The 56,087-nt window shown below is 41.4% G+C and overlaps 2 protein-coding genes across 3 annotated transcripts; one reads left to right on the plus strand and one right to left on the minus strand.

Annotated features, from left to right (window-relative positions):
* The first annotated feature begins 18,806 nt into the window (after window positions 1-18,806).
* Akap14 (A-kinase anchoring protein 14) lies at window positions 18,807-28,072 on the plus strand. 2 transcript variants are annotated; one of them, XM_051178407.1, is made up of 5 exons: window positions 18,807-19,593; window positions 19,684-19,775; window positions 23,350-23,529; window positions 27,086-27,138; window positions 27,921-28,072. In XM_051178407.1, the coding sequence occupies exons 1-5, from the start codon at window positions 18,807-18,809 to the stop codon at window positions 28,012-28,014; spliced, it is 1,206 nt and encodes a 401-aa protein (XP_051034364.1). In that variant the 3' UTR covers window positions 28,015-28,072. The 2 variants fall into 2 exon arrangements, with proteins under 2 accessions (XP_051034364.1, XP_051034365.1); XM_051178408.1 differs by lacking the exon at window positions 23,350-23,529.
* On the minus strand, window positions 28,066-48,572 carry Nkap (NFKB activating protein). Its single transcript, XM_051178406.1, has 9 exons — window positions 48,111-48,572; window positions 44,485-44,565; window positions 39,131-39,201; window positions 38,821-38,961; window positions 37,079-37,142; window positions 35,450-35,559; window positions 35,287-35,362; window positions 34,084-34,233; window positions 28,066-31,107 (listed from the first exon to the last, which is right to left on the minus strand). The coding sequence occupies exons 1-9, from the start codon at window positions 48,488-48,490 to the stop codon at window positions 30,933-30,935; spliced, it is 1,248 nt and encodes a 415-aa protein (XP_051034363.1). The 5' UTR covers window positions 48,491-48,572; the 3' UTR covers window positions 28,066-30,932.
* Between the last annotated feature and the right edge of the window lie 7,515 nt (window positions 48,573-56,087).

The raw sequence follows: 56,087 nt of genomic DNA on the forward strand, positions 1-56,087 counted from the left end.
TCCACAAGTTCACCAACGGGGGCAAGGTAAGGCGGCTACCCGTTGGCTGTTGGCCTCTGAGGACTGGTGTTCCTCTAGGGACGGTGGGGGACGGTGGCCGTTTGGATACGCAGCCGCTCTGTGAGGGCGAGGACTTCTAAGTGGGACCTCCTGTTAGTGTTGCATGAGAGCGGAGATTTGCGGATTCCACATTTTACTTTAGCAAAACATACCTAGTCTTTGGTCAAGGAAGAGTGGCCCAAAAGGCAAAATAGCCATTCGGCAGTTAGCAAGGTAGATTACAAGCGCCGGGCCCTACTTCCTAGGCTGAATAGACAGATGTTAGTCGTGTCCCTGCCCCTTACCATCACTCATCTCCTTGTGGAAATGGTTTATTTGAGGGATGTGTTTGCACGTGATACGTGTAGGACCCTGCGGAGATCAGAAAGAAGGGGGCACTGAGTCCCTTGGATCTGGAGTTACAGGAGGTTACGAACCCCAAGAAGTGGGTACCAGGAATTGGACTTAAGTCCTCTCTCTGCAAGAACAACCAGCACGCTTAACCAATAAGCAAGCAATCTCTCCCCCCCCTCCCCAATAATTTTTATCTTTACTTGTTTGTATGTTTGTGGGTGCAGGCGTGTGAAGGCGCACCTGTGGAGATCAGAACTTGAGGTGCCAGAATTGCGTTTCTCCTTCCACCATGTGGGTCCAGGGGATACAGCTCAGGTCCTCGGACTTAGGTCAAGGTCCTTTACCGGATAAGCTGTCGGACGCCTTCACTCTGTTGATGTAATTTCTCACATCCACAATTCTGTAGTCCTTTTTTTTTGTTTGTTTGTTTGTTTTTTTAAATCCTTAATTAATCAGGCCTCCATTTAAACGTCCCTCTTGCATTTCAAGCTTTAAGGAACTCACATTATGACTTTCATTTTCCCTTATCTCGGGCCTCCCCCATGGCTTTACATTACGGTCAAATTATAATTTTTGTTTTGGTTTTGTAATTGTCTTTCAGGTGTAATCTACCTTTATTGTTTCTTGGGGTGACAAAGCAACAGCTAGATTTTTTTTTCTTTGTTTCATTTTTCTCATTCTCTATGGCATGGCTTCGACTTGAACTTGTGGATCCCACTGCTGTTACCTCCAGAGTGTTGGCATTACAGGCATGAGCCACTACACCCAGCTGCCATTTTTTTTTAACTTATAAAAATTAAAATTGTATTTAGTATGTGTGCGTGCATGTGCAAGCTTTCAGAAATCGGAAGACAACTTGCAGGGAATCAGTTGTCTCCTTCTACCTTGTGGTACCAGGAATCTAATTCAAGTCTTCAGGCCTGACAGCAAGCACCTTTACCTGCTGAGCCATCTCACTGGCCCACCAGCAAAACAAAACAGGACCGGGTTGGGTGGCTCTAGCCTGTAATCATAGCACTCAGGAAGCTGAGGCAGGGAGATTGATGGCAACTGGAGGTCAATCTGAGGCTATATAGGGAGTTTCTGAAAGCCTGGAGGACTATAGTGAGGTCTGGCTCCAAAAAAAAAAAAGTTAAATTTTAAAAAATTAAAGAGAAAAAGCAAGGAAGGAAAAAAAAATAGGGAGAAGTGTAAGACATCAGTTATCAACTTAATCCCAAATATCAATAATCTGGTTTTATTTAGGAAGTTCGGCTTTGTGTTATCCACTTAGCTTTTGTCACAACAATGACTTTTTTCAGGTGAAACATTTCTTTTGGTAAAAATTTATTTTGTTATTACTTACATGTAAATGTGTCTGCTTCTGGCTGTGTGGACCATGGAGGGTAGAAGAAGATATCAAATCTCCCCTGGAATGGAGTTAAAGGCAGTTATAAGTCCCCCTGCCCTCCCCCCCCCCAAAAAAAAATAAAATATGTTGGTGCTGAGATGCCAATTGCATACAGGAATAGCAAGTACTCTTAACCAATGACTCTCTTCAGCCCCCAGTTTGTCATTTTAGAAAAAGTGTAAATGTATCTTTTTACTGGGTCACTCATATTTATAAACTGCATTGTCCTTTATTTGAAGGAAAAGAGAGTTGGTCGCTTTCGTTACCAGTGGTATTTGATGGAAAGAGATAGACGTGTCTCTGGAGTCAATCGCTACTATATGTCCAGGGTAAGATGACTGAAAGATTTGTGGTGGCTTTTGGTGTAATGCCTTGCCTAAGTTCATACAGTATTTATTTAAACTGTATGTTTTTTACTAGTGAAGTATGCACTCTTTTACACATATGATGACCTTTGTTGATGTTTTGTATGTATGTGTAATGTACATTCATGCATGTGTGGGTACACTTTCTCATGAATGTGTATATGGAGCACACTCTCCATTTTATTTACTTACTTGTTTGCTGTTTGATTGTTTTTTAGTCAGAGTCTCACTATTTAGCCTTGGCTTGCCTGTAACCTGCTATGTAGACCAAGGTGGCCTTAAACTCACTGATTGGCCTATCTCTGACTCCTGAGTGCTGGGATAAAATGTGTGTAGTACAGGGCCTGGCTGTTTATTTATTTTGAATTTTTCTTCTTTTGTGTGTGCGCCATGGTTCATATGAGGAGGTTAGAGGACAGCTTAGGGATTCAGATCTCTCCTTTCACCATGTAAGTCCCAGGGATCAAAGTCAGATCCTTAGTCTTGGTGACAGGTACTTTTACTCATGGAACCATCTTGCCAGTCCTTTTAAGCCTTATTTAAAGAGCTGATATAGCTGTTATGGTGGCACAAGTTTGTAATCCTATCCCCTGGGGGGGCTGTGGCAGGGAAATCTGTGAATTTGATACTAACTTGGGGCTACATTTAAGAGCCTATCGCATAAAACAAAACATAGAAAAGAATTAATACAATTTTATGTATGATTGGATTCTGTGAAACTTATTTTTATAGGTTAAAAATAAAAAATAGCCAAGTAGCATTGTAGTATTACTCAACTTGATGCTATATTTTCATAACTTGTAAGATGATTTTGTCCTGGATTACAAATTTGTTTATTTACTTATTTATTCGGTGTGTATAAGTGTGTGTGTGTGTGTGTGTGTGTTTGCATGTGAATGCAGGTTACATGTGAAAGGCAGAGGACAATCTGAAGGCAATCAGTTCTCTCCTGTATCCCTGTGGGATCCAGGAATCCAACTCAGGTTGACAAGTGTGTGTGCAAGTGCCTCTTGCCACTGAGGCATCTCTCTGCTGCTCACCCTCATAATTCTTTCAGTTTCTTGAATCACTTAGTATTTGCTCCTACCTCACAGATTTCCCACATTGAACCTAGGTAAATTTTGTGTTCATTTTATAGATTTGAAAACATGGTTAGAATGAGTAAAAAGTACTCAAGGCTCAGTTCGGTGCTGTCTGAGAGCCAAATCTCATAGACATGAAGGGAGATACTAAGTGCTGCCTTTTCTAAAGTCCATGCTTTAGCGTTCCATGGGTTCATTTATCCCAACTATGTCATTTTCATACCCGAAAAGAATATTGTTACTTATCTCTAATAGAGTCTTAAGCATTGTGACAGATTTTTGGGGTTTTGCTATTGCTTTCATTTGGAGACAGGTACTTGAAAAATAGCCCTGGCTAGTCTGGAGCTTGTTATGTAGCCTAGGGTAACCTTAAACTCAGAGCAAACTTCCTGCCCTTGCCTCCCCAAGTGCTGGGATGACAATTACAGATGGGCAATACTATGTCCACTTTAGAAGGTCTTTGAATATTTATGGTGCAAAGTTTTAGAGTTGGAGGTCACCCAGGACATGAAGTAAGACCCTGTCTCAAAATGGGGGGTCCTTATTATTTAATAATTATGAAATTTAATTCAGTTTATATTGCTGCAGTTGGAGAAATGTGGCATGTGAGATCACTTGCTTTAATAACAGAATGACATTCTGTGAGGCTAGAAATAAACAGTATGGCACATTTGTATATGGGAACAGAATCTTCACATTCTCCTTTTCAAACTGTTTTTCAGGGCTTGGAGAACATTGATTAGAGAAGCATTTTCCTGGCTGATGAAAAAAATTACTCAACTATTCATCTATTCCTGCTAGAAGACAAATGCAGCATATTATATACTATGCGCGTGTTATGTAATGCTTAATAAAATTTAAAGACTATAAATAATTTTTCCTTTTTATGAACTAAAGTTGGGGTTTAATAAAGATATTTTGTTGTAGGCATAAGCATGAAGGCTGAGGGATAGAAGCACTCTGAAGAAATTAAGACAAATCTAAACACAGTTTAGAGTATGGGTGTGGGCTTCTTTGGAGAGTTCCTTTTTTCTGTTACAGCAATCATATATAGGATTTTGGTAGGAGCTTTGAGTTGCTCTTGCTATGATGAAACATCATGGCCAAAGGTAACTGGGGAGGAAAGTGTTTATTTATTCATAGTTCCGTGTAACAGTTCATCATCAAAAGCAGTGAGGCCATGAACTTACAGAGCAGGAACCTGGAGACTTGGTACAGAGGCCATGGAGGGATGCTGATTACTGGCTTGTTCTCCATGGCTTGCTTAGTCTATTCTCTTATAGAACCCAAGACTATCAGCTCATGGTGGCACAATGGGCTGCCCCCATCCCATTTGGTCACTAATTAAGAAAATGCCCCCATAGACTTGGCTACACTCCCAATTTTATGGAAACATTTCTAAATTGAGGCTCTCTGATGGTTCTAGCTTGTGTTGATTTGGCATAAAATTGGCCAATATAGTAAGTTTTGAAGTTACTATCTTTAAAGGGTTATTAAGAAACCTAAATGATTTCATAAATTGGTTCTAGGGGGATTATAACCCAGATTAGAGTGGCAAAGTGAAAGTCTAGGTAGGTTGTTTTAGTTAAAGTTTTGTTGCTGTGAATAGATGTCATGACCATGGCAACTTATGTAAAAGAAAACATTTAATTGGGACTGGCTTACAGTTCAGAGTTTCAATCCATTATTATCATAGTGGACAGCATGCAAGCAGACATGGTGCTGGAAAGGTAGTTCAAAAGTTTACATCTGGATCCATAGGCAACAGAAAGAGACAGTGAACCACTAGGCCTGCTTTGAGCTGAAACCTAAAGCCCCCCACCCAGTGACACACTTCCTATAATAATGCCACTCCCTGTGAGTCTATGAATCATTTTCATTCAGACCACCACAGTTATCTTCACTGTGCATTCAAGTATTCAAGATCAAGCGATCTAGCTTTATTGCTTGAAAATGATGGGGCTAGAGAGATGCCGCAGCAGTTAAGAGCACTGGCACTGGCTGCTCTTACACTGGATCTGGGATTGGTGCCCAGCACCCGTGTTGGGTTGTTCAAAAACATTTGTAACTCCAGTTCCAGGGGAATGATGCCCTTTTCTGGCCTCTCTACATACTGCACATATCTGATGCAGATACACATGCAGGAAAAACACCCATTCATATAAAAATATAAAAAAATTTAAAAGAATACAATTAAGGTATGTAAAATTACTGATGTGTGACATCTTATTCTTTACTCTTTAGGCTTTTGGGAGGGGGGCCCACCAGCCAGCTCCCAAATAAGTCACACATAGAGGCTTATTCTTATTTATGAATGCCTGGCCTTACCTTGGCTTGTTTATTGCCAGCTTTTCTTAAATTGTCCCATCTATTTTTGGCCCTAGGGCTTTTATCTTTTTCTATTCCTGTATAGCTTTTCTCACCTTCTTACTCAGTGTCTGGCTATATAGCTGGGTGACTGGGTGGCTGGCCCCTGAAGTCCTCCTCCTTCCTTTCTTATACCAACATCTTCAGATTCTTTCTCCCAGATTTCTCCTCATATTTATCCTCTCTGCCTGCCAGCCCTGCCTATTCCTCTCTCTTGCTTCACTATTGGCCGTTCATCTCTTTACTAGACCAATCAGGTGGTATAGACAGGCACAGTAACACAGCTTCACAGAGCTAAACAAATGCAACATAAACAAAAATAACACACCTTAAAATAATATTCCACACCGAGTATTGATGGCACACACCTTTGATCACAGCACTCGGGAGGCAGAGGCAGGCTGATCTCTGAGTTCAAGGCCAGCCTGGTCTACAGAGCTAATTCCAGGACAGGCTCCAAAGCAATACAGAGAAACCCTGTCTCAAAAAAAAAACAAATTAATTGATTAATTAATTAACTAATAAAATAATATTTCCCAACATATTGACAAAATGTATACCAAACATCTCTGCATGAGCATCTATTACTGCATGAATGGTATTACAACGACCTTTGTAATAGATGCTAAGGTATTTATAGTTCCTCAAAAATGGCTAGGAGAATATGGAAACATATTTTTCCCTTGTTCTTTTTCTCAGTGGATCCCACAGAGTTCAAAATTCTAGTTAACATCCTGGGGGTGTAATTCAGTAGTGGAGGGCTTGCCTAACATTTGCAAGGCCCTGGCTTTAATTCCACCTTTTGTATTATCTATTGATTTATTCCTAGGTAGGAAGACCTCTGCCTCCCATGTGATGGGATTACAAGCATTCACCACCACAGTCAACTGCTAGTTACCTTTTAATATCAGTATTCTACTGTCCCACCTACACTGAATCCTTGTGGGAAGGGAATCTGACTTACCTTTACTTCACAGTTCCTGCTGTGTGCACATGCTGCAGGTACCCACTGTGTATGGACTGCATGGATGGGTTCACTTGAGAAGAGAATGTCATCATCTGGCCTGAACCTCACTGCTGAGTACCATCAGCTTTGCAAAGCATAAGCAGGAAAGGAGGAAGGACATGGTGAAGAGAGGGGAGTAAGAAGATACAGAAAAGTAAAACGTCAGTGGTTCTCACCCTTCCTAAAGCTATGACCCTTTAATACAGTTCCTCGTGTTGATGGTCTAGACAGTGGTTCTCACCCTTCCTAATGCTGTGACCTTTAATACAGTTCCTCATGTTGATGGTCTAGACAGTGGTTCTCACCCTTCCTAATGCTGGGACCTTTAATACAGTTCCTCATGTTGATGGTCTAGACAGTGGTTCTCACCCTTCCTAATGCTGGGACCTTTAATACAGTTCCTCATGTTGATGGTCTAGACAGTGGTTCTCACCCTTCCTAATGCTGGGACCTTTAATACAGTTCCTCATGTTGATGGCCTAGACAGTGGTTCCCACCCTTCCTAATGCTGTGACCTTTAATACAGTTCCTCATGTTGATGGTCTAGACAGTGGTTCTCATCCTTCCTAATGCTGTGACCTTTAATACAGTTCCTCATGTCAATGGTCTAGACAGTGGTTCTCACCCTTCCTAATGCTGGGACCCTTTAATACAGTTCCTCATGTTGATGGTCTAGACAGTGGTTCTCACCCTTCCTAATGCTGGGACCCTTTAATACAGTTCCTCGTGTTGATGGTCTAGACAGTGGTTCTCACCCTTCCTAATGCTGGGACCTTTAATACAGTTCCTCATGTTGATGGTCTAGACAGTGTTTCTCACCCTTCCTAATGCTGGGACCTTTAATACAGTTCCTCATGTTGATGGTCTAGACAGAGGTTCTCACCCTTCCTAATGCTGGGACCCTTTAATACAGTTCCTCATGTTGATGGTCTAGACAGTGGTTCTCACCCTTCCTAATGCTGGGACCCTTTAATACAGTTCCTCATGTTGATGGTCTAGACAGTGGTTCTCACCCTTCCTAATGCTGGGACCTTTAATACAGTTCCTCATGTTGATGGTCTAGACAGTGGTTCTCACCCTTCCTAATGCTGGGACCTTTAATACAGTTCCTCATGTTGATGGTCTAGACAGTGGTTCTCACCCTTCCTAATGCTGGGACCTTTAATACAGTTCCTCATGTTGATGGTCTAGACAGAGGTTCTCACCCTTCCTAATGCTGGGACCTTTAATACAGTTCCTCATGTTGATGGTCTAGACGGTGTTTCTCACCCTTCCTAAAGCTGTGACTCTTTAATACAGTTCCTCATGTCAATGGTCTAGACAGTGGTTCTCACCCTTCCTAATGCTGGGACCCTTTAATACAGTTCCTCATGTTGATGGTCTAGACAGTGGTTCTCACCCTTCCTAATGCTGGGACCCTTTAATACAGTTCCTCGTGTTGATGGTCTAGACAGTGGTTCTCACCCTTCCTAATGCTGGGACCTTTAATACAGTTCCTCATGTTGATGGTCTAGACAGTGTTTCTCACCCTTCCTAATGCTGGGACCTTTAATACAGTTCCTCATGTTGATGGTCTAGACAGAGGTTCTCACCCTTCCTAATGCTGGGACCCTTTAATACAGTTCCTCATGTTGATGGTCTAGACAGTGGTTCTCACCCTTCCTAATGCTGGGACCCTTTAATACAGTTCCTCATGTTGATGGTCTAGACAGTGGTTCTCACCCTTCCTAATGCTGGGACCTTTAATACAGTTCCTCATGTTGATGGTCTAGACAGTGGTTCTCACCCTTCCTAATGCTGGGACCTTTAATACAGTTCCTCATGTTGATGGTCTAGACAGTGGTTCTCACCCTTCCTAATGCTGGGACCTTTAATACAGTTCCTCATGTTGATGGTCTAGACAGAGGTTCTCACCCTTCCTAATGCTGGGACCTTTAATACAGTTCCTCATGTTGATGGTCTAGACGGTGTTTCTCACCCTTCCTAAAGCTGTGACTCTTTAATACAGTTCCTCATGTTGATGGTCTAGACAGTGGTTCTCACCCTTCCTAATGCTGGGACCTTTAATACAGTTCCTCATGTTGATGGTCTAGACAGTGGTTCTCACCCTTCCTAATGCTGGGACCTTTAATACAGTTCCTCATGTTGATGGTCTAGACAGTGGTTCTCACCCTTCCTAATGCTGGGACCCTTTAATACAGTTCCTCATGTTATGGTGACTCCAACCATAACATTATGTTCATTGCTACTTCATAACTATAATTTTCCTACTGTTATGAATCATAGTGTACGTATCTCCTGTGGGGGTCATGACCCACAGAATAAGAACTGCTGGTGTAAGGGAAGAGTGAGGGGAAAGCCATCAAAGAATTCAAATGACTGAAGGGACCCTTGTGGAAAGGAAAGGCCTAAAGTGTAAAGTCCTGAAGAAGAGCCTCACAAGGTTCTCTCCATCCCCTCTTTCTTGTACTCTGCTGTCCTCTCTAGCATAGGAGGTTGTGCTAGTTAGTGTTGGTTCTTTGTTTTGTCAATTTGACATAGCTAGAATCATCTAGAAAGAGGGGGGGTTCCCCCACAGATTGCATGTAGGCAAATCTGTGAGGCATTTTCTTGACTGGTGATTCATGTGGGGGTAACCTATCCACTGTGAGTGGGGCCACCCCTGGGCATGTGGTCCTGGGTTGTATATAAGCAGGCTGAGTAAGCCATGGAGAGCAAGCCACTAAGCAACTTTTTTGCACAGTTCTTGCCTCAGCTCCTGCTCTGACTTCCCTCAATGATGGACTGTAATTGGAACTTGTAAGCCAAAAAAGCCCTTTCCTCCCCCAAGTTATTGTCCGTGTTTTATTATACTGATAGAAAGCAAACTAAAGCAGGGCCTGTCTCTGGGTTTTTCTCAATTCAAGAATCTAACACAGTATCTCTCTGATAAACACAGTATCCTTGATAGAGTGTCTCTCTACTTCCCACACTAGGACCAAGCTAAGTACTGGCTTCCTCTCTTCATTGGAGTTCTCTCCAGCACTGAGCAATACATATAGTACAGCAGAAACCATGCAGGGCATGAACAACTGTCCTTGGGATCCAATGGGACACAGACTTAACTTTGGCCTGCCCTGCCATAGACAAAGGCAGCTTCCTTTAGAATAGGGAGGAAGTATCCCATGGAATTTGGTGGCATCATGCCTTATGTACAGACAGATTCCACCTTCTCATAGGTCTAAGCTAGTGCATTGCTGCATCGCTGAACCATGAGCCAGTGAGGGTCCTGTTTTCTGTGTGGTCAAGGCCAGAAATAGTGTCCTAAAGTGCTAAGGAGGCTAGACACCCTAGGCACATTGAGTGTGTGGGGATGGGGAAGGAGAGAGAGGGGTCTGGGTGGAGAAATGGGGCCTCCCAGGCAGGGATGATGGCTGATCTTCCAGCGTACAGATTCTCCTCTGCCCTTCTTGCTCGTCTTACTGCTGTCCCCTATTCTGCTCTCCCACAATTATTCTTCACACTTCCCTGAATTGACATTAGAGCTGGCACAGCTGGGAGAAATGTATGCTCAGTGCTGCATGAGAGGTCTCTAATCTGGTGAACACTCCAGGTTAGGTGTCCAGAATTGGTCTGCGTCTTCCCTTGGCATAGGAGATAAGTTTCACTTCCTGCTACAGAGAAAAAGCCCATTATTCCTGCTGGGAAATCTCTTGTAGTTCTGCTCATGAAGGCATATTTTCTCTACAAAGAATTAACTGTTGGGCTGGACAGATGGCTCAGTGGTTAAGAGCACTACCTCCTCTTCCAGAGGTCCTGAGTTCAATTCCCAGCAACCATATGGCGGCTCACATCCATCTATCATGAGATCTGGTATGCAGACATACATGCAGGCAGAACACTGTGTACATAATAAATAAACTTTTCTTAAAGAAAAAAAAAGAATTAACTGTCAACTGCCTGCATGTCTTTTTCTGATAATCATGAACCTACTTCCTGGGGGCTGGAGAGATGGCTAAACAATTAAGAGAGCTTACTGCTCTTGCTGATGAGCTAAGTTTGGCTCCCAGCATCTTCATGACAGCTCATATCTGTCTATAACTCTAGCTCCAGGTGGTCTGACATGCTCTTCTGGCCTTCAAGAGCACCTACACACACACACACACACACACACACACACACAGCATTCATACAGACACATCCATAAAAATAATAATAGCTGCGAGCTCACATCTCAAACCACAAGCAGGGGAGAGAGAGAGAGCAAATTGGGAATGGTGAAACTCTGAACTCTCAAACCCACCCACAGTGACATACTTCCTTCAGGACACACCTAATCATACCCAAATAGTGTCACCAAAGTGGGGACCAGGTATTCAAATGCCTGAGAATATGACATATGAAGGACATCATTCAAACCACCACATAAACATATTTATTTAAAAAATCCTTCCAATTTCTCACCCCAGGCCCTCTCTTCGTGTCTCTCACCCACTGTCCTAGGGCCTCCACGTCCTCTAATTTGTGGTGATCCATCTGCTTCTGCTTCTAGAGGCTAGGATTCCAGGTGTGCATTAACATCCCACTCAGCTCTAGTTACTAGTTCCTTTCCTCTTTTATTCTGGTGCTAGGGATGGGACCCAGCATGTAATGTGCTCTTCCTACTTTGCCTTACTACCTCCATACCTCCCCCTCGGCACCTCCACTCACCTATCTGGAACTCCATCTCAGCAGCAGGGTCTCAGTGTGTGGAACCTTGATGTACATGGTGCTGTCCAGGTAATGAAAGACTAGGGCCTGACATAGAGTATCAGATTTTCACTTCATCAGCTGAGATCACTTAAACACATACCAATAAAAATATCACCACTGCTGGGCAGTGGTGGAAGAGACTAATAATCACGTTTCATACAAAATCTAATGAAAAGCTTAACTTGAGGAAGATACTATTGAAAGACTTAAACTCTAAGCTTCTCTCATGATCATAAAGAAACTCAAGTCGATGCTGCCATTCTGCTGATTTCCAGAAATGAATAAAAATGTCCATATCCTGTGGACAAGAGTGACATTTAGAATGTAGCATCTCTTCATCAAAAATCCTAGAGAAATACCAGTGTCATCTAATACATTCATTATTCATTATGTGAAGTGTCAAGTTATTACCCTAGGTCTTCATTCTTTAAAATTATCAGAAAATCCTATTCTTTTGGTTTAAAATGTAATAAACAGGAAATATTTATGTTATAAATCCAGAAAAGATAAATATGTATCCCTTCAGTACCTTTAATTGAATAATAGGAAAATGAAATATCAATAATCAATATAATTAGCTCCACCAAATAAGTAATGTGTATCTACTGAGCAACAAAAGATGGACTGAGAGAACAATACCCTCCAGACAAAAATCCCCAAGTGTCAAAGTTCTTAAACTCTCAGCACTCTCTATCAGCTAAAGTGTGATAAATAAAAACACTGAATTATTAAGTAAATTTACTCACTAGCAGAAAATTAAATGCAATTTCTAGTCCTTTGCAAAAGAATAGAAATTGGACGATAGAAATGCAGTCAGTTTCAGATGAGCCTCACCTGAGGTACTCACCAAAAACCTGAAGTAGTAATCCCAGCACTCAGGAGGTAAGCAGATATATGTAAGTTCGAGGCCAGCCTGTTCTATGAAGTGAGTCCCTGGATATCCAGGGCTGTTACTCCAAGAAATCTGTATGTATCACTAGGGGTCCATCTGAAACCACCCAAAGGGCAGCCTGAGTCCTCGAGACTGGAGCTTGCGGGGAGGTAGCCGAGGGTCCATGCACAGGTGGATCCCATTATGTTGAGCAAGTACATGGTGAAGAAGTTGGAAAGAGAAGCAGAATGGTTCATGTGCTGTGGGAAAAGGGAATGAAAGAAATATAGGTGTGATCACATTCTGACAGTCCTGAGACTGCCACAGCATAGTTAATAGAAAACCAACCTTAATTTATCTAGTTACCATTCAAGAATGACCACCTGATGATATGCACCCCCAAGGCCATACTGAAATTAACTGGGATCCTATGGAGTACTGACTAATTCTAGAATTTCATCTAGCTTCCTGGCCATGATTTTGGGCTTCAGTCTGAATCAGGTAACTAGGAACTAAACTTGTGTACCCTGGATGTACTTAACAAATTGTGGTCCTTTAACCTCTCTGAGATCGGCTGCGTATGACATTTTAAATGTTTAAGTTTTCTGCAGTGAGCCATGACCATTCCTAACATCAACCTTCGAGGTCTCCAAAAGGATGATGGGGCTCCACAATAAGGATTCCACCTGGACCTTGGTAATGCCACGAACCTGACAAACACCATCCAAAGATCAGCTTTGGACTACACACTGCTCAGGACAATTTCAAGGCAGCTAGCTTAGAAGGTTCAGCCTCATTGACTACTCAGATGAGGTCTGTGTTGAAGTATATGGCTCCTGTTGTCACCAAGGGCATGTGGATGCTTGAGGTCAGGTCAGCCACCTGAGTCCATGTTGGTGTCTGAGAACTATGCTGCAGCCAGGGCCATATTGATCTGAGTGGCCTGTGCTGCTACCCAGTGACATGGTGACATTCAGGCCAGAGCTGCAACTGAGGGCCCTGTCTGAGTCTGTAGCCCTACTGCAGCCAGGGTCTATATTGATGTCTGAGGTTCCTATTACCATTGAAGGCCATGTGGATGCTCAAGATCTTGAGCCATGTTAGTGTCTAAGTGCCACAATGCTGCTGGAGCTGTGCTGATCTGAGTGGCCTGAACTGCCACCTGGGGTAATGGTGACATCCAGACCTGGAGATCTGGCTGCTGCTGAGGATCATGTCTGGGTCTGTGGTCCCACTGCAGCCAGAGTCCAGAGTCTGTATTGCCACCAGAGGTTACATGGAAGCCTAGAGTAGAGGCTGCAATCTGTGTCCTTGTTGGTGCGTGTGTGTGGAGGGGTACCTCTAGAACCATCCTAATCTGAATGCCCTGTTATTCAACCCAAAACCAAGATGTTATCCAGGACCAAGATGCCAAGGGCCATGTCTGAGTCTGTGGTCCTACTGCATGCAGCTGAGGTCTGTGGGCCATGTTACCACAGGAAGCCATGGGAACCATGCATGATGGAACTAGAGGACCATGCTGAGAAGGCCCTGCCTTTCACTGGCTGTGGGATAACTGACCCTACTCCTCGATGGACACTGCAGCAAGAGCTGACCCCAATCCTCAAGCATTTACATAATAAACAAATAAATTTTTAAAAAATAAAATAATAAAATAAATAAATCTTAGAAACACACCACTATTATTAATAATGATACTAGGAATGTTATCAACCATTATAATGAAAGTTTATGATGTATCTGGCACTGCTCTTAATCTTCTTATGAACAATTGGGCTTAATTATCATTTTACAGAAAAGCAACTCTTGAGAGGCAGACGGATCTCTGAGTTCAAAGCCAGCCTGGTCTACAAAGCAACTTCCAGGACAGCCAGCGTTACACAGAGAGAAACCCTGTCTTGAAAAAAAAAAGGGAGGGGGGACCAGAATGGAAGAAATGGAGAAAAGAAAAGCACAAAGCAGAGTATCTCAACACTCTCATCCTCAATGCACAAGACAGCTTTCAGAATGGCCGAGCGTATAAAGAGGTTCTAACCTCAGAATGTAGGCATGAAAAGTGAGATTGTAGTCAATGATTCCAGACAGTTCTGGGTTTGAGCTGTGGGTTATTTGCATGCCATCCTCTGCACCTCACTTCATTCAAAGATAATATGAAAGCTGATACCTGCCTTCTGGCACCATTGCAGGAAGTAGGCAGCTTGATGAAGTGACCTGCACAGCATGCAAATGTGCAATGCTTCTTGGGTGAGGAATGTCGCATCAGCAGTCCTCCAGGCACAGCCCTGCAAGCTCATCTCCTGTGAAGAAGTGAGGCTTGCCTGACACAGCTTAGTTCTGTTACTGAGGCCAAATGGCAAGGGGAGCGGGTGTCCTCCCTCCTCATGCCTTCTTCTGTTTTATTGACAGGAGAACATGGACTTAGCTTTCCATTGTTGAAAGGACCATCGTTGCTGTGGCAGCATTTGTAAACATTCTGTCTAGGAACCTTGAGGCAAAGCGCTGCGAGACTGCTAAGGCTTCCCTAGCTACCTCTGCTACTGCTTCAAACAAGAATCTACTCATTTAGGTACCGGGCTTTCTTTGCGATGGGGGAGGCCTCAAATGCTATGTGTAGTGGTTCTATTAATCACCCTGACTTCAAAGAAGACAGTGAGAGGGACACCTCAGAACGATGTCTATCCACAGAGGGGTGAAATTAAAAGGCTTGCTTCCTTCTGTCCTTCCTCAATCGCTCCTTTTCTGGTTTGTTGCTGTTGTTTTGGAGAGAAGGAGTCTATATAACATAGGCTGCTTTCAAACTTCCTATGTAGCCAAAAAGGGCTTGGGAAAGACGCTGTTGCTTCCAACAGATGGGCATGTTTTCTGTCAGCTGCAGCAGGAGGAAAAGTGAGTGGGGGGTGAATGGAGCAGAAAATGAAAATAGTAAGGCCTAAATGAGCATTACTCTGAAATTCTACAGGAATGTTTAAAGAGTATGCAGAATTTTATTATTGGTGCTCATGCGGACTTGCTTGCCTTGCGCGGTGTCCACCATACCTGTGGGACCAACGATGTTTAAAAAGGAAGCAATGGGTTATCTTTCATGAAAGAGGCTTGCAGCAATAGTGAGATGGCTGAGTGAGATGGCTCAGTGCATAAAGATGGTCCCCAGGACTCATGGTGGAAAGAGAGAACCAAGTTCTGGAAGTCATCCTCTGACCTCACGTGTGTGCTGGGGCGGCCATGCCCTCCAAACTAAAGAAATAAATGCAAAAAAATATAAATTAACAAAGAGGTTTGCAGGAAGGAAGGACACATTCTGGACTAGATGAAGGTGAGAACAGGTCCCAGGAAGCCTCTTTGTCTATTTATATTTTTTTGCGTTTCTTTTTCCTATCTCCTATATCAACTGGCTCACAACTGCCTGTTACTCTTGTTCCAGGGGATCTAACACTCTTCTAGTTTCCACAGGATCCTGCACACACACACATACACTTACATATACCCAGCCAAGGCACACACACACACATAAAATTAAATATATAAACATTTTTTAAGTTAGTATACTATTAAGCTGGGCAGTGGTGGTGGACACTTTTAATTCCAGTACCTGGGAGGTAGAGGCAGGTGGATCTCTGTGAGTTTGAGGTCAGCCTGGTCTACAGAGCTAGTTCTAGGACAGCAAAGGTTACCAAAGAAACCCTGTCTCAAAATACAACGTTAGCATACTAAAATTAAGATGGTTGGTCAAGGAAACACAAAGATGTGGCCATAGTAGAAGGAGACAGAGTTCAGCTTGCTGAGGCTTGTAGAAATCGGAAGGAACCAGACTGCAGCAGCCCTGAGAAGCTAGAAGCCTCTCCAAGAAGCCATTCACAGGTACCCCATAGACAGAGCACATCAGGGAATAGAGTTTGTCTCTCACAGTTCTGTCAGTATGCTCTTCCTAGTGTGACCTCTCTAAGACACTAGAGGGCACTAGAGGATCATTTCCTGTAGTCTACTTGGGCCAGCCTTTGGGTAAGGGGATAGAGGAGAGTGGATGTGGAAGTAGCCAATGTCCATCTCATCCACAGGGTTACGGTTGTTAAATGAAACATGGCACACTGAACATTCCAAAATTAGGAGCTTTATTTGTAGAAAAATAAAGATCTCCGTTTGGAAAGACATCCTTCCATTTATAGGCTGGCAAGGATGACAAGGAAGTTGGGCATGGTGTTACCTTTAGTCAGGCAAGTGGATGGATCTTTGTCAGTCCAAGGCCATTCTGGTCTACACGGGGAACTCCAGGCCAGCCATGGCTACATAATAAGATCCGACTTCAAAAAAAAATTGCCTGCAAGAAATGATTTACAAGCTAGAAGCTAGAAGCAATTTCTCAGAAGTGAAGAGTTTCAAGCAGCAGTGAGAAAAGTGAGCCCAAGACTCAAGGGAAAAGATGTAAAAGGGGGGGGGGGAAGGACTCCCAAAGTACACACCCTTCCACAATCCTGAGAAAGCCAGGGTTCAATTATTTCTGAAGGAATCAATAGATACTGAAAGGTATTTAAAAAAAAAAAAAACTCGACCTACATTTATGATTTTAAAAAAACATAAATATTCTTTAAACAGGAACAAAAATTTCCCTTGCTTTATTTTATGTGTATGGTATTTTGCCTGTATGTCATGTATATGTGTACCACAAGTGTGCCTGCAGAGCCCAGAAGAGAGTACATATCCCTTGGAACTAGTGTTACAAGCAATTATGAGCTACCAGGTAGATGCTGAAAATCAAACCCTGGTCCTCTGGAAGAGCAGCCAGTGCTCTTAACCACTCAGCCATCTCTCCAACCCCATTCACTTTTTTTTTAAAGCCAGGGTGTCACTATTTAGCAGAAGATGGCATCCAACTCACAATTCTCCTGTGTTACCATTTCAACTACTGGAACAGGGATATGCCATATCAACATGCTCAGCTCAAATGAATTCTCAGTCTCTCTCTCTCTCTCTGTCTGTCTCTGAGACAGTCATATGTAGCTCAGGATGGCCTTAAATCTGCTATGTAGCTTCTGGTCCCCTTCTGGTCCACACCCAGCTTACCCATATTTTTGTTGTTTTGTTTGTTTCTTTGGGGGGGAACACAGTCTTGCTATACAGCCATTGGCTAACCTAACATACACTATGTAGCCCAGACTAGCCTTGAACTTGCGTCAATCCTCCTATCTCCCACATGTTAAGATTACAGATGTTTACCACTATTCCCAGCTTCAAATCTCAGACCATAAGCCAGTGTCATCCTAAATGGTGTAAGAGCAGAAAGCAATGCCCACTGAATCAAATACAAAGGGGGATAGTCATCACCTTGACCTCCATTTAACATTTTTCAAGGGGTTAACCAAAGCTAAGGAACACAAGTAACACGTGTTCAGGAAAAGAGATGGCAAAAATAGGAGTTTCTTTGAAATAATAGAATTATATACTTGGAAAACTCAATGGAAACACTAATCTGCTGGCATGCCTCTTGATTCATTATATGCCCCCCCCTCTCTCTCTCTCTCTGTGTGTGTGTGTGTGGGTGGGTGTGTGTTGCTAGAGATGGAATCCAAGGCTTTCCAAGGCTAGGTAAGTATTCTACTACTACTGAAATACATTTTTATTCTGTCAATTGGCAACTTGTTAAAAAAAAAATCATGCTAGGACTGGGGAGATCGTCCCGCGGTTAAGAGCATGCACAGCTCTTCCAGAGGTTCTAAGTTTGGTTCCCAGCATCCACAAGTGACTTACAACCACTCATAACTGCAGCTCCAGGGCAATCTGAAGCCTTATTTTAGCATCTCCAGGCAGCCATATCCACATGGTTTGTTTGTTAGTTGGTTTTTCGAGACAGGGTTTCTCTCTATTGTTTTGGAGCCTGCTCTGGAACTAGCGCTGTAGACCAGGCTGGCCTTGAACTCACAGAGATCCACCTGCCTCTGCCTCCTGAGTGCTGGGATTAAAAGTGTGTGCCACCAGTGCCTGGCTAAAAATAGTATCTTAAAAACAATCACGTGCCCTTAGTTTCTGAAAGCATGGACTTAGTCTTTTAGAATTCCTGTTTGGAGTTATTGTTCAAGGAAGCCAGGAATTGGTATACTACATTTTGATTGAAGTCTTCTCAGTTTGAAGAATGGAAAAGCCATTCAGGAAAGGATCGTCTAAATAAGCAAATAAAAAGGGTTGACAGGAGGGTCTGACTCCCAGCCTTTACCCCTAGCCACTTCTCAAGAGTTAGTGAGTGTTGCCTGAGTCTTTTGATCCTCCAGCAGACAAGGTTTGGGGATCGGAGAAATGGTTCCGTGTTTTATGGTGCTTGTTGCTCTTATAGAAGACCACGATTGGATTCCCAGCATCCACACTGTGGCACACCACTGTCAATAACGCCAGTTACAGGGGGTCTAATGCTTACTTCTAAGCTCTGTGTGCACCAAGCACACATGGTGCACAGACATGCACACAAGCAAAACATTGACACAATAAGATAAATTACTCTAAAAACATTTTTTCTAAAAAGAGAGAGTGTGTATTTATGTGAGTGTGTTTGTACCCTGTAACCCTGCACACATAGAATAAATTCTTAATTTTTTTTTAATCCAGGTCAAACAGAATGGATAACAAAAAAAGGCTCCCACCCCAGAAGGTGAAAATTGTGGAGAACACTAGCACAGCCAAGACAAAGAAACCAGATTTTCTAGATGCCAAGAATGTTACAGAGCCAAAAGACAGTAGGACTGTGTTGGACCCAAAAAAGACTGGAACAGATCCGAAAGAGAAAAAGACTGTGACCATTGTTACAGATCCAAAGGACAAAAAGAGTGTGATTGAGCCAAAAGAAAAGAAGACTGTGACAATCTCAGATCCCAAAGACAAGAAGCCAGAGGTGAAAGACAAGAGGACGGTGACATTTGTGACAGACATAAAAGACAAGAGGATTGTGACAGACACAAAAGAAAACAAGATTATGTCAATAGAGACCAAAGAAAAGGTGACTGTGCCTGTTGTGCCAGAGGCAAAAGAAAAGAAACTTGTGCCGCAAGTAGAACCAAAAGAGAAAGTGGCTGTGCCCATTGTATCAGCTGTGCCAGCTGCGCCAGCTGCGCCAGAAGTAAAAGAGAAGGTTGTGATGCCGGAGGTGAAAAAGAAGAAGGAAGTGCCACCTGTGCACGAGACAAAGGAAGCCAAGGCTTCGCAAATCATATCAGAGACAAAAGATAAGAAGGCTGTGCATGACATGAAAGAGAAGGTGCCCGGAACAGAAATAAAAGAGAAGAAAGTTGTGCTAGAGGTCAGAGAGAAAAAGCCTATGGTAACAGAGAAAAAAGATGACGGGACAAGTGACGTAGCTCGGACTATAGTGGAGGGTGTTCTGGCCGCTGCTGTTCAATTTGTGGAAGGTAGGTTTCTGGTTTATTTGACCTAAGGATTATCTCATTACTGTAACAGCACATTGCCAGGCAACTAACACACCCCTGCCTTGTTTGCAGATGCCAGAAACCCCATCAAGAACATCAAGTGGCTCACTCATGGTGAATTCACAGTAGAAAATGGTCGGAAACAAATTGAGAAGTTTGTTTCGGTAAGTGACTTTGGTCACTCTGGTTTGGTACCCCAGGGTGTGAGCAACAAAACAACAACAAAAAGGTCCTCCATTGATCAAAAGTTTGAGGCCATGAAAACCAAAGGGGTGGCATCAAAAACACCTAGAATAAGTAAACATAATTTTCTTGTGAGTTCCAAAATCAAGATTGGAAAGTTTTGCATACTTATTTTATGTTTTTAATAGAAGCATTGTGCACCCTGCAGGTAATATTCTTTTCTTTAAAAAAAATGCCTTTTTTATTTTTCCTGCATATATGTATGTGCACCATGTGTGTGTTTAGTGCCTGAGGAGGCTGTTAAGAGAGTGTCAGATGCCCGGAACAGGAGTTAGACGTGACTGGATTGCCACGTAGATGCTGAGAATTCAACCAGGTTCTCTGAAAAAGTAGCCCGTTCTTAGTAAGCCATCTCTCAAGCCCTATTTTATTTTTTTGAGACAGGCTCTCAATATGTAGCCCAAGCTGCTTTGGAATTTGCTATGTAGATTATGCTGGCCTCAAACATACAGAGATCCATTTGGCACTGTCTCTTGAATGCTGGGATTAAAAGGGGCACCACCTCCCCAAGCAGTGAGCATTCTTAACCACTGAACTATCTCTCCAGCCTCAAGGTGGGACAATCTTCGAAAGAGAAAAGTGCAGCCATATTGCTGTGCATATGTATCATTTTAATTGTATATTTCCCAAGGATATGTTATTTCCATGCTGACATATTCAATGGGGGCAAGCTGGCCTAAGAAGGGAGAAGCATCTCTAAAATGGCTTCCTCCAACGACATTAGTATGTTCGTGTTAACAGAAGGCATGTGGATGGGTCAAATGTCTTTATGATCATATATAGTTCTGGAGATTGGACTGACAGCATTGCCTGCCCTATGAGTGGTATTACTGATGTACTATCTCCACCCCCAGAATCAATAATCCTCTTCCTGTAACTTTGGGATATATTTCCCAGATGGTGATGCTAATGATGTGCACGCCCATCAACCTCCTCCTGTGTCTGGCTCAGACCCTTTTAGGTGGCTTCTGGGCAGTAGAACCACAGTTGCTTTGCATTATGGGTGAGCTAGATAAAGAAGCTGGCTTGAAATCCCTTCTCACTGTACTTTTTCTGAAGGGAGATTTGATGAAATTGGAGGAGAACTCACCTAGCCCAGTCCAAGCCTATAGTCCCAAAGGTAGTTTCCTAGGCACTTGCCACCATATCCAGGTGAAAGAAAGGCTAACTTCTCAACTGCCATCTGTACAACACTAGGCACCATGCAGAGTTTCCAATAGGAAGGGAATTTAGAGCACTCTATGCAAGTGACTACTGGACATCCCTGCTCTGGTGTGAGTCTCTATTTCATGCCAAGCAAAGACCCCTGTTCACTGTATTCAGAACTCTTGACTCAAACTAGAACGGGCCCAAGCAACTAACACATTATCTTTCGCTATAGGGAATAGCTGTTCTAAGCAAATTGCAAAGTAAGCCCCAACAAAGGCCTGTAAGACCCAAGGTCTTTATAGCTCAGACATCATAAAACATCTACCCTCACTCCTTTCTCACCCAGCCACGGGCTGCCTCTTTGCTGTCCCTCAGCTGCCAGTCATGCCCCATCAGGACCTTGGTATTTGCCCCTCCCTCTTCCCCGAGATCTATGTGAACACCTCACTGCTCTATCTCTCTTCAGACCCTTATGAAATGCCACCTGCTCTTTGAGGCTTTCCCTCACCACTTCATCTAGACTTGCAACCCTCTCCCTTTCATTCGTTCCTCTCTTGGAAGTCTCACTAAGGAGTGCTACCTAAAAGTCTAGAGACAACGTCTTTATCCCGCTATGATTCTTCCATCATCGGTCCCTGAGAGCAGAATATTTGGGTCAGTTTCACCCCAGGCTTCTAGCAATGTTGGGTGCAAAGTACATCCTCAATAAGTCTCTATTGAACACACGAATGGATTTATTCCCTCTTCTTCTCTCTTTCCTTGCCTCTCCTTCTCTCCCTTCTCCTCCTCTCCCACCTATTTTCTCTTGTTTTTTTTTTTTTTTTTTTTTTTTTTTTTTTGTTTTCTTTTTCTTTTTTTTTTTTTTTTTGTTTTTGTTTTTGTTTTTGTTTTGAGACAGCCTGGCCTTGAACTTGCTATGTAGTTGAGGATGACTTGAATTTCTATTTCCTGACTCAGTCTTCCATCGCTAAGATTACAGGCTGTGCCACCACTCTGGTTAGTCCCAATACAGTTCTGTTCTTCCATAAGTCAACCATGGCTCAGTTTTGTGCATGTACTTTCGGGAGTCTGCCGATTTTGTGCATCCAATAATATAGAATGGGCTAAGCCATCCATGACAGACTAGTACCATGCCAATGAGTATGTGAAGGTGTGCTATCTAAAACTTGCAACACACAAGGATAATATGCACACTCTGAAGTGACATAAAAATCTGTTGCCCATACATTCATAAAAAGGGAAGAAGCTGATTTGTAGAAATAGCAGAATTTAGTGTCTTAAGGTTACCTTAATTCACATAAAAGATACAAATACAGTACAATCGAGCAGAGAGGAAGAAACTCAGCACCAAGGCATCTGCTAGGAAGCAGACAACACTGAGTGTGCCACCCAGAATCCCTTGGGTATCAATCCAGGCATGAGGCTCCACTTTGCAGCAAGATCTTCAGTTTAGTATCTGGCTTTTTGAGCAGGTGTGGTGACACACCAGCTATCCCCGCACTCAGGAGGAGGGGTGGAACTTTTGAGTTTGAGGTCAGGCTGGACTATATAGTGAGACCCTGTCTCAAAGAGTCAAAAGAAAAAAAAAGCTAGGACTCAAACCCAAGGCTTTACACACATGAGGCAAACACCATACTACTGTGCTGTGCCTCCCCACCCCCAGCCTCCCTTTTGAGGGTATGTGCTTATTCCTCTTATGGCCTAATTTTGCTTTTATTCTTTATTATTGTGACTGGGAGGTAGGGATCATGGACATTCCACATGTAGAGAGGTCAGAGAACAAGTCTGTGCAGTTTGTTTGGGTCCCCTACCTTTAAGTGGCTCCTGGGGATTGAACTCAAGTCCTCAGGCTTGTATAGCAAGTGCCTTTACAGAGGAATCTCCCCTAGAACTTGGCCCTTCTTTTCTTTCATTTTTTTTTGGGAGGGGGGCTTCTGTTATAAAGCACAACAAACAAAATAAGTCCAATGTTACAGACAGTTGAAACTGGGTTCACTACTTTCTAGTCATCCCTGTAGGTCTCCTAGGGTAGGGTAAGCCGAACTACTATTCCAATCACCAATTATTCTCCAATTTAGCTCAACACTTGCCTCCCAAGTGAGGATGTGAAGCGTGGTATATACATACACACCATAACCCTCGTAGTCCAAAGCTCATCTCAAACACTTTGCATTCCTGAATTAGTCTCTCCTCTACTTTGGGAATAACTGAATGTTGGTCCTAGTTTGAATCAAAATTAAAAAGTCAATATTGCAGGGTCTGTAACCCTGACTGTTATATACTGCCTTTGTTGAGCTAGTCCTGCTTTTCTTTCTCTGTGTGTTTTCTCTTTTTTCTGTGAAACAGACGTGGGAGTTTCAAAACCGCTGGGTGTACTATGCGGATTTTATAGAGAGGAAAGACTTAATTCACTCCTTCCATTATATCTACCGTGTGCGCTGGAGTGCCCCTACTGCCGTAAGACCCATGGCAAGAGTCAGTGCTAACGCCTACTTCACCATCAAGTTCAACAAGAGCAAACCTCAGGTAAGCTCTTCTTTTCACATTCTGGTCTCTTCAGTGAGGATTCAGCAATGATGACATCTTTAGTCATGGGCATCATCGACTCCCCATCCCACACCTATCATTATAAAACATTGGGTTTCTGTGGGGACAGGTACTGATCTTTAACTCCTTTGATAGCCAAGGATGGTCCTGAAATCCTGCCTCAGTCTCCCCATGCTGAAATTACAGGTGTGCACCACCATGCTGGCTCTAACAAATTCAAGTCATTCATTTATTTGCTTATTTATCTATGTGGTGCTGAGGCTCGAACCCAGGGCCTTGCATATGCTAGGCAGTTGCTCTGCCATTGAGCTGTATCTCCAGCACACAAAACTTAATAATCATGTCTCTGCCCTCATCTTACTTGGCCCGTCTGCAGCTCTTACCATGGTCATTGCTCTGTCTTCCACAACACTTTGCATCTGGTTTCTAGAACATGCTCTCCTGGTGCGCCTTATGCGTCACTCACCATTCCTTCACAGCACGTACTAGTGTGTCTGCCTCACACTAAAAACCTTCACGTTGGAATGGCCCAACATGGAGCCCCATTCTCTGTACTTACTTTATTGTATACGGTCATAAGGCTTTAATTGGCATCCAGAGCTGTGTACATAGATGCATGCCTATAGCCCCACTTATTCAGGAGGCTGAAGTTTGAGGGTCATTTGAATTCATGTGCCAGCCTGAGCACCAGCAAGATGTACATTTCAAAAACAAAACCTCAAGCTGGGCACAAGTGGTGCACACTTTACTCTCAGTACTCGGGAGGTTGAGAATCGCTTGAAGCCAAGAGTTTATCACAGGGCTGGAGAGGTAGTTCAGCAGTTAAGAGCGCTTGCTGCTCTGGCTGAGTTTGGATTCTAGGACCCAAGTCACAGGGCGCATAACAACTCCAGTTTCACAGGACCCAAGGCCTCTAGCTTCTGGCTTCCATAGCATGCTATTCATAAGCATATACCTGCCACCCCACACACACATAATTTAAAAATAAAATACAGGCTGACTCAGTGGTTAAGAGCACTGGCTGCTTTTGCATAGGATCTGCGTTAAGATTCCTAGCATCCACATGGTAGCTCACAACCATCAGTAACTCTAGTCCAAGGAGTTCTGACAACTTCTTTGGTTTCAGGCACATGTGTGGGACACAAACATGCATGCATGCAAAACAGTCATACACATAAAATAATAAAATAAAAAGGGAAAATCTTTAGAAGTGTTTATACCCACAAAAAAAGGCTTTTTGAAAAAGTGTTCATACCTTATTATTTCCAAATCTCTAGCATACTTTGAGATTTAATGAACATTTCACTTACCACTTTTTTTTTGAGACAGGGTTTCTCTGTACTGTTTGGTGCCTGTCCTGGAACTAGCTCTGTCGACCAGGCTGGCCTCAAACTCACAGAGACCTGCCTGCCTCTGCCTTCCGAGTGCTAGGATTAAGGCATGAGCCACCATTGCCGTCTTCATTTACCATTTTAAAACCGGATTTTGTTTCTGTGGTTCTGGAGGTTGAACCTATGACCTTCAAATGCTAAGCAAGTGTTTTACCACTGAGCTGTCTCCCCAGCCCTACAATTCAATGTTTCATTTTCCCCCTACATCAGCATCTGACCCACTTCAAGTCTTTGCATATGAGTTGATAGTTGATTATTTGCCATCTTCCTAGACTCATTTCTTTCTCTTGCATCCTTCCCATAAACCATTGAGAAAATGTGTATAAGATCCTATATCTCCCCCCTCCCTCCCTCCTTCTCTTCAGGGTTATTTCAATAGCTTAACTGGTCTCTCTCCTTCTCATCTTTCCCACATGTAGTAGCCAGTAAGGCTGAACCCTTTAACATGAATTTGCCTCCTCTTTTGAACACTCCTGTGTTCAAAGATTTATTTTTTGTATATGCATATCTGTGTGTATATGTGCATATGAATGCATCTAATATACAGAGAGATCTAAGAGTTTCAGGCAGTTGTAAGCTGCCTACCATGAGTGCTAGCAACTCTGGTCCTCTGGAGGGTCAGAGTGGTATCTCTCCAGCTTCCAGTTCTCTCTCTCTCTCTCCTCTCTCTCTCTCTCTCTTTCTCTCTCTTTGTGTGTGTGTGTGTGTGTGTGTGTGTGTGTGTGTGTGTCTCATTTAAAATGTCGCTGGAGTCTGAAACTTTAATGTACATGAGAATTACCTGAGGATCTTGTTAACTGAAGATTCTGGTTGAGCAGGTCTGGAGAGGGCTAGTGATGATTCTTTTTTTGGTTTTTCATTCTGGAGACAGTGTGGCTCTAGCTGTCCTACTCACTTTGTAGCCAGGCTGGCCTCCAGACATCCACAGGCCTCTGGCTGCCTCCTGACTGCTGGGATTAAAGGCATGAGCTACCACCACCCGGCTGAGATAATACATAGGTAATTCTCATAGTACATACCTGAATCACAATGGCCTATGAGTATGACTATATCTAATATATAATACATATATATGCTAATTCTGTTTCCTTATTGCCTCTTTCCCTCTTTATTCAGCTTCTGGCACTCTGATCTTGCTATTCCTCCAATAAAGCAGGTAGAGACACCCACCATTCCTTCTAACTAGAACATTCTCTTCCAGAAAAATACACTGCCTATTTCCCTTCCCCTTCTTTTCTTCCTTCCTGTCTTTTTCTTTCTTTTTTGTGGGTCAGGGTTTCATAGAGTCCTGGTTGGCTTCCAACCTGATATGCAATTGAGGATGTCTTGAACTTCTGGTCCTCCTGCCTTTACCTCCCAAATGCTGGGATGACATGCATGTGTCACCATGCTCAATTTATGTGGCTTCATACATGCTAGAGAAGTACTCTACCAACTGACCTACATCCGTAAGCCCTCCCCACTTTTCAGTATAGGGACTTGCTCTGTACCCCTGGTTGATGCTGAACTCACTTGATAGACCAGGCTGGCCTCAAACTTGGGACAGTCCTTCTGCCTCTACCCCCTGAGCGCTGGGATTACAGACAGGTGCCATCATGCCTGGTTTATTTTCTCTTTTAGTCAGGGTCTTACTATTGTAAGTATTGGTCCTCCTTTCTCAGTGGGTATATGCCACCAGTATAGGTAACTTAGGAAAAACCCTGCTTCAAAATAAAAAATTTCCAACCTTGTTCATCTAGGCTATTCCCCTCTGGTTTCATCCTAAGAGGTAGAGAGCCACAGCTGAATAAACTGGAGCATAAAAAAAAAAGACAACAAAAGTAACCTTGATATTAAAAAACATACTAACAACCACAATTTCTTCCCTGCCCACACCCCCCCCCCAATCAAAAAAGGCTTATTGAGGAACACAAGCCTCTGGTAATTGTCTCTAATCTTGTGGTGTAGCTTAAGGTATCAGTTACCAAAAAAATATCATTTGCAGAACAGGTTTGAAATGACAAAGAAGTACCCATTAATGAATTCCCTATTAATATAGAAGATGGGTCCTGAGAATGCAAATATATACTTATGAATAAGGGCAGCATGGGAGAATTAAGCATTGGCATGCTTGGTCCAGGCTTACAGTTGTTCCTCTCTCTTAGGATATGCCTGTTGATGTTTCTTATATCTTTGAGAATTCAGCACTACTTCAAAGGTAATTAAAATCTGGAGACTTGTTCGAAATGGGTGAGGTAAAGGTTGTCACATTCTAGAAATCCAGCAGAAATTCATGCAGGACTCACTTCATCTTTGATCACTTAACGCTACAATATGGGCTAAAAGTAGGATTCTGGCATTGGTCTAGAAAATTGTTTTTCTTAGTGTTTTTTCAGTAATTAGAAACTTAAGAATTAGTGATAGAACAGGGTAGGACAAAGTGAATCATATCTATTATTTCTATGGAAACTTCAAAGCTTGAGAGAATGAGAGAGAGGCAGAGAGTGTTTTGCTGGGTATCAAGCCTAGGGCCTTGCACACACTAGGGCAGGTGTACTCTATCATTGAGCTACAGCCCTAGCCCTCTTCAGGTAAACTTCAAAATTTCACTGAATTTATTATGAAAAATAACCCCCCCCCCCCTTTACGTATTGTAATGTCTGTCTATAATCCCAGGACTTGAGAGGCTGAGGCAAGAGAATTTTTGTAAGTTTCAGGCTTGTCTGGACTATAGAGTGAGGCCATGTTTCAGTACTCCCCCTCCCAATAAAGAGCCACATGAAACTCACATAGCTTACATGTAGCAATCCATTGTTACTACATAGCAGCTAGCTCTCCAAAAGACTTTTTTCATAGGCTTAAAGAACAGTAGGGAATGTAGCTAGAACCCAGCCAGAATCTTGCTCACTGGGAATGTAAGGAGGGAATTTCTGCCTCAACATTTTGTTTGGTTATAAAAGCTTTGTGTGTACATGTGTGTGTGTTTTCTTTCCTCTATAGACCAGGGAAGATTCGATTTCGAGAACAATGGCTGAGGGATATTACTGAGACCAAACATATTTTGTTGGAGTCAATCCCTTTTAAAGTTGTCTGATTCTTATGTTATGTTTGAGGACTCCTAACAATCAACACATCAAGCAGCACATCAAACCACATAATATTTATTGAACAATAAACTTGTGGTACACAACCCAACTGTGTTTTTGCTTTTATTCATTATGCATTCTGTTATCATTTGTTTTCTGTTTTGGAAAAGACTTTTCTTAACAATAATTTATGATTTTGGAGTCTGGCAAGCAGAGAGTTGAATTCTGAGCATTGCTAAAGTTCACCCACTCACCCTTAGCTGTTTGGTCCTTCTCTGTGCCTCCCTCCAAACTTGATACACATTTTGAAGGGTATGCTAGGTAATAAAATGGCAACAGTTCTGTAGCTCATACCAGGCTGAAGGGTTCTCCTACTAATAGACCTCTTCTACTGTAAGGTAAGCTTCACTGCCAAACTCTGAACTGAATGCTTTAGCTTCTAGACACACCGTCATGCTTATTACAATGAACCAGGGATGGGTTGCCACCCTTATTTATTTCTGGTCTTGTTTCTACCTTCATCCTGGATCATCATGTATTCTTACTTTCCCAATGAGACTCCTAAGCCTGGTCACACAATTTTAAAATACCAAAGACAAAATTACACTACACTTTGAGTGACAAAGACATATGAGGGACACAGAATACTTATAACAAACCATTCATGTGGTGGGACTGAGCAATTTTCCTATTTTTTCACCATTAACTTTGTACAACAAATAAAAAAAGAGAGGAAACCCTATGAACAACAGGTGAAGAGACGAGAAACTAGGTCTCTTTGGAGAACAAAACAAAGTATTTAAATTATAATAGTTTGACACAGATTTTTACATGGGACTAAAGAACTATGAAGAATACAAACAGAATTCTAGCCACTATCTTTTTCACTGGGCATGTAACAGGAGGGAATTCCTAGCTCAATATTTTGTTCAATTATAAATGCTCAAGTGCTTGAGGGAGTGTATGTGTGTTCGTGTGCATGTGAGCACGTGCCTTGCGTCCTCTGTAAACCAGGAAGATTTGCTTTTGGAAACAATGGCTGACTTAGAGTTCAGGTGACAAAACCCAGTTTGAATAACTCAAATTAACTGGAAATAAAATACTTTTAGCCTTCCACTTTTTAAAGGATCTGCTATTGAAGCTATTCTTTGCAGATCTTATCCAAATGAACTCTGCTCCAAGAAATGGTAGGTTTAGAAATAAATTTCTGTCTTTTTTTCATTGACTATATCTACTCTTGTGGAGAAGAATCAAAATGAAATCCATAATACTTATACACCATAAAATTGGTGCATTTAAAGTACATTGTCTATGAGAAATAAAAACATATTTGTCAAGTTGCTAGGGGCCAGTTAACAAAAAAAAAAAAATGACCCTATAGAATAAATTTAAAAGTAGGGATTATAAACATTACATTGTATTACATGAGGAAGTATATGGATTAATAAGACTAATAACTTTGGAACCTGGTTTCCCTTAAACTTTAGGAAACTATAGACTTACTAGACTGAGAAGTATAGATACAGTGAAATAATTTCAAGTTTAAAGATCACAGATGTTACTACATGCTAACTGCTGCTCAGTTCAGCAATTGTGGGTTAAAAAAACATTTCCCAGATCATATATTAAACTTTTCAAAGAATGATAAGGGAGGAGAGTTTCTACAAAATTAAGAGTTAAAGACATTGATAGATGTAAAAAAGCTGAAGAGGTTAACAATATTTAAAATCAAATCTGATAGCCAAGTGCAGTGGCACACACCTCTAATCCTAGCACCTGGAAGGCAGAGGCAGGCAGAACTCTATGAGGCTACATAGTGAGACTCTGTCTCAAAAAAGAATCTCAGTACATAAAGGACACAATTGAAAACGTATACTATTTTACTTTCATTATCATGAAACAGCTAATTAAAATGCTGACTTATTACATTTCCCCTCATTAGCACTCTTAACACTCATTCTTTTAAATTTTATCCTATCATTAAATATCAGCTTAGATAGAAATAATATTCTTACATTGGCATAACAATACACCTCCCAAGGCTGTATTTGAATTTTTTGCACTGCTGGGGATGTAACTCAGGGCTACATGCATAATAAACACATGTTCTAACTCTGAGCTATACCCCAGTCACCGAAAGAACTATTTTAAGTAACTTACTAAGAACTTAAAAAATCTAATGCTCACATTTTTATTCCACACATCTGTGAGTTAACCTTTTGGTTTGCTGTTTTTAGAGCAGAGGTAGACTTAGCCCAAACTACATTTCTAGGGCAGACTATAGAAACAAGTCAGTTTTCAAATCCCACAATAGTTTTTTTACAGCAATACCATTGTTTTGTTAACAGAAATAGCCTCCTACATAGTTTCTGTCTAGCCCATTTGTAATACATTCAAGACAGAGATAGGAAATTCCCAAGTCCTACTGGGGTAGGGGCAGACACTGTATGGAGCTAAAAATATTCACACCCAATCACAACGTGAGATTTAAATTTCTTACTCTGCTACCACTTTGTGTCTATACCACCTTCTTAACATTGCAGGGTTTCACTCAGAATCTGGACTTTCAAACCAGAAAGTTGGGGTCAATCTTAAAAAAGACTTACTAATTATACCAACAAGCATCTTTTATTGAAGAACTGAAGGATTCAGAAGGCACACAAGCACCGAAAAGCCATTTCAGAGAACAGCTTTTTTGGCTGGGCTGGTGGCACATGTCTGGAATCTCAACACTTGGAAGGTGGAAGTAGGAGACCAAGAGTTCAGAGTCATCCTTGAGAACAAAGCCTGAGGCCATCCTGAACTACTTGAAACCACACATCAAAAAATAACCCCAAACACAAACAAAACAATAGCCTTTTTATGTCTGGAACCCACAACTTCCTTTTTGATGTTAGAAATATCCACTTGTAACGTCAGAAAGTCCTCACTTGTCATCCTTCCCTTTGGTCTTTCTGTACACCATCTCCCGAAAGCTGGCCAGAATCTTGTTCTCCCTCTTCCGTCGTTCTTCTTGGTTAAAGGATGCAAGGGCTCTCTTCTCATCCGCACTGTAGATCTGGTTCTCTTTCCGCAGACGCACAGCCTCCATTCGGCGATGCCTGAAGACGAGTTTATTTGACTTAATTTTTTACTAATAATTCTTACAGTATATCCTCATTAATTCTTTCTTAACATAGACTCTTCTATTTAAATGTTGACAACAGAACCTGGAGATGAGTTATCAAATGACTATACATTTTTTTCTATGGATGTTTCCAATGTTTGTCAACATAGTGGATATTATCATTAATTTCAAATACTATAGACATAATTCTTTTTTCTTTTTTCTAATAAACTGAAATGGAAAACTTATTGTTTAAGTAGGGTGGTGGTAGTGGCACATGCCTTTAATCCCAGCATTCAGGAAGCAAAGGCAGGCAGATCTCTCTGAGTTCAAGGCCTGCCTCCCAAGTGCTGGGATTAAACATATGTGCCAACACTGCCCGGCCACTATTAGCATTGTTTAAGAGGTCCTGTGACACCACACCCTTCCAAATATTTGGAATTGTCGGAACTTTAGGGTCTTGATTTCCATTTCTAATAACAAAAACACCATTTAGTTTATGTATTGAACATATGCATTCTTTTGATAAATGGCCCTTTCTGTCATTTCCCCATATTTATTCTATTGGTGTTCATTTAAATATTCTGATTACCAACACTGAGTCAATTGTGTGTATTCCAAGAATCTTATCTGAGACTGGAATTTTCACATTTTCATATTTTTGATGACACCAGTTATTTTTAGCCTAGGCAAACTTCTGGATAGAACATTCTTTGTTTTGTTTTGTTTTAGTAAATACTGTCTTATCTAAAAGACATCCTCTCTCAAAGTATGTACTCTAGTGGTACTACTTTTTTACATACAGTGACTCAGTGTTTTATGTTTTTTTAATGGATTCAGTATTTTACATTTTTTAATGTATGGGTGAAATTTTTCGGTTTTTGATTTTCTAGACAAAGTTTCTTTGTGTAACAGCTAGCTCTGGTTGTTCAGGAAATTGCTGTGCAGACCAGGCTCTCCTCAAACTCAGAGATCCGCCTGTCTCTGCCTCCCAAGTGTTGGGATTAAAGGTGTGTACCACCACTACTCTGAAATATAAGTCTCTTTTGGAGGGGGTGTCAAGATAGGGTTTCTCTGTGTAGCTTTGTGGCCTGCCTAGAACTCGCTCTGTAGACCAGCCTGGCCTCGAACTCAAAGATATCTGCCTGCCTGTGCCTCCTGACTGCTGGGATTAAAGGCCTGAGCCACCAACACCTGGCCTGAGTCTTCTATAATGTTTCTTTTTATTATTATTATTTGAAACAAGGTTACTATGTGTAGGCCTGGCTGTCCTAAAACACTGTAGAACAGGCTGACCTCAAACCTCAAACTCAGAGATCTTCCTGCCTTTCCCTGCACAGCGCTAGAATCAAAGATGTGTACTACCATGCCTAATTAAATATTTTAATTCTTTTTTTGGAGGGGAGGGGATTCGAGACAGGCTTTCTCTGTATTGTTTTGGAGCCTGTCCCTGTAACTAGCTCTGTAGAACATGCTGGCCTGGAACTCACAGAGATTTGCCTGCCTCTGCCTCCCAAGTGCTGGGACTAAAGGTATGTGCCACCAATGCCTGGCTAAATTTTTAAATTCTAAGTGTATGAGTGTTTTGCCTGAATATATATCTGTACATCACATATGTGCAGTACCTGCAGAAGCCAGAAGAAGACTCAGATCCCCTGGGACTGGAGTTACAGCTGGTTGTGAGCTGTCATGTGGGTGCTGGGAACTGAATTTGGTCCTTCAAAAGCACATCCAGTGCTATTAACCACTGAGCAATGTCTCCATCCTTTTAATGTTTCTTAATGTTTTATAGTTTCCCCTATGGGGGTGTAGGGATTCTTTTACTAAGATTTATTTTAAATCAGTCATATTCTGATACTATATGATATACTAAACAATGTTTACTTCCTTATATATAATATACACAATTATACACTATTAATTATATTAACATATATTAATGATATGTTAAACTATATTTTCTAGTTGCCCATTGTTGAGATATAGAAACACAATTGGTTCGGTAATAACTTTATATGTAATCATTTGTTAGCCCCCTGAAGAGTCTTTAGGATCTTTTAGGTAAACAATCATCTCAATCACAAAAGTAGCTATGTTGAACCCTCCTTCCTGTTCCTTATATCTCTAGTGATTGGTCCTTGTGACAAATCACACAGTGATGTTAACTTTCAGAAATCTAAGGTTCTTGGGGTACTTAGAGGTTCAGCAAATATTTGTCTTTGGTATCAATTCAAAATGGTTAACTATTTTAATAGGTAGTTTGTAATCTTAAAGCATCCACGGTTCAGTGTGGGTTCAGTACTGCTGCCCTTACTTCTCTGATGAGTCAAGAATTTTCTAATTTCCCATGGTTTTATTTCCTCATGCTAATTCTGACATCTTTCATGATCCTTAACTGATATTCGTTTCTAAAAATTCTGGTCCTCTGAAAACTGGAGGTAAACTAAAAAACCAACAAAGATTATTTTGTAACAATGCTTTCCTAACTACTGGGATCCCACACTCCTCTATGACAGATGGCTGAACTTAACTACTTATTTATTTATTTATTTTGGTTTTTTAGAGGCAGGGTTTTCTGTATTGTTTTAGAGCCTGTTCTTGAACTTGCTCTGTAGACCAGGTTGGCCTTGAACTCACAGAGATCTGCCTGCCTCTGCCTCCAGAGTGTGTGCCACTCTGGAGTGTGAATAAGAACTAAAACTGGAAACTACTGATTCTTTAAATTTGGAGATATTATAGAGCTTGAGGCTAAGTTTTATACATAGTTAAACCTTACTTAAGTATATTTCTTCTAATGAAACCAGTATCGTGTGTGTATGTGTGTGTGTGTCTGCATGCGTGTATGTGTACACTATATTTTCCTTTAAGGAAATAGTCACTTAATGAAAACAGATCACCAAAATATAATTCTTGTAGTAAGAAAAAAGGAAAAGAGCTAACCATGGAAAATGACTCAATGACAAGAAAATACCTGCTACCACTCATTACGTAGCCTGAACATTCAAATGATGCAATCTCTTCACTTGTCAAGCCAATTTCACCTCTTCGTGGGATTCGCTTTCCAGCTTTTACATACTCAGCCATAGCTGCACCTTCACCAGGTAACAGAGCGTGGCCATAGCTACAAAGGAATTCAGAATTCAAAAATGGCTCATTAAAGTATCTGCATAGAAAGGAGAGCACAAATCACATTCCCTCAGACAGTAGTAAGAATAACAGTGCTATGGCATGTATTACTAACCTAGAAATGTATAAGTAACATGTAACTTTATAATTGTGGACTAATTCATCAGGTATTACCAGTACTCTTTCTGTCCTTAGCTCATTCTCTCTAAAGCACCCAAATAATAGATTTCAAAATAAACTTGTAACAAACAATAATGCCATACAATAGAAATTACCTTTTGCCTTTGATTAAAAGAGATTTTAAAAGCAGTTTTGTGATAGTTTCTTGTATTCCTATTAAACTTGAAGCTAATAACACAAAAGTATCCTCTGCACTTACAAAATTTATATACTTACAAAGATAAGTACATTACATTATAAGGTAAACATAAATAATATATTTCATGGGCTTCCAAGGAGGCTCAGAGGGTAAACACATTTACTATCAAGTTTGTTGAGGTGAGTTTAATCCCTGGTAGATTAAATATGGTGGAAGCAGATAATGGACTTCTAAAAGTTGTCCTCTAAACTTTATGCCTTCCTTCCCACTTTTCTTCCCCCACATAAAATGGATAAACTAATGAAAACTTTAAAATAGCACTGCACAGAAGAAACAAAGTGCTGAGAAGATCGAAGAGAAGCACTGGGATTTACCATGTGCTCCTTCTTTTGGAAAAGGGCTTTAAAGGACAGTTAAAAATCTTGTTTTTATTTTGTAGAAACGGGGTCTCCTGTAGCCCAGACTGGCCTTGAGATCACAATGTAAGCCCAGAATGTCCCCAAATTCCTGATCTCCCTGCCTTGTCCTCACAAATGCTGGGATCATAGGCATACTGACCATACCAAGCTAAGAAATTATTTTAGATACTGCAAATTCACTGCTACTGGCTGAAGGCACAGCTCAGTGGCAGCCTGCTAACCTACCATGAGCATACTTGGCTCTACAGAAAACAAACAACCTACAACAAAGAAAACCACCCAAAACCCATGTCTGTACAGTGCTACTTACTTCAAAGGCTTATCATCTTGGGAAGCAATTGTTTTGGGAGCCTCTGGGCCAATGAGATCTGATGGTTCTTCTGCCTCTGCATGAAAGATATTTAGAAATACAATCACATCTTGACTAATCAGTTGATGTTTTATGTTTGAGTTAGTCAACTGCAAGAACCTACTTGATCGATCCTTCCAAGGATTCTCTAGAAATTCTTCTTGGGACTCTTTAGAGCTCGAATCACTGGACTCTTTTCTGTTCTTCTTGGACTTCTTTTTCTTGTATTTCTTCCTGCATGGATTATTATTTAATACAAATTAAGTATTCTATGTTAAAAGCATTCTCAGTTTTCTTTTTTTTTTTTAAGACAATTTTAAAGATTTATTTTATGTTCATTGGTGTTTTGTCTGCATGTATGTCTGTGTGAGGGTAGCAGATCCCCTGGAACTCGAATTACAGATAGTTGTGAGATGCCATGTGGGTCCTCTGTAAGAACAGCCAGTGCTACTGCTGAGCTGTATCTCCAGCCCCAGGCATGCTCAGTTTCCAAGGGAATGAAGATGTTGATTAAAATTATCTGAATTCCCAGTTTACTCAAACTTTTCAATTCAATCTTCTCAGTTAACCAAGTACTATTTTACCATTAACAAGAAATGACTAAACAATTAATAAATACAGTTATCATGTAGAAAGATAATACAAATAAAATATCTTAAAGCCAAGCTCTCAAGGAGGAGGTAATAGCTTATGTCTATAATTGTTGTGGAATAATCTTTTTGTACACTGTAAAGAAGTTTCACCTGGGTTGGTTTAATAAAAAAACTAAATGGCTGGGAAGAAGGCAGAATCACCAGCCAGATACAGAGAAAGTGAAACATGCAAGAAAAGAGGTAAAAGCTATCACCCATGTGGCACCATGCAGATGAATAGAAATGGATTGATTTAAGTTTTAAGAGCTAGTTAGAAACAAGCCTAAGCTGTCAGCCACGCTTTCATAATTAATAAAAAAAAATTCTGTGTCATGATTTGGGAGCTGGCTAGTGGGACAGAGAAAGACTAGCTACATGTAATCCTGGCACTTTGGAGCTAGAGGCTGGAGATTCAGGAGTTCAAACCAATCCTATGCTACCTACTGAGTCTAAGGCCAGTCTGGGGTATATTAGACCCTGACTCAAAAAACAAACACACAAGGGTTAAAGAGATTGTTCAGCAGTTGCACGTGCTTGCTGCTCTTCCAGAGAACTAGAGTTCGTATCCCAGCACCCACATCCGGTAGTTCATAACCACCTGTAAGCCCAGCTCCAGGGGATCTGATACCCTTTTCTGGCCTCTCTACCTATATATACATGGCACATACACAGATGCATACATATACTTAAATGAAAATAAATATTTTTTATAAAAACATAAAACAGTGATGTGCTCTGAGGTTAAGAGCACTGACTGCTCTTCCAGAGGAAGCCAGGTTCAATCCCCAGCAACCACATGGTGGCTCACAACCATATGAATAATATCTGGTGGCCTCTTCTGGCCTGCAGGGATATATATAGGCAGAACAGGCTGGCCCAGAACTCACAGAGATCAGCCTGTCTCTGCCTTCTAAGTGTTGGGGTGTTGGGATTAAAGGCGTGCACCACCACTGTCCAGCAACTGTTATTTTGTAAGCACAATAAAAGTTACCATCTTCCTTTTTAAAAATAAATATATATGGGACCATTATGGTATTTTATATAACATACATATATATATACACACATATATATATATATATATTAAACGTTTTCACTACAAAAAGTTAAGAAAAACTGACATTCTCCGTTTCTTCTTCTTTTCTTTTTTCTTAGCTTTCTTTGCTCTTCTTTTTGTATCTTCATCTGAAAATTAAAGCATATATTATTGAAAAAAACTGATGTTCAAAATATTCTATTGTTGCAAATATTCATTTGTTGTTACAGAGAAATTTATTCATTCTAACATTTATTGAAATTTGTCAGGAACTATACTAGGGGCAGGAGTCAAAAAATTAAAATCATAGACTTAGCAAGTTGGCTCAGTGGGTAAGATGCTTACTGATGACTTGAATTTGAGCCCCAGAACTACATGGTGGGAGGACAGAACTGATTCCTATAAGTTAGCCTCTATCTCCACACACTGGCTGTGGCATGTATGAGTACATACACATAAGCACATACAATAAGTAAATAAGTTAATGTCACACTAAGTACTAATAATATAGGAATCACTATATTTATTATATATCATTCATTTACTCATTGAGTTAATGGCATTAGTTAAGTAGGAAGATGTCCTATTTCAGAGTTACAGATAGAAATATTCATGGAACTTAATCTGAATAGATCAACAACATTCCCCACCTCCATATTTTACACAAATATGTCCAAATGCTAACAAAAGCTAATAATAACAATAATGATGATGATTACATTATTCCTTTTAATTCCCGGAGGCTTGTTAAAGTTTCATAGTGAGAGAAACAAAAAGAACCTATCCTGTGTGTGGAGAGGAAGATAATGCTTTCCATAACCTCAGTGGGATGGAGGTGAGATGGTAATGAAATGAGTATCATAAGGGCTGACAGAGAAAAGCATGGGGGCATTAGGATATAGAGGAGTCTTCAAACCAGCCAGACATGCACTGGCAAGACGACTCAGTTGGTAAGCATGCTTAGTTGACATTGAGGACCCAAGTTCAAGCCGCAAGGCCCACGTGGTAGGAGAGAAACTTCAACTCCTCAAAGTTACTCTCTTGACTTCCATGAATATACTGGGGTGTGACATCCATATACATACACACATATGCACAAAATAAATAAATAAAATGTAATTAAAAACATGACTGATTTGGGAAAATAATTAAGGAATGGTTGACCTGGAAACAGTGCCTAGGTGTTTTTGAAATCAGTTTATTACAAAAGTACTGCATGTCCATTGCTGCACTGTGTAAGCCAAGGTGGATGTAGGAAGTGACTAGCTCTAAAGGCAAAGGGCCTGCTGTACCAAGTGACACATACTTAACCGTAGAAAATTAAGTAAATATGAAAAATTGAAATAAAGTCAGAAAACTTAACATGGTCATAATTATGGTTATAATTCAACAAATACTTAAAAAGCTGAGGGGCTAGAGAGATGGCTTAGCAGTTAAGACCACTGGCTACTCTTCCAGAGGACCACCAGCACCTGCATGGTGGTCTGTAACTCCAGTTCTAGAGGATCTGATGTCCTCTTCCTAGCCTCCACAAGCAGAAGGACTACACATGGTATGCAGACAAAACACCCATAATATTTATTTATTTATTTATTTATTTATTTATTTATTTTTGGTTTTTAGAGACAGGCTATCTCTGTGTTGCTTTGGAGCCTGTCCTGGAACTAGCTCTGTAGTCCAGGCAGGCCTTGAACTCACTGAGATCTGCGTGCCTCTGCCTCCTGAGTGCTGGGATCAAAGGTGTGCGCCACCAACACCCGGCTACACATAACATTTTTAACAATTAAAATGAATTCTAAGGTTTTCAGAATGATACATCTTTCTTACCACTGGAGTCTGTTTCAGAATCAGAGTCACTGTCACTATCTTCAGAATACTTCTTATGTTTTCTTTTAGATGACTTTTTCTTTCTCTTTTTCTTGGATCTTTCTTTTGAATGACTGGATTTCCTTTTCTTTTTCTTTTCATCTGTTGTAAGTACAAATGAAAAATTAACTTCTTCAGAAGTATTTCTGGACATTTTTACTATATTTGAAATACTGAAAAGGCATAGCTATTTGGTAGTCTAACATTCAATTATTTATAAATGTACTTTTAAAATTTATGAATTAGTAAGTTCCTTATTTTACAAAATTACCTTCTGAACTAGATGCTGAAGTAGTACTTTTCTTTGGCTCTTCATCCTCTACTGGTGTATGTTCATCAGAGCTGAATTACAAAAAAAAAATGGTTGGAAGAAATATGTAACATAGGGCATTAAAATATGCAATTAAAATTTTTCAGTAACAGCGCTCATTGCCTAGGAATCTTTAAAGACAAGCATTTAAAATTATTGTTATTATTATTTTATCTTACATGTAGGGGCATTTTGCCTACACAAACAACTGTGCCTGATGCTCACAAAGGCTAGAGGAGGCATCTGATCCTATGGAATTGGAGTTACAGAGTAATTATTATGTGGATCCTGTAGCTGAAACTCAAGTTCCCTAGAAGAATAGCCAGTGCTCTTAACCACTGAACCCTCTCTCTAGCCCTCAAAGGTAATCATTTTTTGTAAGAGTATATTCAGAAGTCTACCATCTTCATAATAGTAAAATAATGTATTTATATAATGCTTTCAAGTTTATACAGTACTATTAAAAAGGCAATATGTAAGATTTATATTTTCAGAGGAAACTCAAGATGAAAGTTTAGAAATAGAAAACACAAGGAAAGATTTAAAAAGGCAAACATTAAGACTGATAGAAGAGTTCATTATTTTATTATTATTTTTGGGTTGTAGGGGTTGAACCTAGGCCTCAAAAATGCTTGGTGACTGTTTTAACACTGAGAGATAATCTAGCTCCATAATTTTATTCTAAGTAGGTTAAGGATATACACAAGAACAACTCAAATCTCCAGGATTTTGTTCTAAGTATATGAAGGATATAACTTAGAACAATTCCTATCTCCCCAGAACCTAGCAGACTACAGATTTTGAAAAATAAATTCTGAAAGTAAGTTTCTTGTTTGGGGATCTAAAACCTTTTTTTACATTTAGTTTATTTACTTCACACATGCATTTGTGTGTGTATGTGTGTATTCAGGATTGGTTATCCTTCCACCCCATATGAGTCCCATGGATCAAAATGAAGTTGTCAGAGCTGGCAGCAAGCACCTTTACCTGCTGAAATATCACACTAGCCTGGGTAATTTTCTTATGAGACCTAGCCCATGGTGGGAAGGAACTCTCTATGTAGCTAAGGACATTCTTTCACTTTTGACCCTCCTGCCTCTACCTCTTCAATCCTGAGATTATAAATCACATACCACCATGCCTGTTTTATTTGGTGATACAGATCAAACCCAGGGTCTTATGCATTCTGGACAAGCACTCTAACAGCTGTTATGTGCTCAGCAAATTAGAGTGTGCACTGCTCTTGCATAGGACCTGAGTTGGATTCCCAGCACCCCATACTGGGTGTCTCATAATCACCTATAACTCTAGCTCCAGAGGAATCTGATATCCCTGTCCTCTGGGACACTACCTGTGCATGCCCATGGAAACCCACACAACAGGCATAAGTAAAAGGTGATACACACCTTTAATCCCAGCACTTGGGAGGCAGAGTCAGGCAGGGCAGGTCTATGTGAGCTTGAATCCAGCCTAGTCTATAGAGAGTTCCAGGCCAGCCAGGGCCACATACTGAGACTTTGTCAAAAATAGTAAATAAATCTAAAAAAATTCTTAATTCTTTGGGACAGGCTCTACAAAATTAAAATGCTTTCATGGTACCAGAGGAAAATTCTCATATTCCGTCATCCTTTCCTTTAAAGTTTTGAAGATCACACATGAAATAACTTAGGTATTATTTATCAAAGTATCTTTAGGGTTCCCTTTAATTTTTATTCAATGAGTTCAAGTATCTATAAGAGCAAGTTTCAGATAATATTGCTGTATCACCCTGACACAAATTACAGGTTTCTTGTTAAGCATGCTGTCTCAAATAATCCAATAGAGGAGTGGAGCTGGGCATGGTAGCTCATGTCCTTAATTCCCACTGTTGGATTTGAGTTCAAGGACAGCCTGGTTTACAGTGAGTTCCGAGACAGCCAGAGTTACACAAAGAAACCTCTCATAAAACCAATACTATAAATAAAAAAATAAATGAGGGGTCAGCACGTTAAAAGTGCTTGCTGTCAAGCCTGATGACCTGAGTGTGATCCTTTGAATCCATAATGTAGAAGGAGCGATCAACTCCCACCTGTGTGCTATGGAACACAAATGCCCCCCCCCCAATATTAACATTTAAAAAGAAAATAAGTATGGACTAAAAAGAACTAGGCCTTCAGAGTATTAGATATAGGAAATATTTTTTAAATGGAAGAATATTAATTCTTGGTGACCTTAATGTAGACTTGAAACTCTGAAACTACAAGAGGGAAAAACCTTCAAGATAAAAATATACAGGATAAAGAAGTAACTCAGTGGTTTAGCACACTAGCTGATCTTTGCAGAGGACCCAGGCTTAGTTCCCAGTACCCAAATGGCAGTTTACAACCATCTGTAACTCCAGTTTCAGGGGATCCGACAATGCTCTCTTCTGACCTCGGCAGGCCCAGGGTGTGCATGCAGTACACTTATATACAATGTAGGCAAAACACTTGTAAAATACTTTTTTATTAAAAAAAAAGATAGGTATAAGCAAGAGCTTTCTAAATAGGATGCTGGTTGTTCTCTAAATAAATCCCCAGATCAACATATGGGAACTTGTGAGATTAAAACCCCTTGTACAGAAAAGAAAAACAACTGAGTGAAGGGAGAGTTAGCTTACAGAATAGGGGAAAATATTACTACCTATACATCTGACTGAGGACGGTACCAAGAGTATACAAGGAATCAACAAATACATACATACATACATACATACATACATACATACATAAATAAATGGGCTAAGCTGGGCAGTGGTGGCACATACCTTTAGTCTAGCACTTGGATGGCAGAGGCAGGTGGATCTCTGTGAGTTCAAGTCCAGCCTAATCTACAGAGTGAGTTCCAGGATAGCCAGGGTTACACAGAGACACTCTATCACAAATAGATAAATAAATAAATAAATAAATGCAGCTTCTGTGGAAATCACTATGGAGGTTCCACAAAAAAAAAAAAATAGATCCTCCATACACTCTAGCTATACCACTCCTGTGTCACAGAAACACTCACACAGCAATGTAAACCACAGACTAGTCACAGCAGCTCAGTTATGGGACAAACTAGAGATCCAACAACAGAGGAATAGACAAGATGTAGTATATGTGCACAGTTGAAACATTTTCAGCCAAAAAGAATGGAGTTACATCATGTACAGGGAAATGGATGCAATAGGAAATAGTGCTACTGAGAAAATCAGGCCAGTCTCAGAAATACAAATGTCATGTTTTATCCAAGATTTCATATAGTCACATAAAATCATGCATGCATAAAAATGAAACTGTTTAGGGGAACATGGTGTGGTTCTTTTGTTACAGTTATAGGAGAAAAGCTGGAGAAAGGGGCTTGATTGGGGGTTCCAAGGCAAGGGTCCACGTGGGAGAGCACAGCACGTTCCATAGCAAGTGAGGGTGGCCGTGGTGGAGGGAATACCACGCCAGGCATAGAGCTTGAACGAGGAGTTTATTTAGAAGTGGGGGTGAGTGGAGAGGGGAAAGAGACATGAGACAGCAGGGACAGAAGAGAAGAGAGGGGAGTGAGAGGTGAGGAAAAGAGCAAGAGCAAAAGACCGAAAGAAGTCGTAAGTGGGCGGGGTCTGACTTCTAAAGGGTCCTTTACACCTGCCTGCAGACTAGTACTCATGGAACCTGGGCTGACCAGAGTACTGCCCGAGTGCATTCTGCCAGGTGACAGGGGCAGGGCAGAGTAATGCCCGAATCCCTTACACATGGGGCTGGGATCACTGGCAATGAACAATGTTATATGGTTTTGTTTAATTTAGAGGCCAGAGAGGTAGGTAGCTCAGTTGATTGAACGTTTGTCACACAAGCATTAGGACCTGAGTTCTGATCCCCAGCACCCACAGAAAAATGATGGGTGGGGTGGCACGCACCTGTAATTCCAGCACTTGGAGAGGCAGAGACAGGAGTATCCCTAAGACTTGCTGGTAAACCAATCAAGCTCACTGGATCAGCACCAGGTTTACGGAGAAATTCTGTGTCAAAAAAATAAGGTGCTGAACTAGAAATATGCCTTAGCAGGTAGGGGCTCTTGATCCAAATCCTAACAATTTGAATTGTATCTCCTGGAATTCACATTATGGAAGATCTCCAGCCCCTGCAAGTTGCCATCTGACCTCCAGATGTAATATGTGAGTGCAAACACACAGACAAAGAGTGAGAAAGAAAATAAATAAATGTAAATTTTAAAAGGTACAGGACCCTAAGATAGACAAACATAGATCCGCCTAGTAAGAGAGAAAAGACAAGATCTCCTGAGTGAATAGGGAGCGTGGAGGTCAGGGGGAGGGGTGGAAGGGGAGAGGGGAAGAAGAAAAGCAATGTATAGCTTAATATTACTACAAATGATCACTTCAAATAAGTGGACTTTATGGAATATAAATTATTACCTTAATAAAGCTGTTATAAATGTTAAAACAAGAATAAAACAATACTATTTTAAAAACTAAGGTAGAGATCACAGAAAACATCTGACTTCAAATTCTGCCCTCCTGCACACAGTCACTCAAACACACTAATATTTTTTAAGCTTTTGAGTGTCTATGTTTTCCAGCTCACTGGCTCATTTCCACCCACAGGAGAGCCTTCTTTCTTAGTACAGTATCTCTATTTTTAATCATTGACGCTAATACCTAACAACCTGATAGTGGGTTAGTTGAAAAAAGCAATGAAAAATAATGTAAACGTATGATTTTCTGAGTAGGAAATTAGTGCTTCATGAGTTTGAACTTAAAAGACAACAAGCTAGGCATGGTGATCTATACCAGTAATTCCAGCATTCAAGGGGCTAAGGCAGGAGGACTGCTGTGAGCTTGAGTTCTGCCTTGGTTGTTACAACACAGTGGGTTCCAAATAGCTTGGATTACAGAATGAGACCATGTCTCAAAAACAAAACAAACAAGCCCCCACAACGAATGTGCTAAAATCTACTAGCATTATCTGTAATAATTACCCATGGTCTATGTTTTTTTTTCATATGGGTGTAAAATAGCATAAATCATAAGGAAGCAAAAATATCTGGTAGGTACTTGAAGCTGTTCACTTAAAAATTTTGACAATAGGGCTGGCGAGATGGATCAGTAGGTAAAGGTGTTTAATGCTATACCTGATGACCTGAGTTCAATCCCTGGGACCTACATTATGGAAGGAGAGAACTGACTCCTGCAAGTTGTCCTCTGACCTTCACCTGTGCACATACATACATGTACAAATAAATAAAATGTAAGATTTAAACAAATGCTATTAACATTTTAAAATGATTTTTTTTTTTAATCCTCTTACTCTGGTTCAGGATTCTTCGGAGAAAGTCCCCAAACTTCAGGAGCTCCCAACTCTCCAATTCTCTCTCTTTCACTTAATCTCCTAAAAGACATAAATATTTAAATTATAACTCAATTAATGAACTGTTTCCTAAACATATAATAAAACTCAACAGGAATTAAAGTCTTCTAGTATTATTCTCCCCATATGACTTTTGAGACAGATCTTACTATGTTGTCTAGGCTGGCCTTGAACTCCTGGGCTCAAGTGATGCAGCCTTCTAAGAAGCTGGGGCTACAGAAACACCTGGATATATCTATGTTTGAAAAGTTAATAAAAACTTGGTTTAAATCTAAACTCATTAGGTAGGATTTGATGTTTTGATAGTATCATCAACTGGTACAAACTATAGAGTGCATCAGTGGCTGTGGCAGAAATGGCAGTCAGACAGACAGACAGGACATGACCTTTGCTGCATGTGTAGCATAGCTTCTAACTGCCCATTTAACTATAAAGTGTAACAGAAAGGTATTTGGAGGGTCTTGGGGGGAATTAGTTTTAGTTATTTTGTCTTTTGAGACAGGTTTCTCTGTGTAGCCCTGGCTGTCCTGGAACTCACTCTGTAGACCAGGCTGGCCTTGAACTTCTTGTCTCTGTCTCCTGAGTGCTGGGATTAAAGGTGAGCGCCCCTGCTGCTGCTGCCACCACCACCAACACCCCCAGCTAAGAAATTTTTATATTTAAAAAATACAATCATTGTTTATGTATATTTATAAAGTAGGAAAATCTTTTGATTTGGTCAAACCTTCAGTTTTCACGAACCCAGGAATTAGTGAATAGAATAAAGATGAAATGAAAATAAAGGGGATTCTGGGAAGAAAGGAAATTTTTCTTTGACCAATTTTCCTTTTAGATCCTTTTTGGAGAAGGAATATGTTCTCTACTTTTGGGAGGAAACTCTTTTTTTCATTTTATGTATGTGACTAATTGTGCTTTAATATTTACTACTACTCATAAACTTAAAATACAAACTCTGGGCTGGAGAGATGGCCCAGTGGTTAAAAGCACATACTGTTCTTGCAGAGGACTGGAGTTTGTTCCTCAGCATCCAAGATGGTTGGCTCTCAGCTGCCTATAATTCCAGCTCCAGGGGATTTGATGCTGCAGGCCTCCCCAGGCATCTACACTCACATGTATATATCCATACACAGACACACATACATACATATAGTTAAAATATAATAAAAATAACAGCAGGTTTGGTGTTTGATGCCTTTACTTCCAGCATTTGGGGTGCAAGGGTGGGCAGATCTCTCTTTGAGGCCAGCTTGATCTACACAGTAAGTTCCAGACAGCTATATAGACAGGACTTGTCTCAACCTCTCCCTCCAAAAAATAAATAAAATAAAAATAATTAGTAGAAAATAAAAATAATTATTTGAAGGGGGAAAACCATGAATTCCTTAAAGTGTAGCTTGCAACTCAAATAGTTTTTTTTTTTTAAGCATAAAAAAGAAATATATTTGGCTTGATTTTCTTTTAACTTCTTTAATCATGGAAAAAGGGTATTTATAACTACACAGAGCCAGACTTGCAGCATTTTTAATTTGATCAAAATAGATCATTTTAAAAGGGATACATCTGTTTGTAACTGATGGAGAAGAAAGCCTGCCCAACCACAAAGGACACAAAAAGTCTCATACCTGTTGCTCATTTTTAACTACATGGTAAAAAGCCTAGTACTATGCCTAAGACATAATGTTTAATAGACACAATAAACTTCATATCATCTAGAAGTAAAATGTAAATTTCATCCAAGCAATTACAACATTCAAGTAAACCCTCTCTACCTCTTTTCGGGATTGGATCTCATGTAGCAGTGTCTAGCTAGCCTTCAACTCCTGATGGGTCTGCCCCTTTCTCAAGTGTTGGGATTACAGACGTGCTCACAAAACTCGTGGCTCACCTTTGCTTTTTGACTGACATACTCTGTGGGGACTATACCATGCTGAACAATTTAAATTGGATAGGTAAATATCTAACAATTCAGAACTATAGCCAGGCAGTGATAGCATGTGCCTTTAATCCTTGCACTCTGTGAGTTTGAGACCAACCTGGTCTACAGAGCTAGTTCCAGGACATTCAGGGCTACAGAGAAACCCTGTCTTAGAAAACAAAAGAAAAAAATTCAGCTCTGTCTTACTGTTTCTGTTTCCATGCACTTATGGAAGTTATTACAATCTGAAAAGCCGTGCTACTAATTTCCCTCTCCCCTTTCTGGAGTACTGATCCAACCATGTCCTCAGCTTTGCAAGGCAAGCACTCTTCCACTGAGTTCCAACACCAGCTCAGAGAGGTCAACGAACTTGCCCAAAACTACCCTGCTCCATGGCAAATAAAGCCTTCAAACACAGGCAGTGCGGCTGGGAAGCCTGCCCTTTTTATTGTAATTTATTTCCTCCCCTATGGGAGAAGAAAAATCATGAAAACATCTCTCAACAGTTGAAAAGCTAACTTGCCCCTCAATGCCTGTGATACTTTAACTTTTATCCTTTTTAAACACATGGTCCAAGGCCTACTACAATGTCTAAGACAGAAGATTTAACAAACATAATAAACTTCATAAGTATCAGATACTATGACTAATGCAGGAATACAAGCCTCTCTATCTATCTATCTATCTATCTATCTATCTATCTATCTATCTATCTCTCTATCTATCTCTCGGTTTCACTCTCCCTCAGGCCAGCCTTGAATTTATTCTGTAGTCAGGGTGGCCTCTAACTAATTGTGGCAACTGCCTCGGCTTTCTGAATGCTAGAATCACAGGAGTGAGCCATCATGCCCAATTTTTTTTTTTTTTTAATTTAAGAATTTTTGTGACAAGGTCTCATGTATACCAGGCTGGCCTTAAACTTGCTATGTAGATGAGGGCAACACCGGTCTGACTTCCCTTGGGAACTTCACAGCTCCTGCAACTAAGAACCCCATTAGAGGATATCAGATCTCATTCTCTCGTTGTTTTTGAAATGGGCTGAGACCACGTTACAAAAACTCTTCCTAATGTAGCCTCACCTACATCTTGGCAGAGCACTTTTCTCTACATTCATCTTATCTTGCATAGAGGAAGGTTTCCTCCTATACAATACAGATCCTTAATTACAATCCTTCCCAAACACCCACAAAACTGTTCCATTGACATATCCTGTTATCTCAAACTCGCCTGTTCCTTCATGCAACAAGCAACGGTTGTATGCCTACCAAGAGGCAGGCACTACTAATTCTGTGATCTATAAAATAGGACCTCTTCTTCCCACAAGTCCAGTTAAGTGAGGAATAAAGACAAGTTCACTGCCAAGGAAAATACAATAGAGCTGAGGCTCCTAGCAACATCCGCCTGCAAAGACAAGGGAGGAAGTAGGTAGAGAGGAAACGGGGCACTTTATGGTGGAGTCTAGGGATGAATGAAAATGTAAGTTAGAAAAAGATATTTTTTTTTTCAAAAAGGCCGTGGAGTGGATTGAAGAAAAGGATGGGAAAAGGCGCGAGGCGGATGGGAAGCGAAATACAACCAGAAACAATGAACGACAAGCCGGACTCCAAACGGGCAGAGTCATCCAAGGGGAGGGTGCGGCGATCTCACTCACTTCTGCCGCAGACTCTCCTCCCTCTCCTTGTCCAGCAGGCTTGGCCATGGCTTGTCGCCCCCGTAGGAGCGCGAGTAGCCGCCATAATAGGCGGACGAGGATGAAGAAGCAAAGGGGGCACTCCGCTGCGTAGAGGGCCGCTCTCGAGAGCGCGAGCGCGAGCGCGAGCGGTAAGATTGGTTTCGAGAGCTTTGACTGAAGCTACTCAGCGAATGGCTGAGGCCATTGCGGTCGCAGAGCCGAGAACAAGAGCGCGAGCGCGAGCGCCGATACCGCGGCGAGCGGGAAGATTTGCTGGGCTTAGGGCTCCTCGACGGGCTGCGACGTTTTCCCCCAGAGGCCTCCCGTTCCGGGCTCCGCGAGCCTGACACGGGAGCCATGGTGGTGGAAGCTGAACCCGCCAAGGGGCGGGACAAGGGAGCGCTCACGCCGCTCCTCAAAAGGTCTAGGATGCCGGGGGTCCAAGAGCCCGCAGCGTTTATCAAACCAGAAAGAAAAAAAGCAAAAAAAGCCAAAAAGCGTCGAGACAGTTCCGGGTACGTCGCTAAACCCCTTCCCCTGGGCTCCGTGTAGCCGACAGGAAGGGATGTGTGTGTGTGTTAGTATATAGAAGCCGGTCAGGAACCTGGGACAATGGGCCCATACAGTTCCTAGGGAGGTTTCCGATTTGGGGGGGAGGGGAGAGGTGGGAGTTCAAGACAGTTTCTCTGTGGCTTTGGAGGCTGCCCTGGAAGTAGCTCTTGTAGACCACTTTGGTCTCGAACTCACAGAGATCCTCCTGCCTCTGCCTCCCGAGGGTTCCGAAGTTTAAACTGCACCGAACACTAATTCTGAAACGCTTATACCTGAAGGAAAGTTACGATGAATGCAATACATAAATACCGCCAATTCTCAATGTGCTTCGTGTGCGATTATATTTGCCTGTATGGTGTGAGCTTATGAAATCTCTGTATGTATAACACACGCTCGCACGCATGCGTGCACACACCGCTCCTTTTTTCCCCTTCGAATCCCTAAAAAACACTAAGAGGGTTTATCACGATTAGAGTTAAGCTTTGATCTAAGATCCTTGTTGTCCAGCTTGCTTAGAAGGCATTCATTGTAATAACTTCAGTCTGTTACACTCAAATTAAATAAGCTTCCCAGAGGAAAATCATAGTTCTTAGCTCCCAGCCACCTACCTATCTCTACCAGTGTCCCACAAAACGAAATTGTTCACTCCTTAAACTAGTCCATCATACACTAGCCCAGCAAGATATGGCAAATGATCCATAATTGTATTTATTAAGTACTATTTTTAAGTGAAAGCATCCAAATGCTAATTTTGATTTGGTTTTTAAATCTTTTGATATTACATATTTCCTCCTTCCCCTTTCTCCCTGTAAAGTTTCCCATGTGCCTCCTCCTTGCTCTCTTAAATTTAGCTTTTTTTCTTCCTTGCTAAATGTATTCCTAAATACGAAAATATGCTTCCCCAGATATAATCTATAGTACGTGCCAAGCAATTGTGTTTAAATTGGTCTGTCCTAAGAAAGTTCTGGGAAAGGGCAGCTCTATTAATTTACATATTCATTTATTTACATATTCTCCTGGTCATGGTTTTCTGAACTCAAGAACCTTCCTTGGACCATTGCTTTCTTTGATATATTCATGTATAAAGTCCACTGAAACTGAAGTAAAGTTGTTTACAGCATTAGACGGTAGTCCACCCCATTTTTTCAGGTCTTCAAATCCCAGGTCCAGGAATCAAGGTCTGCTGAGGTCTGCCAAAAAGTCGACACATCCCTGTGAACTACCTGGTGGAAAGAATGAGCCTTCTCTAGCCACCTGACTTCTAACTGCTTCTCACAAACAAATAAACATAACACACACACACACACACAATTAACTATTAAAAAGTGTCAGGTGCTGGGGGACAGGCTGTTGAAGGGGACAACTCATACACTGGATTAAGATTCCTGCAACAAGTAGGACATTTGTAGTCTAAATACAGGTCAGGCATGGTGGAAAAATGGAACTAACTCTGACCCATCTAGGCCCCTACTCACATGCATGAATGTACACACACACACACACACACACACACACACTAAATAAGTAAAAGTGTTTTGCAAAAAGAGATAAAGGGATGGTAAGATGTCCCAGGAGGTAGAAGGGCCTGCTGCAAGATCTCACAATGTCAGTTGAATCCCAGGATCCACAAGGTGGGAAGAAAGAGCAAATTCTTGCAGGTTATCCTCTGACCACCCTGTCCCCACTACCCAAAACACACACAGGCACATACACAAAATATGTAAAATGTTCAAACTGATTTCTTTCAGACAGGGTTTCTCTGTGTATCTTTGGAGCCTGTCCTAGAACTCAATCTGTTGACCAGGCTGGCCTTGAACTCACAGAGATCCACCTGTCTCTGCCTCCTAAGTGTTAGGATTGAAGTCTGTGCCACCACTGCCAGACTAAAACTGATTTTTTTTAAGCATCAGCAAAATAAGGGTAAAGGTGCCTGCTGTCAAGTCTGAGTTTGATCCCCGAGAATCTTGGGGTTGGAAGGAGAGATTCAACTCTGTCTGGGTGTCATCTTACCCTGTTGCCTGCAGGCACCTGCACACAAGGCCCCATACCCACAAACGACTACCAGTAACACATAAAATAGATTGTTTTAAAAACATGTTGTATAGGGGGCTGGAGAGATGGCTCAGTGGTCAAGAGCAATGGCTGCTCTTCCAGAGGTCCTGAGTTCAATTCCCAGCAACCACATGGTGGCTCAAAACCATCTATAATGAGATCTGGTGCCCTCGTCTGGCCTACAGAGATATATGTATGCAGAAAAATAAATAAATAAATAAATAAATAAATAAATAAATAAATAAGACACATGCTTAAGGAGAAAAAAAAAGCAAAGGTCAGTGACATGGATCAGAAGGTAAAAGCACAACGCTTGGCAATCTGAGCTTCATTCCCTGGACCCATGGAGTAAAGCAGCTGCATTGAAGAAAAAATATTTTTAGATGTATCTTAAAGGGAGTAGGAAGATGGCTCAGCAGGTGAAGGTGCCTGTTGCCAAGCCTGATGTTCTGCCCCTGCAAAGCACCTGGTGCAAGCCTCCTGCCCACTCTGGCCACGTGACTTCTAACCTCCTCAGCAGCACAACCATACATGTACCACACAGAAAATAAAGACATAAAAAATATTTAAAAGGGGTGCTGAACCAGGCGATGGTGGCACACGCCTTTAACCCTAGCGCTCAGGAGGCAGAGGCAAGCCGATCTCTGTGATTTCAAGTCCAACCTGTTCTACAGAGAGAGCTACACAGCTAGGGCTACACAGAGAAACCCTGCTGGAAAAACAAATAAGAAAAAAAGAAAGAGCCAGGCGTTGGTGGCAAATGCCTTTAGTCCCAGCACTCCGGAGGCAAAGGCAGACAGATCTCTGTTAGTTCGAGGCCAGCCTGATCTACAGAACTAGTGCCAAGACAGGCTCCAAAGCCATACAGAGAAACCCTGCCTCGAAAAACCAAAAAAAAAAAAAGAAGAAGAAGAAGAGAGAGGAAGGGAGGGAGGGAGGGAGAGAGAGGAAGGAAGGAAGGAAGGAAGGAAGGAAGGAAGGAAGGAAGGAAGAATGGAAGGAAGGAAGGAAAGAAGAAAGAGCACTGGATGCTCTTGAAGAGGACTCAGATTCAATTCCCAAACTCTGGCATTGCACCACTGTCAGCCACTCCAGTCCCTGGATATCTGATGCCCTCTTCTGGCCTCTTTGGGTATTACATGCATAGCGCATACACACATTCCAGTACTCATCACATACTAATTAAGGGACTGTGTGTTTATGTGTAGGGGAGGGGGAGACATGAATAAAAGTTCCTGCCATCCATTTAAACTGAAGTGTCAGCCCCAACCTGATGGAAGGAGAGTGTTTTCATATAACCTCTTTGCTGGTGCTCACGCATGCCCACATGCACACGCGCGCGCGCACGCACACACACACACACACACACACACACACACACACACACACACTTCACGCACTCTTTAAAAAGTTTCAGAAAATAGATTTTTGAAAAGCAGCCATTAAGATGGTTCTACAGGTAAAGGACCCTGAACCCAATTGACGGTAGAGAGAATGGACTGCCGTGGGGGTGGCATCATTTAACAACACACACACACACACACACTACACACAATGACACTAAATGAGTAAAAACTGTTTTAAAGAAAGGGTATTTTTTTTAAGTATTGGAGAGATTTCTCAGGCAAGCTGGCAAGTCTTAGAATCTAATCACGAGTCTCAGGTGGAGAAAAGCAAGAACAAACTCCTACCAGGGGCCCATCTGCACTGTCACAGGCACGCTCAAGATATACACATTTTAAAGGTTTTAAAGCTGCTGCAAGTGAGTTCAATCCCCAGGAACCACTTGGGAGGGCAAATAACTCTGGCAAACAGAAGGTGATGTTTTACAAATGAAAAGGTTTTTTTTGTTTTTTTTTTGTTTGTTTGTTTGTTTTATGATGGGGAAGGGGGTGAACTGGAAAGACATATTAGAGAGTAAAGGTGCCTGCAAAATGGTCTGGAAATCTGGGTTCAAATCCAGGGACCCACAAGGTGAAAGGAGCTGACACTGGTGGCTTGGCCCAATGCTGAGTTCCATCCTCGAAAACATCTTGGTGGGAGAAAAGTGGCAACTCTGGAGGAGTAGAGTGTCTTCTAACCTCTTCAGGAAGGCTTATAGTCCTTACTGTTGCAGAGGACCTGGGTTCTGTTCTCAGCACCAGAACCTGCACCATGGCTCACCTCCTTCCTACCTCTCTTTCCAGGAATTCACATGCCTACATCTGACCTCCACAAACACCAGGTATGCACACGACACACAGACTTACATATAGGCACAACATTTATGCACATGAAATTAAGTACACCCTACATTTTTTTAATTTTCCCCTCTGCCATGGCTAACAATCTAAGTTCTGTCCCCAGGAACCATGTGACGAAATAACCACAACTCTGGCAGGGTGTCTTCAACCCTCTCTTGAAGACCCATAAACAAAACCCAAATAAATGTTTTCTAAAAATTCTTTCTAAAAGGCTGAGGGCTGCTGAGCTGCATCAGGATAGCAAAGGCACTTGCTGCTAAGTCTGATGAACTGAGTTAAATTCCCCGGGGTCTCGAGTGTGGCAGGACCCTATCCGTAGAATCTTGTCCACTAACCTTGCTCCTGGGCATCAGGGGACACGCACATACACTAAGTAAATAAATAAACAAATCTCCAAAAAAGGACTGTGGAGCTGTCTCAGTGGTTAAGAGCACTGGCTGCTCTTCCAGAAAACACTGTGTCCAATTCCCGGCACTCACATGGCTGATCACAAAGTGTCTCTTATTCCAATCCCAGGGGAGCTAACCAACCTCTTCTGGCCTCCACATGGGCTGCACATAGGTGGTGCACAAGTATACATTTAGATAAAAAACTCACACACTTCAATGAAAATAAACAAAACCTAATATTTTAAATCTTCAGAGAGAAAAAAAGAAATTACAATACAGACTTTAATCACAAAGATAGGAAAGGCACTTGGAAAAAATAAAACATCAAGTGTGTATACAAACTTACAAACTTTTCAGAGGAGAGTCAAGCTCAGGCTCCCCCCCCCACAATGGGCACTGTCCTAGGGTTTCTATTGCTGCAATGAAACACCATGAACAAAAAGCAAGTTGGAGAGGAAAGGGTTTATTAGGGTTTCACTTCAGCATTGCTGTCCATCAGTGAAAGAAATTCGGACAGCACTCAAGCAGGGCAGGACCCCTGAGAGAGGAGGCACAAAGGAGAGCTCCTTACTGGCTTGCTTCCCTGGCTTGCTCAGCCTGCTTTCTTATAAACCTCAGGACCAGCAGCCCAGCAGTGGCACCTCCCCCATCAATCACTGACTAAGACAATGTCCTACAGCGGGATCTCATGGAAGGAGTTCCTTCACCCAGGCTCCTTCCTCTCTGATGAGTCAAGCGTGTGTCAAGTTGACACACAAAACCAGCCAGTACAGGCACATATAAGATTTGGATGGTGGTAGTGATGTAGGCATGGATCCTGGGGGTTGAAGACAGATGGTATCTCTCATGTTACATTGTAAACTTTTGGAACAATCCCAGTTTTTGTTGTTGTTGTTTGTTGTGGTTTTTCTGTTTGTTTGTTTGTTTTGTTTTTTTTTTTTTAACATTGTTCAAAGACTGTGTTTGGAACAAGGTTAAAAGCTTCACAATTACAAAGGAATTGCCAAAATTGATGGATGAGGGAGGTGTCAAAACATGAGACTACATGTCATTTGGGGTTCAGGTAGGTAAGTTTCCCAGTTGTTAGTCTCTGACGTTTCCTGGTTCTCTGACTCTGTTAGGTGGGGTGACAGAAGCTGGATTTCAGGATAAAGGATCTGTTCTCCCCTCCTGTACCCCCAGCCTTCTGTTTTGTTTTGTTTTTTTAAATCCTGCCTCAGAACTGCATAGTTTATACTCTCCTTCTAAGTTGTTTCTTTCAACACAATAACATTTTGCTTTAAAATACTTTATTGGGAGTTTTTCTTTTGGTTCCAGACAGGGTTTCTCTGTGGCTTTTGAGGCTGTCCTGGAACTAGCTAGCTCTTGTAGACCAGGCTGGTCTCAAACTCACAGAGATCCACCTGCCTCTACCTCCCCAGTGATGGGATTAAAGGAGTGTACTACCACCATCCAGCAGAACCAGGTACTTATAAGACAAAATAAATGTTAATAAACTGTGAGATTTTAGTATCAAGTGACCTTCTAGTTCAATAGCCATCTGCCACCACACCCAGCTGTTTACCTGAAACATAAATATGCTGGGTTCAGGCCTTCCGCCCCCCACCACCACAAAGAATATAGTATAACAAGAGAGCCTACAGCCATCAGGATCTGGGCAACATCAGATAAAGGTCATCCTTTGTAGGAGCTAAATCGTCAGTCTTTCAGTTTTCAGCTTAGTGTAGAACATGAGTGATGGAAGTGTGGTCTCCCGGCCTCAGTTTTCTTCAGTTGTCACATACATGGTTGCTTTCCATCAAGGCTCTGAGGACTGCCTGCAAGGACCAGGAACGTGCTGTACTGCCTTGTCTGCAAACTGCACCAGAGTCTTCCCTTCCTCCTCAGGAGGGTCCACCAACAAAACCCTTCCTTCCTTCCCTCCCTCCTTCCCTCTCCCTCCCTCTGTCTCTTCCTTCCACGAAAACATCTTGTTGGGTAGCTCAGTCTGGTCTAGAATTCATGACTCTCCTGATTCAGCTCCCCAAATGCAGGGACTACCCAAACTCGCCCCTGCACCTGACTAATACTTCATTGTGTTGCTCATATTTATGGCATGTATCAGTGTTCACTACCACGACATAGTACTTCATTCTTGCTTGCCCATTCACCTGTTAATGGTATTTGAATTGTAGGAGGGGTAATTTACAATCAATTTTGTCCTTTTGAAAATGAAGAGAGTAAACAAAATCAAGCGGGGCACTTTCCTTCGCCCTTCCTCTTGGATACCAGAAGAGATTCCTTTAATTAGAAAAAGAAAAAAAAAAAAAAAAAGGAGGGATGTGTGAAAGTAAATTTCATACATTTTGGTTATAACTTCTTGAAATTAGTATCGTGTGTGTTTCTTGACTTTCTGTAAATCCTTATTTTATTTCATTAGTTAATTTATTTGTTGGTTTTTAGAGAAAAAGTTTCTCTGTGTAACAGTTCTGGCTGTCCTGGAACTCTGGTGTAGAACAGGCTGGTCTTGAACTCTTAACATCTGCTTGCCTCTGCAACATGCCCCACCACTGCCTGGCTAATTTTGTAAATCCTCTTTTGAAAAGAGACTCTAATGCCTCTGAAAGCATACTTCAGTTAAAAGAAAAAAAAAAACTCTTCCTTATATTTCTTTATCTATTGATTGTTTGATACAGGACTCCACTAGCTGAAAGTAATTTACATAGAGCTCATTAATAAGA

The sequence above is a fragment of the Phodopus roborovskii genome, unplaced genomic scaffold, assembly GCF_943737965.1.
Source record: "Phodopus roborovskii unplaced genomic scaffold, PHOROB, whole genome shotgun sequence".
Lineage (NCBI taxonomy): Eukaryota > Metazoa > Chordata > Mammalia > Rodentia > Cricetidae > Phodopus > Phodopus roborovskii.

Coding starts and splice junctions, on each gene's coding strand:
- Nkap (XM_051178406.1), bottom strand. CDS start 48,490: ATGGCTCCCGTGTCAGGCTCGCGGAGCCCGGAACGGGAGGCCTCTGGG. Junction 37,143..38,820: donor TTCTGAAACAGACTCCAGTG/GTAAGAAAGATG, acceptor TTTAATTTTCAG/ATGAAGATACAAAAAGAAGA. Junction 34,234..35,286: donor CAAGATGATAAGCCTTTGAA/GTAAGTAGCACT, acceptor ATTCCTTTGTAG/CTATGGCCACGCTCTGTTAC.
- Akap14 (XM_051178407.1), top strand. CDS start 18,807: ATGGATAACAAAAAAAGGCTCCCACCCCAGAAGGTGAAAATTGTGGAG. Junction 23,530..27,085: donor TCAACAAGAGCAAACCTCAG/GTAAGCTCTTCT, acceptor CCTCTCTCTTAG/GATATGCCTGTTGATGTTTC. Junction 27,139..27,920: donor AATTCAGCACTACTTCAAAG/GTAATTAAAATC, acceptor TTTCCTCTATAG/ACCAGGGAAGATTCGATTTC.